The sequence below is a fragment of the Hordeum vulgare genome, chromosome 2H (genome assembly GCF_904849725.1).
Source record: "Hordeum vulgare subsp. vulgare chromosome 2H, MorexV3_pseudomolecules_assembly, whole genome shotgun sequence".
NCBI classification, from domain to species: domain Eukaryota; kingdom Viridiplantae; phylum Streptophyta; class Magnoliopsida; order Poales; family Poaceae; genus Hordeum; species Hordeum vulgare.
In genome coordinates this window covers 218094745-218166833 of record NC_058519.1, presented here as the reverse complement: position 1 = coordinate 218166833, position 72089 = coordinate 218094745, and the positions used below count along the sequence as shown (strand labels likewise).

General features: G+C 44.5%; 1 protein-coding gene across 1 annotated transcript; it reads right to left on the bottom strand.

The window, feature by feature from the left end:
- Positions 1–35704: 35704 nt before the first annotated feature.
- LOC123425913 (formin-like protein 3) lies at positions 35705–39819 on the bottom strand. Its single transcript, XM_045109677.1, has 4 exons — positions 39348–39819; positions 39145–39242; positions 35994–36065; positions 35705–35902 (listed from the first exon to the last, which is right to left on the bottom strand). The coding sequence occupies exons 1-3, from the start codon at positions 39802–39804 to the stop codon at positions 35997–35999; spliced, it is 624 nt and encodes a 207-aa protein (XP_044965612.1). The 5' UTR covers positions 39805–39819; the 3' UTR covers positions 35705–35902; positions 35994–35996.
- Between the last annotated feature and the right edge of the window lie 32270 nt (positions 39820–72089).

The window sequence follows — 72089 nt, the reverse complement described above, 5'->3', positions numbered from 1 at the left end:
TCTAAGGACAGACGCATTAAATGCTTCATCAGGCGTCCCAGACATGAAATAGGTACGCTTTCAATCGGTGTTGTTCACCCCTAGATGTCGCTCGACACATATCCTGGAGGATCGACACGTATCGAGGACAAAAGGGACAGTTGGTCGCTGCGCTAGCGCGGTGATGGACTGGGATCTTGCCGGGAGCAGGTCTTGCCACGGCTTCGCCAGCTCCCTCCGGCAAAGATCTTGCCGGGGCTTCGCTAGATACCCCGGCAAGGATCTTGCCAAGGCTTCTGCCCTCGGTCTTCAATCTTCTAGACTTGGATGTCTTCGTGTTTGCCTTCCGCAGTCTCCCAGCAAGCCTAGCCGCGGGTGTGGCTGCAACTGCCCGTGCACAAGTAAGGGGCACCAAAGTCCCAAACTTTGGTCCACCGACAGCAGCCCCCGGGCCTAGGCCATACACGAGTGCAAGGCATTGTTGGGCTAGGCCGAAACAGTGCACGGGCATTCGTGGCCAGGATCTACGGCCGGAGATTTTACCGTTACTGCGCCCCTGCATCCCCACGACACGTGTTGAATGTGCGACGTGGGAGACATGGGCGGAGTGGCCGAAACGCCTGCGCGCGTGCGCGGGGGTGGGGGGTTCTGGCTTGCCAAGAGGCGGCCCCGCGTCCCCCACATAAGGGGAAATCGCAGAGGCACTTGCCCATTACTCCTTGCTCTTGTCCAATCTCGGATCTGCCATCGCCTTCCTCCTTTGAGCGCGAAACAGAGCTCCTCCACTTTTCCGCCGCCTCCAATCCCGCACCCCCTCCGGCCTTCGCCCCCATTATTGTCATGGTGCCGAAGCCAAGCAAGGGGAAAAGCGTCTTTAGGGAGAGCAATATGCGGAATAAGCTGGTTTACTTCCCCCAGGGCTTGATGCGGCGACCCTGATGGACCGGTACTTGCTCATGTGGGCGAGGAAGACGAAGGCGCATCCTGCTACCCGCGTGCGTCCAGGTTCTGCCGGTGATGAGCCAAACAAATACCCTTTCTTCATAGATTAGTTTTACTGTGGCCTTTGTCCTCCTTTCTCCGACTTCTTCGTAGAAACCATGTACACCTACCGCTTCTGGCTCTTAGACTTCACGCCAAATGCGGTTACGTGCATGTCTGTCTTCGCCCACCTCTACGAGAACTTCATTAGAATCACCCCCAATGTAGCCCTCTTCTGCCACTACTTCACACCCCCCCCCCCGAATCCAGAAGGGAGACGCCCTCTCTGGTTCCATCACCTGGATCCCCAGGAAAGGGACCAAGGAGATTTAACTGGATGGAACCTACCGCGAGAAGTGTGAGGAGTGGCGCGGGAAGTGGTGTTGGATTGTGGAGGACGACCCCCAGTCTTTCTGCCAGCCTAAGACTGCCATGATGATGCGCGGCGACGACTGGAGCAACCTCGATCCTGAAGACGAGAAGCTCTCCGTTGCCATCACCAGGATCATGCGCCTCAAAGTTGTCGGGCTCACGATAGAGATGTTATCCGTGGATTTCCTTCGAGGCACGTCGCCCCTCTACATAACAAAGGGAGGTCGGCCTGGGACTACAAGAACGCGGCGGACATCATGAGGATGCATCCTCGGCTGAATGGCAACCTGACATTCATGCAGCATGCATGCCTCTGCCAGAAGCTGTTCAAGGCTGATGGGAAGTTCAAGCTGCCGGCAAGGATAGTTCCCTTGTGCAACAACTCCGTCGTGAGCTTGATCATCGCCATGATGCCAGTGTGCAACGCCCACAACCTCGACCCGACTTGGGCTGAGCCAGATGCAGAGCAGGCGCAACATTTCTTCGACAACCTGACGGAGATCCCCATCCGGGAAGATACCCACCTCTACCGCCCACCATTGACGAAGAGGTGGCGTACATCGCCAGCAGGGTCGAAGAGGCGGCTCTTGCCGAGGCGGCCGGCAACGTCGTCTCCATGGCGGGGGAGTCCAGCAAAGATGAGACGGTGCCGGAGGGAGCGCTTGTCGATCCGGAGGAGGTTGCCGGAGAGGACAGTGGCACGATTGCCGGGGGCCCTTCTGCCGAAGGTACAGCCGAGGAGGAGTTGCACGAGTAGCCCCGGGCTAACAAGAAGAAATGGGTTCTTCGTAAATCAGCCTCCGGTGCCCCAGCCCAGCAGCCTTCTGCTCCTGTCGTAGCCAAGTGTCGCACGTCCACTACTCCACCTCCTCCCATGAGCATTGTGGCAGAGGTCGACTTTGACCTCTCCACCGTCAGCTCGAAAGAGGAACAAGAGTAAGAGCCCTCCCGCACCTTTTAATTTCCGCATCACCGATTTTTTTTGGTTTGCTTATCTTGCTCCGGCTTGTCCCTGCAGGGATCTGTATCCATTGGTGTAGAAGTCTTCGAAGAAGGCAAAGATCTCGACGGTTGATGAGGCCCCGGCAAGCACCTCAAGTGCACGAGAACCTACTCCCACCAGCCCGGAGATCAGCCCACGAAGGAGCCCTCGACGCAGCCCCCAGCGCAGCCCCCAGCATGGGTCCACTATTCATTCCCTCTGGTGGGTGTCAGGGCAGTAAACTTTACCACTGACATCACTGGGCTTGCAGGGGAGGAGCGGCCGCAAGAAGAGCCATCGGAGGCTACCCCTGACGCGCCACCTCCATCGACCACGCCGCCAAAAGATGGGTCTTCGGCAAGGGCTACCGCGAGCGAGCGCGTCCTTATCGAGGATGACCTGGCAAGCTCAGGGGCCGGCAGCCCTACACTGGCAACAAACGTTGTCGGGGAAAGGCCAACCACTTCCCAGCAGCCTGGCGCACGTAAGCCATTTGCCTGAGGGTACTTGTTATTTTATTTCTATCTTTTTGTCTTCTTGAACTTCTATCTTGTTCTCCTTCTTCTAGCTTCTAGATCCTCCTTTGGTGGAGGACATGGACCTCGACTCCATCATCGAGGAGATCGCCAATGGTGTTGCCGCCGAGGCCGAGAGAGTTGTCATTGGCGTGGTCGCCAAGGCTGCCTAGGAGGAGGCCGCCAAGGGTGCATAGGAAGAGGCCGCCAAGGAGTCTCGGGAGGTCCAACAAGGAGCCCAGTGGTTGTACTGACGGCATTCCTGCCGCAGGAGCGCCATGTGCTATACCAACCACCTAGGTACCTCAAAGCTAGCCAGGACCAGTTTGTCATCATGCTGGGGGCGATAAGCACCAGGGAGCCCATAGAAGGAGAGACTTTTGATGGCGAGATCACCACTGCCGCCGGGCTCAAGGTCGCTAGTGACTCAAGAGCCGATAGCAGTAGGTCTACGGAAGAGCAGCTCCTCCAGGTCATGAGCGACAACTTCCGCCAGCTCCAGGCGCTCCACCTTGCCCGGAAGGAGAAGCTAGACTGCAGGCAAGCATCGTCGACGCAGCGGAGGGAGGCTTCCAGAAGCGTTCCAAGGAGACCCAAGCCTGGTTCATCAAAGCCCAACAAGAGTTGCAGGCTAGTCGGGCGCAGCTGAACGAGGAGCGGGACAAGCTCCTCTTGAAGCAGTCTGACGTGGAGCAGGCGCAAGAGGAGGCCTTGAAGCACGCTGCTATAGAGGGAGCTTGCCTAAGGCAGCTCTGTGGCGTGCTCGATGCCCAGGAAGAGGACCTTGTCACCCATGAGGAGGCGCTCACCAGCAAGCTTCGCCACAAGGACGAAGAAGTCGAGAGGATCGTCGCACAGCGGACCTAGGAGCTGGCGCGGAAGCATCAGGAGGCCCTTGCGGCTCAGGCAGCACACCATGCCGGTAAGCTGAAATTTGCTGCCGCTACCGCGGAGGCCGCCAGGAATGAGCTTGCCGGCAAGGTGGCAAGGTTGGAGATGGACCTTGAAGGCTTCGGTAAGGAGATCTCGATGCTTAGGACTGAGAGGGAGAAAACTATCTCCAGCCTGGCGGAGATGCAAACTGACATCTCCGACAAGACCACCCAACTTGACGCCGCCAACACCTCCCTTGCCGATCTGTAGCTGAAGCTGGCCAGGCTGGAAGAGGCCCTCGAGAGCGGAAAGGATCGCGAGAGGGCCTTGACCAAAGATCTCCAGGGCGAGAAGGCCAAGCTCGAGGATGCTACAACTGCTCACGGCGACTACGTGGTAGGCGTGTAGACCTGGACAGAGCTCCTTGCCGATGTTGTGGGAAGGCTCACGGCGCAGCTGTCCACCATGGGCCTACCTGGCTTCCGATACTCTTCTGATGCAGGGATGTCCTAGTGCGCCAGGATAACTCTGTTCTTCGACAGCTTGGTCAAAGTTGTGGAGCAGCTCCATTCTCGCGAAGCAACCCGGCTTGGCGACAAGTCCCGCAAGCTCTGTCGGGCTGTCCTCCTCGAGGTGCTCACCAAGGTGGCGCACAAGAACCCCGACATCAACCTCACCAATGTGTTCGAGCTCTTGCCGAAGGACGTGGACCTCGCGGCGCTGGAGGCACTGGTCATGCCCATCATCGATAAGGTGAGCCAAGTCAAGAGGGTCGAAGGCCAGCGGAGGGACTAGTCGCTCCATTTCTTCTTGCCGCTGCTTATCCATGTAAAAGACAGTTTTATCTTAATTTAGGTTCGCGGAAAGCAACTATCTATGTAATATAACTTGCTATGTTTTGGATAAATGTATGCTATTTCCCTTGTTTGATTTCTTTCCATATGGTATATACCCTACGTTGTGTTGCAAACTTGTCGGTGCGCACAGCCCTGCCGCGAGCGCTTTGAGGAACGAGTCCTTAGCAGCCTACTGGAGGTTCCGCTGCCGGCAAGATACCTTGGTGCAATCAACCTTACCTGTGCGTACAGTCCTGCCGCGGGCGCTTCGAGGAATAGGTCCTTAGCAGCCTGCTGGAGGTGTAGCTATCGGCAAGGCATCTTGGCGCAAACAACGCGGCCACTTAAGTTGTTGAGCAGACTCGAAACAAAGTAATGGTGCAACTTATCGTGACAAGGTTCCTTCCCGTGCAGGTTTTCCATACAAAAGTCAAAATCATTTAAGGAAAGTAACTTCGTAGTTCAAAATTTACTCAGAGTATTTGCAACTTAGCTTCTTGCTGCTCCACTCCTTTCCATTTGAACAGACACCACTTGAGTCATCGCATGTTGGTGTCCACACCCTCATCCCCCCGACAAAATTGCATGCGAGGGAACCTTCTATCCTTTAAGAAAAGAAAGAAGAGAAATAGAGGCCTGGAACCTTCGCGGTGCATTCGTTCTTGCTGGGAATATGTGTAACACAACATCTTTGACAAACATGCACATAAATAGACATGGAAACTGACAAGAATTGTGAAACGCTTAGCTTTATTGAATTATGCACAGGGTCTACGCCTGGCTTTGTACAAAGATTACATGCCTTGCTGGCAAGACTTGTACAAAAGGTGGTTGTCGGGGGGCCCAGCAACCGCGCCTTATGGGTAGAACTTACGAAGATGCTCGATATTCCAGGAGTTGCTCACCGGAGTGCCATCCTAGGTCTCCAGGCGGACTGCACCAGGCCTGGTGACTCGTACTACCTGATAAGGGCCTTCCCACTTTGGCGTTAACTTGTTGGAATTCTTGGCCGAGTGAACGTGCCGAAGAACAAGGTAGCCTTCCTCAAGACTTCGGGCTTGAACCTTGTGGCTATTGTAGCGGTGTAAGGCTTGCTGGTAGGGAGCAGCTCGCAGAGCAGCGTGAAGACGATCTTCCTCGAGGAGCGTTACGCCATCTTGTCGCGACTGCTCTTGCTCAAGCTCATCATAAGCAAGCACTCGAGGTGATCCGTATATGAGTTCCATGGGGAGAACTGTCTCCGCCCCATAGACTAGGGAGAAGGGTGTCTGAACGGTGGCTTGATTTGGTGTCGTTCTGAGTGACCAAACAATCGTCGGTAGCTCATCAATCAAGTGCCTTCTGCACTTACGCAGCTTGTCGAAAGTTCTTGTCTTGAGGCCCCACAACACTTCAGAGTTTTACCTTTCTTCCTACTCGTTGCTCCTTGGATGAGCAACAGAAGCAAAACAGATCTTGCCGTCAAGGTCTTGGACGTATTGCATGAAAGTGTGGCTCGTGAACTGTGTGTCATTGTTGGTGATGATCATGTTTGGAACACCAAAGCGAAAAACTAGTCCCTTGAAGAACTTGACGGCTAATTATGTTGTCACCTTTATCATTGGTTCCACTTCTGGCCACTTTGTGAACTTGCCTATGGCAACGTACAAGTACTCAAAGCCCCCGGCAGCGCGGGGAAAGGGGTCGAGAATGTCGAGCACCCAGACCGAAAATGGCCAGGAGAGAGGGATTGTCTGAAGAGCTTGGGCTGGTTGATGTGCTTTCTTTGAATGGAACTGGCATGCTTCACACTTGGTTATTAGTGTCATTCCATCTTGGAGGGTTGTGGGCCAAAAGAAACCTTGTCAGAATGCCTTTCCAACAAGAGCCCTTGACCCAATGTGGGAGCCACATATTCCTCCATGTATCTGTGCCAACAGCCCCAGCCTATCTTCCTGAGGAATGCACTTCAATTTCATGTTGTTGGGTCTCTTTATGTACAGGATGTTGTCCACAAACTGGTACATGTTGGACTGATGGGCTACTTTCTCCACTTCTTCCTACTCTTCCGGGAGTTCCCCTGTTTGGAGGAATTGGACGATGTGTTGTGCCCATGCCGGAGCCTGAGGCTCAATGGCATGTACTAAAGGCATGTCCTCTGCTGCGGGGGCATTTGTCTCTATGGCAAGGACTCGAGGTCATGTCGGAGCCTCCTGCTCCCCGGCAGGCTTGGCGTTGTCCCCGGCAACTTTCTTGCTCGCAAGATTCTTGCACGCAGCTTCTGGCAGCTCTGTAGGAAAGTATTGGTCGGAGTTCAACTTCCTTTTCTTGTCTGGCCTTGTCGGTGGTGCTATGAATGGCTGATTCAAACGGAGCACAAAAGTTCGTGGTTCCACAGATAACTTGAGGGCAGCACGCTTCGATAGGTCGTCAGCAATGGTATTTTCAGCATGTGGGACGTGCTTTGTTTGCAGACCATCAAAGCGCTCCTCCATCTTCCTCACTTCATCTACGTAGGCTTCTATCAATGGGCTCTGGTAATCTTTGTTAACTTGCCAGATAACAAGCTGCGAATCGCCTCTGACGATGAGCTTCTTGATTCTGAGGTCTGTCGCGATCCTGAGACCGGGAAGCAGCCCTTCATACTCGGCAGTGTTGTTTGTTGACTCCTCTTGGGGAAAGTGCATCTGGATTACGTGTTGGAAATATGCCCTAGATGCAATAAATAAAGTGGTTATTATTATATTTCCTAGTTCATGATAATTGTCTATTATTCATGCTATAATTGTATTAATCGAAAAATGTAATACATGTGTGAATATATAGATCACAATGTGTCCCTAGTGAGCCTCTAGTTGGCTAGCTCGTTGATCAGTAGATGATCATGGTTTCCTGATCATGGACACTGTATGTCATTGATAACAGGATCACATCATTAGGAGAGTGATGTCATGGACAAGACCCAATCCTAAGCATACCACTAGATCACATTGTTCGTCTGCTAAAGCTTTTCTAATGTCAAGTATCATTTCCTTAAACCATGAGATTGTGCAACTTCTGGATACCGTAGGAGTGCTTTGGGTGTACCAAATGTCACAATGTAACTGGGTGATTATAAAGGTGCACTACAGGTATTTCCGAAAGTGTCTGTTGGGTTGGTACGAATCGAGACTGGGATTTGTCACTCCGTGTGATGGAGAGGTATCTCTAGGCCCACTCGGTAATACATCATCATATTGAGCTCAATGTGACTAAGGATTTAGCCACTGGATGATGTGTTATAGAACGAGTAAAGAGACTTGCCGGTAACGAGATTGAACAAGGTATAGGGATACCAACTACTGAAGCTTGGGAAGTATCATACCGGTAGACAAAGGGAATTGCATGCGGGGTTGATTGAGTCCCCGACATCATGATTCATCCAATGAGATCATCGTGGAACATGTGGGAGCCAACATGGGTATCCAGACCCCGCTGTTGGTTATTGACCAGAGAGGTATCTCGGTCATGTCTACATGGTTCCCGAACCCGTAGGGTCTACACACTTAAGGTTCGATGACGCTAGAGTTGTAAAAGGGAATAGTGCGTGGTTACCGAAGGTTGTTCAGAGTCTCAGATGAGATCACGGACGTCACAAGGAGTTCCGGAATGGTCCGGAGGTAAAGATTTATATATAGGAAGTGGAGATTTATCACCGAAAGTGTTTCGGGGATCATCAGTATTGTACTGGGACCACCGGAAGGGTTCCGGGGTCCACCGGGAGCGGCCACCAGCCCCGAAGGGCTGTGTTGGCCTAAAGTGGATGGGAACCAACCCTTAGGTGGGCTGGTGCGCCACCCACCCTGGCCCAAGGCGCACAAGGGGGCTAAGGGGGCCAACCCTAGGGCGTGGAGGGGCTGCCTTGGGCGGCAAGCCCACCCCTAGGGCGCCGCCCTCCTCCATCTTGGCCGCCGCACCACCTAGGGGAAACCCTAGGGTGGCCGGCCCATCCTCCCGCTCCTCCTATATAAACCCAAGTGGTTTGGGGCTGCAAACACACAAGTTCATCCTCCCTCGGTGCAGCCCTACCTCTCCTCCTCCTCGTCCTCCGTAGCGCTTGGCGAAGCCCTGTCGGAGTACCACACAGCTCCACCGTCACCATGTCGTCATGCTGCCGGAGCTCTCCCTTAACCTCTCCTTTCTCCTTGCTGGATGAGGGCGTAGGGGATGTCACCGGGCTGCACGTGTGTTGAACACGGAGACGCCGTTGTTTGGTGCTTAGATCGGAATCTTCCGTGGTCTGAATCGCTACGAGTACGACTCCATCAACCGCATTCTAGTAGCGCTTCCGCTTAGTGATCTTCAAAGGTATGAAGATGCTCTACCCCTTTGCTCGTTGCTGGTTTCTCCTAGATAGATCCTTGTGTGGCGTAGGAAATTTTTGAATTACTACTACGTTCCCCAACATTACGTACTTGAGGTGCTCTCCAGTGGGTGCGACAAGCAGTATGCCAGCACTAGCACCATGCAATGAGAAAGCTCCATCGAAGTACATGACCCATTCTTGACTTGTTTCCTTCCCAGGGAGAGTCATTTCTTGAACTTCTTCGTCTGGCGTTGGGGTTCATTCTACAATGAACTCCGCCAAGGCTCTGCTCTAAATAGTTGTAGTACTCTCAAACTTGAGATCAAAGCTTGATAGTTCCATAGCCCACTCCACAATCCTGCCGGTTGCTTCTGTATTTCGTAGGATCCGTTGCAGCGGAAAGCGGGTGACAACGCTAATCTCATGTGCTTGGAAGTAATGGTGCAGCTTCCTCGAGGCCATAAGGAGGTCGAAGAGAAACTTTTGCATGCCAGAGTATCTTGATCTAGCCCCCTACAGAAGGGAGCTGACAAAATAAACTGGGGGCTGCACGACCTTCTTCTTCTGCATTGCTTCGCTTGGTGGCGCAGATTCTGTCTTGCCAGCCTTAGACTCTGCCGGGGAGCACCATGGCTCGCCGCTTTATGGTCCTGCGCTTGACTGTGTTGCCCATGCCACTGCTTTTTTGTTGTCTTCTCTCTGTGCCACCAGCGCATCAATAACCACTTGATTCGTTGCCGCCAAGTACAGCGGCAGCGGCTCTTGTGGCTTAGGTGCGACAAGTATTGGCACAGAGGAGAGGTGTCTCTTCAAATCTTGCAGCGCTGCCTCCGCTTCCGGAGTCCACTTCATGGGACCTGCCTTCTTCAGGATTTTGAAAAAGGGGTGGGTGCGCTCAGCTGACTTGGAGATGAACCTTTCTAGAGCAGCAACACAGCCGGCAAGGCGGCGCACATCCTTGACTTGCTTGGGTGCCTCAATCTGCTCGATGGCCTTGATCTCGTCGGGGTTTACCTCGATCCTGCACTGAGACACAAAGAACCCGAGAAGCTTGCCGGATGGGACACCAAACACGCACTTCTCAGGGTTGAGCTTCAAGTTGATCGTGCGCAGGTTGGCAAACGTCTCATCCAGATCTTGTATGAGTGTTGCTTTGTCCTTGGTTTTGACCACTATGTCGTCCATGTAAGCTTCCATATTTCTATGGAGTTATGGCTCTAAACCGATCTAGATTGCTCTTGCAAATGTTGAAGCGGTGTTCTTCAACCTGAAAGGCATACGTAAAAAGCAGTACGTGCCGCAAGGGGTTATAAACGCGGTCTTTTCTTCATCTTCCTTGGCCATGAAGATCTGGTGATACCCTGAATAGGCATCAAGGAATGACAGCACGTCACAGCCGGCAGTGGATTCTACAATCTGGTCGATGCACGGCAAGGGAAAAGGATCTTTTGGACAGGCTTTATTGACATGTGTAAAGCCGATACATAGCCTCCACTTTCCATTCACCTTGCGCACTACAACTGGATTGGCCAACCACGTAGGATGAATGACTCCTCTAACCAAGCCTGCCGCCTCCAACTTCTTGATCTCTTTGGCAATGAACTCTTGCCGCTCCAAAGCTTGCTTCCTGACCTTCTGCTTGACGGGCCGCGCATGAGGGCAGACGGCAAGGTGGTTCTCAATCACCTTCTTGAGAACTCCAGGGATATCATATGGTTGCCATGCAAACACATCGACATTCGCCCACAGGAAGGAAATGAGTGTGCTTTCCTATTTGGTGTCAAGGGTGGAACTTATGGTGAAAGTTCCTCTTGTGCCATCCTCCTTGGCGGGCACCTTCTTGGTCTCCGGCGGAGCTGCCTTGGACTTCTTGCTCCTCACGTTGGAGCTCTCTGACACATCGTCAACAGCTACGCAGCACACCGAGGAGGTGCGTTTGCCGGAGATGTGCGAGAGGCCTTCTTGTCAGTCTTCTTCCCCCCAGCTCCAACAGCAGGTGCGGGTTCCTTGGCGGCAGGCGCTGCAACCGCTTGCCAGTAGAGCTGGTTAGTGTAGATGAGCGCGTTCTTCTTGTCGGAGTTGATGACGATGACGCTCATTGGCTCGGGCATCTTCAACGTATTGTATGCATAGTGGGATGCCGCCATGAACTTGGCTAGCGGTGGGCGGCCAAGGATCCCATTATAGCCCAATGGAATCTCGGGAACGCCGGAGACGACATTTTTCGTCTTGAAGTTCAGGTCGCTGCCGAATGTCATCGGCAGCGTAATCTTTCCTTTCTGCTGGATCTTCTCGGGGCCGATCCCTGGAAACGTGCCCGTTTCTTTGAAATCTTTGTCACGAATCTGCAGCCTCTTGATCACGTCAGGCGAGATTATGTTCATGCCGCACCCGCCGTCAATCAACATCTTTTTCACCTTGAGGTTGCAGATTATTGGTGAAACCAACAACGGCAAGCACCCGACTGCAGATGTGCGATCAGGGTGATCCTCAGCGTCAAAGATGATGGGGGTGTGGGACCACTTCACTGGTTTGCGGGCATCGACAGATGGCTCTGCCGCATTCACTTCACACACCCACTTTTTAAGCCGGTTGTGGGAAGAATGCAGCGAGGCACCCCCATCAACGCACATCATGTCCGTAGCCTTCTAGAACTCTTGCTCGCTAGACCCGTCGTCCTCCTGGCTACCATCATCATCCTCCTCCTCTCCCTTGTCGCGGCTTCGGCCAGGCTTCTCCTTATTTTGCTTGGCCTTGCCGCGGTGACCGCCACGCTTCTGCCAGACCCCTCAGCACCTTCCTAGGACTTCTCCCTATCTCGCTTATCGTATTTAGCTTTCTACTTCTCGAAAAGCTGCTCAACTTGCCGACAGTTCTGGAGGTCGTGGCCCTTGGTGCGATGGATCTTCCAGTATTGTTTGTCGGAGCCCTCCGGCTTGTCGGCAACCGCCAAGGCCTGACACGGGGCGCACCCGACGATGTCCTTGACGGGGGCGTTAGCCTTGGCCTTCTTGGCAGTGTCGGGGCTTCCGGACCCCTCAATAGCAAACACGCCTTTGCTCTTCCGCTTCTTGCGTCGGCTTTTCTTTGCTCGGGTGGCGGCGCCCTCCTCTTCAGACTTGGTATCTGCGCCAGCCTCCTCACCGGGAAGCCTTTGCCCTTCTTCAGCTCTCGCACACTTGTCAGCTAGAGCATAGGACTCGGCGACATCCCTTATATTATTCATTGCCAGCTCTTCGCGCATCTTGTGGTTACGCACGTTCTGATGGAACGCGCTGATGACAGCGGCAGGATGAACATCTGGGATGTTGTGTTGTATGCGGCTAAACCTTTTGATGTACTTGCGCAAGGTTTCACCTTCCTTCTAGGGGATGAGGTGGAGATCACTTTCCTGGCCAGGGCCTCTATGGCCACCAGTAAAGGCGCCAACGAAGTCATGGCACAGGTCTTCCCAAGAAGAAATGGAGTTTTTGGGCAGATGCATCAACCTCGACCCAACATTGGGCTTAAGCACCAACAGGAAGAAGTCGGCGAGTATCTTGTCGTCGTGGCCCCCACCAGCCTGCACCACAATGGTGTAGATGCTCAGGAACTCTGATGGATGGGTCTTGCCGTCATACTTCTCCGTAATCTCCGGCTTGAACGTGCGGGAACTGGGCCACTAGACTCGTCGCAGCTCACAAGTAAACGCTAGACAAGCCACCTTGTAAGGTAGGTCGCCAGGATACCCTGGCGCGGTTTTGTCGACAGTGTGCCCTGCGAGCTTATCAGATTGACGGTGTGCTTCCCGATGTCGTTCAATTCTGGTCCGGGCATCTTCTCTGTGTCTTTCCTTAAGGACTTGCCGCTGATCGCGGCGGGTCCGAGGGTTGGACGACGTCGTCAAATCGTCGGAGACGTTGATTCGTCGTGGTGGCGAACGCTGTTGCTGCCATGGAGGAGAGGGGACCGTGGTCACGCCACCTCCAGCCTTCTTGCCATGGGTGCGAGTTGGCTCGGCAAACGGATGCTTCGAGGGTCCCGCCTGCTGCAGTCCATCGCCGTTGACAAGGGCGATGAGGCTCTAAATGGTAGCTCGCCATCCTTCTTTGTTCTCCTCCACAGGAGGGAAGTCTAGGAGCATCTGAGCTCGCGCCAGCGCTTCCACTCGTGTAGGCATTGGCGTCATATGTGTGGAACATGAAGTGCTCTTACTTCTAACCGTGTTAGAAGGAGCACCATCACGGTCCCGTGACTGCATACCGCTTCCACCGGCTTCTCAACGTGCATGGTGGTCCTATGCATCCTGAGAATGATGCTCACGCGTCTTTCCATGGGGACGTTGGGAACCGCCGTCGTCGCGGCGCCGCCCATCGCGTGTGGCCTGTAAAGGCCAGGTGTGTGTGCCAGTGTGGGCGCCTTGGAAAGCGCCCCTACGTCATTGGAGTTTACCACGCCACTCGTAGGCCGCGTAGCTCCGTTTGTAGACCCACCGGGGCACGGGTCATTGTTGTGGCTGCAAACGACTCTTCTCGCCTCGCTATGGTCGCCAGCATGTCGTGGAGGTTCAAGGCCTCCACCTCCTATGCCCGCGTCTAAACCATCGCATGCATGTGCACACATAGGCATATCGGATGCAGAAGGATCCGTCGCCGATGCACCCCTTCTCTTGGGAGCCATGGCGATGAAGGTGGTGGTGGAACTGAAGCATTGACTGCTAGGTCAGGTTAGCGCACCATCGATCCCCCTACGTGGCGTGCCAAAGATGTTGGGGTAACGAATGCACAAGACACCTATGGGACCGAAGGGATCCCTTTACGGTTCGGCGGGGGAGAGAGTTGCACCAAGAGCAGAACAAGCAGTCGAGCGCAGGGGAGAACCAGCTTTGGGCCGCTCACAAGCGTAATACCCTACTTCTACTTTGTGTGTTGGATGTGCACTAGAGTTTGAGCTACAGGAGCGTTATGCCATGCACAATTGCTACGTACTGAGGCTCTAAAACCCTAGATGTTTGATAGTGGATGGATGATACTAGCTCGTAGATACCAGATGCCCTCTAAGCTGCGCCTTAGGCCTCCTTTTATAGGTCAAAGGGGTCACCAACAGTGGCAGAACAGGGCACCCATGGGATGCACAGTGGAACAGTGCACGTACGGGGTGTATGTCTAGTACAGTGCCATTGGCGTCTAAGGACAGACGCATTAAATGTTTCATTAGTCGTCCCAGACATGGAATAGGGACGCATTCCATCGGCGCTGTTCACCCCCAGATGTCGCTCAACACGTATCATGGAGGATCGACACGTATCGAGAACAAAAGGGACAGTTGGTCGCTGCGCTCGCACGGTGATGGACTGGGATCTTGTCGGGAGCGGGTCTTGCGAGGGCTTTGCCAGCTCCTTCCGACAAGGATCTTGTCGGGGCTTTGCTGGCTCCCTGGCAAGGATCTTGTCGGGGCTTGTGCCCTCGGTCTTCAGTCTTCTGGACTTGGATGTCTTCGTGTTTGCGTTCCACAATCTCTCGGCAAGCCTTGTCGCGGGTGTGGCTACAACTAACCGTGAACAAGTAAGGGACACCAAAGGCCCAAACTTTGGTGCACCAACACCAAGGTGGGAAACATTTGTGAAGTCATTGAAAAAAAACGAAGGTAAGAAAAAACTTGATTTCCATAATGCTCAAACGCCGGATAGGAAAGATGTGGAGAGAGCTTTTGGGATTTTGCAAGCCTAATTTGCTGTTGTGAGAGGACCGGGTAGATTTTGGGATCAAAATATCCTTTGATAGATCATGAATGCTTGTCTGGTCATGCATAATATGATCATCGAGAATGAGCGTGGGCAAGATTTAGACTATTCTTAGTATGAGTTGTTGGGATATCCCGTGCGAGTGTGGAGGAGGGTCGAGTGGGTGGCTCGCTTTGTTGCCTCCTATCATGCATTCGACGTGCCGAAACGTATGATGATCTTCTGAAGGATCTAGCCAAGGAGTGGTGGGCATGGAATGAGCGACAAAATGCATGATGTTGTATGTTTGTTGTGCTAAACATTTGTTGTATTGGTCATAAACTATTCGTTGTATTGAAGCTTAATTATTTGTTTTAGTTTTAAGAATAATTGAACTATTTTTGACGAATTATTTTATGTTTGTTTGATCTTATTTGTTTCATATTGAATGCAAAATGCTATTTGTGTTGGGCGCGCGCTCTTGATTTTACAGCATGTGTTGAAGTGGCACGATGGCGCGCTAAAAATTCACAACACCTCGTGAAGCAACTACGTACTCACACGCAAAAACTGTCGCTACACGCTGTAGAAAAAATGCGCGTCGCGCGTGCACGCGTTTGTTGGAGATGCTCTAAGAGCATCTTAACACACCCCTTATATTTAACTAGTATAATGCCCATGCGTTTCCACGGGTCATGAATATATTTTTATCAGTTGTAAACATAATCACAATGCATATTAAAATTTGCATGCATGAAAATTATAGCATGTAACAATGATAAGTAATTGAAATCCATTTTAATGATCCAACTAATTATCTGTTATAAACTAAGATCTATTTGTATACCTTGATATCTCAGATCTAAGAAGCGTTATAATGTAGTATGAGATAAAAAAAATAAGCTGAAACATCTATTTTTTTCTACATAGCAGGAAGTATGATCAAGTAGTGATGAATACAAACAACAAATGCCTTCATAACACATATAGATACATATTAGTTTTGGTGTAACTAATGTTTGTGCTAGTGTGCTTGTAATTTGTATTCACGAAGTAAGTTGAACACAACTAAGATTTTAAAGAAAGAATAACAAGTTATTTGGAGAAAGAGCCTACGAAAAATTATAGAATAATATTTAGTCTTTAATAAGTGTGCAAGTGATAAACATGTGTGTATACAACTTCTGTTAACATGCTGCCCCATATCATGATGATATGAATCTTGCTATGTTCATGAACCCTATTCCGACTAACATGGTGCCACCGATAGGTTCATATGGTAGAGTGTTTTACCGGTCTATAGGAGGAACACCAATGAAATAATTATCCGAGCACACCAAGGAATAAAATTTAAAACTGATAAAATTCAAAAGTGATTATCTGTAGAACAGAAGAAATTATCTTGCGAGAAGCTTCGGCTGCAGTAAATTCAACATAACCAATTTCATGGGGAACAACAGAAGTAGCTAGGTAGTCTAGGCTCATACTCAAAATATGGTATCCTATTCTAGCGATGTAGTGAGAAATACATGAAAACCGTTCACCTGACATACAAATATTCTAGCATTAACCTCCATGAAGAATGTGACTAAGTAGTAGATATTCCTATAATTTGGAATGTTCGGAAATGGTTCCTACGGGCTATTTTCATGTTATTTCTAATACACACGCTCAACACAAAAATTCTACCCCAGGATGCACCTTTCTCTTGTTATATTGGACCCTCCTCTTCCCGCTCGGGTTTTCACCATAACGGGACAGTTTTCGCTGCACCTTCCTCCTTTAATATCAGATGACACTCACTCCACCTTCACTGTGCATTTTAGTAGGGATGAAACTTTTTATATTTACAATGTGATAGAGTGGGTTAGAATAACAAATACTATTTACACAAAGAACAAATAATTATAAAGAGCATTCTGAAAGGTCCATTCAATATTACAAATGCGCACTAACGTGGGAGGCGAGTGGCAATTTGAACACATTCCTAGTCACCATAAGCTCCACCTCCGGCACACCATTCATTGCTACAAGGGATAATTGTCGTTCTTCTCTTTCATGTCCTTTCCTACATAGAACTTTGTCAATTTGTTTCATTGGTGCCAACAAGCACCATGTCAAAATCAGTGCGTTCATCAGTGACACCTATATTTTTTGTTTCATCCTTCCTCGTTAAGTTTAGTTCTTGTTTCTACTTATTTTTCAAATATTGTTTCCTATTTTTTTGGAACACTCATTTATTTTCTAACATCATGGATCACTTGGTTGCTTTAGTTTTTTCTCTTCTTATTCATGGGACACACTTTCTTTTTAATATAGCATGAACCATCTGGTAAATGTTGTGTTGTATTGTCCTCATCCGTGAATGTTTCAACAACTGTCAATGTGTGAACACCTTGCAGAGTATGGTCATCATCCAACTTGGTGAACTCTAGGTTTCCCATGTAGCAAGCATATGGTGGTTGTTGTCCTTATTGCCAAGTGGTGCCTCGTAATATCCATGAGAGTACTGATCATCATTGCCCACAAGCGCTTTTGAAATAATTTAATATGATTACTGTTTACCTAACTAATTATGAAAATAATTAATGGCATATCTAACTCTTCACATGTCTAATTAACTTTCAATCAAATCAATTAATTATCTACCTAATTAGGAAATCCCTATTCACAATTAAGTGTAGGCATAATTAACTGTCTACCTAATTATTAATTGCATTAATGATTCGGTTTCCAAATTGATTTGATGCAAAAAAAAAGTCCTATTTAAATGGTCGAATTAACTACATGCGTAATTAACTGTTTAGCTAATTAATACCATCGAGAATTTGATTTGCTAACTGATTTTACGCTGGATTTTTTAAATATTTTTTCATGAGTGGTTGCTACGACGACGATGACTATCGAGTATTATAGGACACATTTCCTTAAAGCATTTTTTGACATTTAAATGGACATGTTTCACTTCTGAATATGTCATGTGTGGATCTCTATATAACTCACAAGAAATATAATATGATCGTGCCAATGAATGCACGTACGTGACGGTATGACGACTCACCTTCTGCCAAGGCCTTCCTCGACGCCATGATCCGCGCCCTCGCATTGTAGAGCATCACGTCGACGTTAGGCGCGCTTAGGGTTTCTTCTTTGGTGTCGCACATTAAGGGGCGCACGAATGTATATGCTCATAACAAAAAAATATGGTATTTTTATTGTATTAGGAAATATGTCATTGTCAATTAATAGTAGATATAACGATAATAATAAATAACATAGTGCGTGCAATTTATTTTTTTATTACGGAATATCTCACTTTGTTTCGGAAGTTTATCGGAAAAAAACATGGTGTGATTTCTAAATTCCTAATTACCTATTATTTACGTGATTAAATTAAACCAGCACGTGCCAAAGCAACCATAAAACAACATCTCTCACTTTAATGGGATTTGGTTTTTAATAGGAGGGAAAAAATTAATAGAAAGGGGATTTGTTTGTCATGATTTAGAAGTTAATATCCCTGAAATCTGTTATTGTTTGCTAAAAATCTGTTATTTGTTTTCTAAAATAAATTGCACTAATGAGAGAGATCGGTTGATTTGAATAAGTTAGGAAAGTTAGATTAAAATCTATTATTTGTTTCATGGAAATCTATTATTTGTTTACTAAAATAAATTATATTAATAAGAGGGATCGATTGATTTGGATAACTTAAGAAGGTTAGATTCATGATTTGTTATACGTTAGGAAAGTCGTGTTTGTAATAAAGAGTGGGTAGAAAAATAAACCGATGGACCAGGTGGGAGTGGTGTGAGGAGAGACAAAAAATCATGCAAAAGTGGGAGACAAAAAAACTGTGGATGCTATTCTACCAAATGTGCATTTAGGAGTAGAGATTCTGTTTCAACGTTAGTGATTTGGCAAGGTCAAAAAACACATGTAATTTCTTATATTAGGAAAATTATGATTGTGATTCAATAGTATAGACAATGATAGAAAATAAATGACATAGTGTGTGGGATTAACGATTTGTTATTGTTTTCTACTTGATTTTATTTTGAAAGGTTATTCAAATCTTCGCTCTGATTTTTAGGAAGGTCATATATGGACGATTTTTTTATTTTTTTAGTTACTTAATTGACTGAGAAGCTGCCAAAGCAAGCACGAAAGAAAATGAAAGGAAAATCGGACGAATAGATTTGGTTTTTAGTGGGAGTGGAAATCGGAAGAGATGGTGGGAGGTAAGGCAAAAAAATCCATAAAATATGTTATTTGTTTCCTGAAAATATGTTATTTATTTTCTAAAGTAAATTGCATTAATGAAACGGATCGATTGATTCAGACAAGTTAGGAAAGTTAGTTGAAAATATGTTATTTATTTCTCGAAAATCTGTTATTTATTTTGTGAAAGACTATTACTTGTTTCCTAAAAAATTGCACTATTTAGATGTATCGATTGATTCGGATAACTTAATAAGAAAGCTAGATCTATGATATGTTATATGTTAGGAAAGTGTTGGTTTGTAATAAAAGAGTGAACAGAAAAATAAACCGGTAGACCAGGGAGGGAGGGGATGGTGGGAGGAGAGACAAAAAAACCGGACAAAAAAACCTTGATGCTATTCTACCAAGTGAGAAATTAGGAGAAGATATGAGAGGAGCGACGAAAATAACCGTACGAAGGTGGGAGGTAAAAGGAAAAAACCTTGGAAAAGAAGGTATCAAATTACCTTTTAGGAGTAGAGATATTTTGTACGTGAGGAAATTGTTGGTTACAAAAGTGAAGAGGAAAATAAACAAGTGGCAGAGGATATTGATGTTGGGTAACGTAGCATAAATTCAAAAAAAATTCTACGCATATTCAGATCTTCCTATGGAGAGACCAGCAACAAGAGAGGGGTGGGTGCATCTTCATACCTTTGAAGATCGCTAAGGGGAAGCGTTGCTAGAACACGGTTGATGGATTCGTACTCGCGGCGATTCAGATCACGGTGTGATTCCAATCTAGTGCCGAACCACGGCACCTCCGCATTCAACACACTCACAGCCCGGTGACGTCTCCCGCACCTTGATCCGGCAAGGAGGAGGGAGAGGTTGGGGAAGATCTCCGGCAGCACGACGGCGTGGTGTCGATGGAGAGACGAGGTCTCCCGGCAGGGCTTCGCCAAGCACCGTGGGAGAGGAGGAAGAAGGGGCGCAGGGCTGCGCCGAGGGAGAGGGAAAACTGTGTGCAAAACAGCCCCAAAACCCCCACTATATATAGGAGGAGGGGAAGGGGGGTGCCACCCCTAGGGTTCCCACCCTAGGTGGGGCGGCAGCCCCCCCAGATGGGAGGTGCGGCTGCCAGGGCACGGGGAGGGGGTGGTGCACCCCTAGGTGGGCCTTAGGCCCACCAGCGCCTAGGGTTCCCCCCCCTCTCCACCTCCTGTGCCTTGGGCCTCCTTGTGGGAGGCGCACCAGCCCACTTTGGGCTGGTTGCCCTCCCTCTTTTGGCCCATGCTACCTCTTGGGGCTGGTGGCCCCTCCCGGTGGACCTCCGGGACCATTTTCGGTGGTCCCGGTACATTATCGGTGACGCCCGAAACATTTCCAGTGTCCAACACCATCCATCCTATATATCAATCTTTACCTCCGGACCATTCCGGAGCTCCTCGTGACGTCCGGGATCTCATCCGGGACTCCGAACAACTTTCGATAACCTCGTATAACAATTCCCTATAACCCTAGCGTCGTCGAACCTTAAGTGTGTAGACCCTACGGGTTCGGGAGACACGCAGACATGACTGAGACACCTCTCCGGCCAATAACCATCAGCGGGGTCTGGATACCCATGGTGGCTCCCACTTGCTACACGATGATCTCATCGGATGAACCACGATGTCAAGGATTCAATCAATCCCGTATACAATACCCTTTGTCTGTCGGTATAGAACTTACCCGAGATTCGATCGTCGGTATGCCTATACCTTGTTCAATCTCGTTACCGGTAAGTCTCTTTACTCGTTCCGTAGCACGTCATCGTGTGACTAACTCCTTAGGCACATTGAGCTCATGATGATGTTCTACCGAGTGGGCCCAGAGATACCTCTCCGTCACGCGGAGTGACAAATCCCGATCTCGATTCGTACCAACCCAACAGACACTTTCAGAGGTACCCGTAGTGCACCTTTATAGTCACTCAGTTACGTTGTGACGTTTGATACACCCAAAGCACTCCTACGGTATCCGGGAGTTGCACATTCTCACGGTCGAAGGAAAAGACACTTGACATTATAAAAGCTTTAACATACAAATAATACGATCTAGTGCTATGCTTAGGATTGGGTCTTGTCCATCACATCATTCTCCCAATGATGTGATCCCGTTATCAATGACATCTAATGCCCATGACCAGGAAACCATGATCATCTATTGACTAACGAGCTAGCCAACTAGAGGCTTGCTAGGGACACATTGTGATTTATTTATTCACACATATATTACTGTTTCGTGTTAATACAATTGTAGCATGAACAATAGACGATTATCATGAACAAGGAAATATGATAATAACCATTTTATTATTGCCCCTAGGGCATATTTCCAACAAGTGAAAGGGATGGTGGTAAGTGAGACGAAAAAAACCGACAAAAATAAACCTGAAACGAAAGTTACCAACTCCTCTTTTAGGAGTAGAGATGGGAGGAGGGACCAAAAAAGAAAAAAAAGGTGGGAGGAGAAAGAGAACAAATCTGAAACGAAATGTTAATAAATGTAATTTGGTGATGTATGATAATATTAATTAATGTGATTGAACGATCTATGATAAGGTTAATTAATTTAGATTTCGTCTTTAAAGGTTTATTAAAAATTAACATTGATTGATTTTTTTACATCAATACAATATTAAATATAAGATAATGGGAGGAGGGATGAATACAACCGGACGAAAAAACAAAAGAAGGTGAGAGGGAAGACAAAAAAACCTAAAACAGATCTATCAAGTCCCCCTACCATCACGACCGCAAACTACTCCTTTGGGAGTAGAGAATAAACGGTAAAATAATCGCCAGTTTTTAGTTTTGAATGAAAAAATAATCTGAACACACACCTTATACATCTTCAATCTTTAAATTTTTAAGTGGTCGATAAAAAGCTCCTTTCGATTTGCAAAAACATAGTTTCCGGGTTCGCTTTTACCGGTGCCCTCTATCGGGAGAAAATAGTTGGCGGGAGCCCAACTACCACGGAAACATCTCCATGACCCATACACGTGTGTCGTTCGCGCCGCCCCAGACGCTGGCTGGGCCCCCGCCCCGGCCTTCCCGGCCCCTCGTCCCTGGACACCGGCCGCCTGCCCATCGGACGCCCGTCCCAGCCCCTTGGTTGCCGATCGCCCGCCCATGGGAAGGTCCCTGAGTCGTTGTTGCTTGGGGTCGTGTCGGCATTGAGGTGGAGATGGGAAGGGTGTGAGGAAGAGGACAACCAAGAAAAAAGTGGGCCAGATGTGTGCCTTGCTTGATAAAGTTGGTATATTTAGGGAATATTCCTTTTTAGGGTTAATTATATGGATCAGTTCGGACGCTATTAAAATTGGTCCTAAAACACGTTTTTCTCAGACCTTATAATGACTTTAAGGGTCCACACGATAAAGGGTCTATTAGAGATGCTCTAAGGCTTTAATGGCTGCCTCCAAACACTACGTCGGCTGCCTCTTAAGTCCAAGTTGCTCAGCGTCGCCTCTATGACTAGAGGTTTCCTTCAAGCTTTTCTAGGGCGTGTTTTATTTGTGACTAAGTTTGACAAAGGTTGCCACACTTAAGTTCATGCAAATTTGACCAACGTAGATGAATGTTTGATTCAAGCCACATCTTAGGCAAGCCATAGTAGGGTCTCACATCACATACACTAAAAAATTATGGCAAAATTTCTTTAGACTTGTCAACTTGTGATTCTTATTTTAAAAAACTAACCTTAAACCAATGTGGCAAGATTCTATGACAAAGTGTGGTATTGCTAGGTGTAGAACCAAACAATCCCTAGGTACTAAAATAATCGGTTGGTCCTACATGTTAGATGATGGATGAAAACTAAAAGTGAGAAGCGCTGGAGTGCAGTTTATATATCTAATATTCCTTAATTCAAGGTGAGCTCCATGTTAGAGACAACATCACACCGCAGCATTTGAGGCAAAGCTTAGAGATAGTTCATGGGCCGCAACTTGGAGGCACCGCTGCCTCCAACACACTGTCGAGGCTCTAAAAAGCAACTGTGTGTGTTGTGTGTTTAGATCAAAATGGACAGAAAGTCGGTCCAACATGGTGACCCGAAAGGACGAGCGATCGTTTTTTGTCCATGCCCGATCCATCTCAGACTCAAATTTTGGTCGCGTTTTTGTCGACATGGACACGCGGCGGACACGTGCGACACCCACCCTTGTCCTCACCCTAGACCGCCAGTCATGGCACATTGGATATTCCCCCTTCCTCCCATCTACAACCAGCACATCCGCCCCCCACCCGTCATCGTTGCTGCCAAGTTCTGGTGCCAGGCCTGCTGCCCATACCAAGACCTCCCCCAGCAGCACGCCACCCCCCAACGACCCTCTACTCTGGCGTTTGGTGCACCGTTTTCACCGCCGTCGCATCACCCCGATGTCGACGCCACCATGCCCTCATCTCCCCTATCGGCAGCACGCAAGTGCGGCTACCTTGCTCGTCGAACACCGTCATGTTTGCCTCACTTTCTCTAGGCTTGCTACCTGGTCTCACAAACGCGCGAGGCTCTTACCGGTCGGCTTCTTCTAGGACGCCCGCAAGATAGGCAACGACCGATGTTCAGGGTCTCGATCTTGGGGCATACTCCAGCATTGAATCGCAACCAAGAGAGCGGCCATGCCCTACTCTGGCAGGACTACTTCCAGTCCCTTAAACCGCTCTTCAAACACCACCTATTTTGGTGCCGTTTTTCAGATTGTTGGACATGTGTTCAACCGTATCCGAGAGGGGGCGTGTGATAAGTATTTCGGGTGCAAGTAGGATGCCCCTCGAAAGATTGACTTCTCCTTTTATCAGAAATGCATTACAACTATTCGGATGCTGGCATACAAAGTACCCGGTGATCTCATTGATGAGTATGTCTCAATGAGAGAGTACACTTGACTAGAGCCCATGTACAAATTTTGCAACGCTATGATAGCAGTGCTTGTCCCAGAGTACTTGAGAGAGCCAACTGTTGCAGATATTGTTCGGTTGTTGGCGACCAATACAAGTAGGGGCTTTCCGAGGATGCTTGTTAGCATAGATTGTATGCACTAGGAATGGAAGAACTTCCCTTATGCTTGGCAGGAGAAGTATAAGGGCCATGTGAAAGCTTGCATTGTCATACTTGAGGCCATGGTTTCACAAGATCTTTGGATTTGGCACATTTCTTTGGCATGGCCGGATCTCACAACGATATCAACGTGCTTCAACTCTCTCCGATGTTTGCAAGGCTTGCAGAAGGCAACTACCCTGAGATCGATACTAAGATCAATGGCCACCACTACAACAAAGCATACTACCTAGATAACGGTATCTATCCTTAGTGGACAGCTCTTTTGAATACAATCTCCAACCGTGTAGGGGAGAACAGGAAGAGATTTTCCCAAGCACAAAAGAGCGCTAGGAAGGATGTGAAGCGTGCCTTTGGTGTTCTTCAATCTTGATGGGGCATCATTCGGTATCCTACTAGAACTTGGAGTACCAAGAAGTCATGGGAGGGATGACTGCTTGTGCGATCACGCACAACATGATCACAGAGAATGAGCATTCTGATGAAATCAACGACCAAGCGTTTGAATTTCAGGGTGATAATGTTGTGCGTGAGCATGGAGGAGCGACAACATTTGTGCAGTGAAAGGATGTGGATGTCTCCTAGAGGGGGGGTGAATAGGCGCTTTAAAATAATTAACGTCTAGGCTTGAACAAATGCGGAATAAAACTAACGTTTAATATGTCAAGCACAAAACCTACAAACAACTAGGCTCACCTATGTGCACCAACAACTTATGCTAAGCAAGATAAACAACTAAGTGATAGCAAGATATATTACAATAAACAATATGTCTATCACAAAGTAAAGTGCATAAGTAAAGGGTTCGGGTAAGAGATAACCGAGGTACGGGGAGACGATGATGTATCCCGAAGTTCACACCCTTGCGGATGCCAATCTCCGTTAGAGCGGTGTGGAGGCACAATGCTCCCCAAGATGCCACTAAGGCCACCGTAATCTCCTCACGCCCTCGCACAATGCAAGATGCCATGATTCCACTAAGGGACCCTTGAGGGCGGTCACCGAACCCGTACGAATGGCAAACCTTGGGGGCAGTCACCGAACCCGTACACGTGGAAACCCTTGGGGCGGTTACCGGTACCCGTACAAATTGCTCGGGGCAATCTCCACAACCTAATTGGAGACCCCGACACTTGCCCGGAGCTTCACACCACAATGATTGAGCTCCGAGACACCACCAAGCTTCTAGGACGCCAAAGCATCCGCCAAGAACAATATCTAGGGTACTAAGTACCAAAGGTAATAAGCTTCTCAAACTTCACTTCCACGTATCACCGTGGAGAACTCAAACTGATGCAACTTATGCAATGGCAAGAACACACGAAGTGGTCAAGTCCCTCACACTCAAATCCCTCCACAACAACGAAAGCTATGGAGAAATATGAGAGGAAGAACAAGGAGCTCACAAAGAACTCCAAGATCAAGATCCAAGGGGTTCCCCTCACATAGAGGAGAAAGTGATTGGTGGAGATGTGGATCTAGATCTCCTCTCTCTTTTCCCTCAAGAACAAGCAAGAATCATTGGAGGGATTGAGAGTAAGCAAGCTCTAAGAATGTCAACAATGGAGGTAGAACAAGAGCTCAACGGATAGATAAGGCCAAGGGGGAAGAAGACCCCCTTTATATAGTGGGGGAAGGAATCAGACCGTTACCCCCACTTACAGCCCGAGCTCCAGCGGTACTACCGCTGGCATTCCAGCGGTACTACCGCTGACCAGGGGCGGTACTACCGCCGGCTAGCGGTACTACCGCTGGTTGCAGCGGTACTACCGCTGGGCCCCTGGTAGTGCAAAGGCACTACCACCGCCAAGAAAGTCTTCGCAAAAATGTCCGACGCAGTACAACCGCAAAGATGACGGTACTAAAAATTTGGAGCGGTACTACCGCTGGCCAGGGGCGGTACTACCGCTGGACAGCGGTACCACCGCCAGCTCTAGCGGTACTACCGCTAGGGCCAGCGGTACTACCGCCAACTCTAGCGGTGCTACCGCTAGGTCCAGCGGTACTACCGCTCGCCACTGAAACAACCATAACTTTCGCATACGAGCTCCGAATCGAGCAAACCCAAGCTTGTTGGATTCAGGACGACAAGAGCTATGCAAACAGCAAACCCAAGCTTGTTGGATTCAGCCAAACAGCCAAGAGAAATCTTAAGACCATGCAGATATGAAAATGCCAATGATATAGAGATGTGAGTCCTCTATGAGTGAAGAACCGGCAAATACTCCAACATCGAAAACATCATAGTAGATGCATATGGACTCCGTTTTCGATGAACTCGAGCTTGTCACGAAGATGACCATAAGCTCTAAAACTCACAAAGAGAATCACCAAACAAGAAACAAGAAGTATGATGCAAGGATGCAAATGGTTTGAGCTCTCAACGAACGATACGATCAAGCTACTCACTTGAGAGCCCCCCTTGATAGTACAGCAATCTATCCTAAACATAAAACCTATCAAGGGCAAACCTATACCTTGCACGTCGTCCTCTTGAGCTAGATGATGATGATCTTGGCTTCCTCAAGATGGACCACCTTTCTTGATTGCGTTGGCTTGATGAAGACTAGTTGATTGCTCCCCCATACTCACTATGGGTGAGCCACTCTTCAGCATATCTTCACAAGTCCATTGCCACCACAATGGACGGCAAGCTTCAAGCATGATATCTTCATGCTGATCCACTTGAACTTGCACATTGCAATCTTGATGACGATCACAACTTGACGTCATACTTCATGGGTTGTATGAGATCTTCCCTTTGACGCAAGCCCATGGAAACACACCTAACCCCCACATAGAACTCTCACGAAGACCATGGGTTAGTACACAAACACGTAATGGACAATGCTTACCATACCATGGGATCACTTGATCCCTCTCGGTACATCTTGTACGCTTTGTGTGTTGATCATCTTGATTTACTCTTTGTCTGAGATCTTGATCAACCATGTGTCTCTATGACCATTCTTTGGATAATACCTTGAATACCATCTTGGTCATCATATAAACTCCTTGAACCCAACAGATGGAGTTCAAGAAGTGCCTATGGGAAAATCCGTACCATGGGATCACTTGATCCCTCTCGGTACATCTTGTACGCTTTGTGTGTTGATCATCTTGATTTACTCTTTGTCTAAGATCTTGATCAACCATGTGTCTCTATGATCAACCGTGTGTCTCTATGACCATTCTTTGGATAATACCTTGAATACCATCTTGGTCATCATATAAACTCCTTGAACCCAACAGATGGACTTCAAGAAGTGCCTATGGACAAATCCTATAAATGTAACTTAAGGCAACCATTAGTCCATAGGAATTGTCATTAATTACCAAAACCACATATGGAGATATATGCTCTAACACGCAGTCAACCGAATTTACTCATCAAATGTGTGACTAAGAAACTCATATTCCATTGCAAAATGATTTGGTTGAGCATATATAGGCTCATATTGGCAACCAATAGATATACCGACCATTTTATTTGGCTTGAAAACTATGAGATATTTACTTGATCGTGAAACTATGATAGATTTGTATTTTTGTTTGAATTATGTGAACTTTATGATATGTCACCAAAGAGGTCAAAATTGACCGCAAACCCGCCGCGAGGATGAAAATGCTTCCGCGTGTTCGGCACACTCCCGACCCATATGCCAAAGAGGGTGGACACGCCGACTCAAACGGATAAAAACTGAACAAAACGTCCGTCCATTTGGGTATGCGTGTTGTTGTTTTTTTTTGAGAAATGGGTTTGCATGTTGATGCTGCTCTAACTGTTGAGATGCACAAAAATGAATGATACCGATGACACGACACGCGGGTCGTCCATCCCAATCTCAGGCACTTATGTTTTAGATAATTTTGTCCCTCAAGCCTGGATGCGCCTATACATATCCGTCGACACATTTGTTTATAGTGACCGAATGAGCCTTGAATTCTATCATTTGCAATCGTAAAACTTATTTTTCAAACATTAAATACATGTAAACACATGCACATTGATCATTTTGGATTTGGATGTTAGCTCTAGAGTAGGCTATCCCAACTCAGAGTCCGTGTTAGACCGGCAGGGTTGTTTGTACTTTAGATTTTCAGTGTAGATACCATCCTTTTAGGTCGACGAGTTTGGAATTTAGTCCCACCTTGCCACGTGAGGAGCGAGGCGACCGACTTAAACAGTCATGTCATCCAAAAACGATAAGCATTATCATTGCACCATTTCTGAAGGTTATGGATTGTCACTATGAGTCTTATCTGCTCCGTGCTTATCAGCACAGGAGATTCATAATCATAATTGATATCCTTCGCAAATAGAGCATTGATGTTTGTCCGTCCCTTTTTGCTTCATTTGAAGCTCTATCGAGCCACTAGTACTTTTCCGACGGCTAAAATATGGGCATACAATGTGTCGAACACCTAGAGGACAAGGTGCAATCCAGCACAAGGGTGCAGTGTAGCTAGCAAAGAGAAAGAAGAGAGGAGATGAGCAAGTGAAAAGGGGTAGGTTGGAGGGGGGTTTTGGTTCACTTTTTGTTAGAGTCGGGCTGTTAGTTTCGAGCCGCCCATATTCGCCCCATATTTGGCCTGGATATGAGCGGTACCGCCACTCCGGGCGTTTGAGGCCGGTTTCCGATGCCCGTTTGGGTCGCTTTTTTGATCGGTCACTGAGCGGGGCATCTGCTGGGTTGTTTGAGAGGGCTTTGAGGCACTCGTCTATAGATGCTCTTAGTCCGCTATTCTATCCATAATGCAGTGCATATAGATTTGTAAGAAGTTAAACATCACAAACATTGATTTGTTAAAAAAATATTTACATCTAGAGTGTCAACTATATATCATGAGAATTATCATAAGGCATAGTTTCGTGCTTTATATATGTGGTATTGTAGATATAAATAAGTTTTCTCTATAAACCTTGTCAAATTTTGCAAACTTTGAGTTTTCAAAAAAATTGTACGCATTACATGGCTGTTTGGTTTGTGACTATGGTTGCCACACTTTGCCACCTCTAAGGTAAGGTAAGTTTGACCAACTTAGTTTGTTGTATGAATCAAGCCTCATCTTAGGCAAGATGCTTTTTGCCACACGAGAGTCCCACAACACATACACTTAAAAGTTCGACAAGATTTTCTTAGGCTTACCAACGTGTGGCTTCTATTTTATTAAACTAACTTTATACAAGTTCGACAAAGAATGTGTGACAAAATATGGTATTGTAAGGCCTAAAACCAAACAGCCCCATATTATGAAATGGAGGAAGTGTCACTTAGAGAAACTCTGGCCTATCTAGATACTTTTATCAATAAGGTTGATGATGAATGGATGTCATGAATTTCACGGGTTTAAAACTACCAAATTAGCGTGGATAGCTATGTCGTATCATCTTATCTAGAAGCATAACTAGAAGCGTATGGGTTCTTTGGCACACGGCTTGCCATTGAGCGTTATTGCTCATGTTTTTCGTGTGTTATTGCTATTGTTTCTGAGTGAAGCAAATGTTATAAGGTTACTTTAGTGTTTCTTGTATTGGCAGAATACGGTCAGCCACATTCACAAGAACAAATGCTTAGACAACATAGGAACAAAGAAATTCAGAGACTCTAACACACGAACACAGAGAAATAACAACAGTAGGCAAAATCTTAATACAGCGCCCCTAATTACTAACATAAAGGTTGCTAGAAAATGCAAAGTAGAAAAATATCAAAACCACTTATCATGGTGCCATGAATTAGTCATTTCACCATATCTAAAAATGTCGTGCTCACAAATAGATCCTTTTGGACTCCGAGATAACCCGAACACAGTTTGTTGAACATGGTCTTTGGAAATCTGATGAATGGCCCCAACTTTTGCCACCAAAGGGGGATGCTCATGGTAGGCATCCATTTCTAGTTTCTACAAGTTTTGACACTGTCTCCATGTTATGAGACGCGTGGGCATTTTATTGGACTATGTTCACCCAAAAATCTACAAAATGCAAAAGTTGTTTAAAACTAAAGCCACTTGGCAAGGTGCCATGAATTGGTCATGGTAGCCCATGGGAAAAAAATTGGGGCTATTTCGTTGAAGTCAAAAAATGACTTAATATCAGATGGGCCCTTTTGTCATATCTAAGACATTGTTTGTTAAACATGATCTTTTTTGACATATAAGGAACAGCCCCTATTTTTGCCGCCAAGGGGGCCCATGATATGCGTGCATGCCTGGTTTGAACGAGTTCTGAAACCGTTTGCATGTTGGGACATGTGTTGGCATCAAATTAAATTATTTTCACCGTAATAATTATAGAAAATGCAAAAGTTCAAAAATGGGCTTCTTAACATGGTTTTTTACCTCACAAGAATGACCCCAATTCTTTTCACCAATGGGGCATACCCATGGTAGGCATCCATGCCTGGTTTGAACGACTTATGACATTGTTTGCACGTTGTAACACGTGTGTCCATTTATCGACTTTTTTTTCTTTTTACATTGAGATAATTTCAGGGAATGCATAAGTTTATGAAAACCAAAACCACTTGGCATGGTGCCATGAATTGGTCATGTTAGATCACCGAAAAAACTAGGGTCATTTCAGTGATGTCAAAAACAAAAAATCACAATTTAAAATAGTAACTTGAAAATGTTGTTTTAAGTTATTAACAAAAATAAGAAGTCAAAGTTAAAAAGAAATAACTTACAAAATATATATTTAAAATCACAATTTAAGACACCAACTTAAAACAATTATTTTAAGTTAATAACATGAATAATAAAGAGAAAAGCTTAAAATAGTAAATGATTTATTTTAAAAGGAAAGGACGTTGATAGTGTTAATGTTTCTAGTGATACTGGCTGGCCCAGCGTGCGCCGCCTTACTGTGCCCCGCATCCCAAGGTGGGACCTCATATATGGTGCATGACACGCTCGCGAACATGCAAAGCGCATCCCTCCCCTCTTCGCCCATAGTGGGCCGGCCCGTGAGAGGGGCTGGATGCCCCAGTTTTTTTAATTCAGTTTTTATTTTTGTGTGTTTTTCTCTTTCTATTTTTAGTTTTTCTTCTTCAAATCAGTTACAAATTTTGAAAAGTTTCCAGTTTCTATTTTTAGATTTTTTTTCTAAATATGGATGAACAAATTTTGAATTCAATGACACATTTTGAATTTGACGAACATCTTTTGAAATTGTTGAAAGAATATAATTTGATGAATAATATTTTAATTGGATGAACATATTTTTATTTTTTGTGAACATTTTTTATAAGTTATGAAAAAATGAATCTTATGAACATTTTTAAAAATTTTGAACATTTTATACATTGATGAACATTTTTTGCATTCGATAAACAAAAAATTGTTCAATAATTTGGAAATAAAATCCGCACAAAAAGTTTCAAAAGTAAAGAAGAAAAAAGATAATAGAAAAATATGCAAAAAGAAAAGAGAGAAAGAATGAAAGGAAAAAAAGGCCCAAGATATAGGCCGGCCCATACGAATGCCCAACGCACTAGGGGGATGTGTGCTAGGATGCTCGGTGACGCCCTACACACTCAATAAGAGACGCCTCAAGGATTAGCACTACTTCGTCGTGTCTTAAGAGCATCTCCAACAGAGGCGCACAGGCGAGGCGCGTAAAAAAAATTAACAGCGCGCGTAGCGGCCGTTTTTACGCGCAAGCAGTTAGTTACTTCATGAGGCCCTGCAAATTTTTAATGGGCGAATGTGCCGCTTCAGCACGTGCTGTAACATTTTGCATTCAATGTGAAACAAAAAAGATCAAACAAACATAAAATAGTTCGTCAAAAAATAGTTTAATTATTATTACAACCCAAACAAATAATTAAACTTCAATACAACAAATAGTTTATGATCAATACAACAAATGTTTAACACAACAAACATACAACATCATGTGTTTTGCCGCTCATTACATGCGCACCGCTCCTCGACTAGATGCTCGTGAAGATCATCATGCATTTCGGCACGTCGAATGGCATTATAGGAGGCAACAAAGCGGGCCACCCTCTCGACCCTCCTCCGCACTCGCATGGGATGTCCCCACAACTCATAGTGAGAATAATCTAAATCTTGCCCATGTTCGTTCTCGATGATCATGTTATGCATGATCACACAAACTTTCATGATGTAACAAAGGATATTTTGATCCCAAAATCTAGACGGTCCTCCCACAATAGCAAATTGGGCTTGCAAAATCCCAAAAGTTCTCTCCACATCTTTCGTAGCCGCCGCCTGAGCATTATGGAAATCAAGATTTTTCTTACCTTCTGGTTTTTTTGACAGTTTACAAATGTTTGCCACCTTGGGTAGATGCCATCCACAAGATAGTAGCCATAATTATATGTATGGCTGTTTGCTACAAACTGCACCGGTGGTAGTTCATCGTTTGTAATACTATTCATGAGTGGTGACCGTTGAACAACATTGATGTCGTTCAAAGATCATGACATTCCGAAAAAAGCATGCCAAATACAAGTCTCCTGATCGGTCACCTTTTCAAGGATTATAGTGCCACCTTTTTTTACCGTGGAATTGTCCATGCCATGAATTTGTACAGTTTTTCCAACTCCAATGCATACAATCTATTGAGCCAAGCATACCTGGGAACCCACGAGCTTTATTCATCTCCAAAAGCCTCGCGGCGTCTTCAGCATTGGGAGCTCTCAAATATTCCAGATCAAACACTTGCACGATTCCAACCGTGAAGCGCTTGACACACATGATCGCTTGGCTATCACCCATAGCCAAGTGATCACTAACTAGATCTGTCGGAATACCGTATGCCAACATACGCAAAGTGGCAGTCACCTTTTGAAAGGTGCTATGGCCGAGTTCTCCAGCGGCATTACTCCTTTGCTGAAAAAAATCGATCATGGCTCGCCAATCTCTGTGCAATGTGTTTGAATAATTCGATGCTCATCCTAAGACGACGCCGAAAGTAGGACTCGAGTATGTGGGAATCTCCGCAAAATAGTTCATCATCAATCTGTTGTGGGCTTTGATCCTTCCCCTCCACAATTTCTGAGGACCAAAAACCAAACCACCGTGCTTCGGCTTTTTGTTGGTGTGCATAGCTAGGACCATTGCGAGGTCCTCCTCCTCTTCAAGATCAAATTCTTCATCAGAAGAATGTGAGACGAACTCATCTACAAATTTGAATTCATACTAAAATTTAACACTACAAACAACATACTCCAAAATCATCTACAAAAATGAAGTTCAGTAGGAAATGTACCTTGCAAGCGTTTGGTCAAACACCTTGTGGGCACCGAGATGCAAACCCCCGTCGGGCGCTGTTCGTCGACGGAACGGGGTGCTCCAGGAGAGGCAGTGGCGGTGGAAGCAGCAGAGGCCACCGGGGAAGAGGGGGAAGCGGCGCGCGTGATGGGGAACGGTGAAGGGAAGTGAGGACGGGTCACCAAAGAGGATGGGGAAGTCGCGCGCACGAGCGGAGCATTCTGATCTGACGGTTGGTGGACATTCGCGCGGGCGAGTCGTTCAACATGCGGTAGCGGCCGCAGGAAAAATGCAGCGCACCGATAATGTTCTGTTCGGCGCACGAAATAGTTTTTAGCCCGCGCGATTTTAACGCGACCGTTGGAGCTACCGATTCGATCGCGCGCGCTAAAAAGCCGTTTTTTTTCAGACGCGTGACTTGTTTAGCGCGTCTCTTGGATGCTCTAAGTAGATGGCCACGCCCCACTACGTCGTGCTACTCTAAATTTTATTCATGAAATGGCCTTTGTGTGAGACCCGACCACTACTGGTGCAGACACTGAGGCACTGTTCTTTTTTCAGAATCACGGAATTCACTTAGAATCTGACTCCTCCCCAGCTTCTTCCAGAATTTTTTACCCCATTTATTTTACATTCCTAGCTAATTAGATTCTAGTTAGATAGGATTGTAAAATAAATGAAACTCAAAGATTTTAAGAGAACCTCGGAAAGGGTCAGATTCTGGCAAAAAAACTGTGTCTGAAAGAACGACTAGAACGTCTTCAAAGACGAGGCGGGGCCGAGGGATCAGGTGGCAAACTTCTTGTCGAAAGACCATATTGCCTTAGAGGATCTTAGTAGATCCGGTAAAAGCGGTCAAAACTTCGCATTTACGGTACAAGCTGGAAAAAATGCCTTGAATAGATCTTGTAAAAACGCACATCCCATAAAAAATTTGCAGGCTTCCCTATATTCGAGCTCTCATCCCTTCGTATGTGAAGAATTTCAGCCGTTTTTAAAGGATCCTCTAAAGCCGGTCAACGTTGGAGCAGGGGCCTCACGACTGCACGGGCAGCGAGCAGGCGTAGGAGCTCGCTGACCACCGGCCGGAGCGTCACCACGCCGGCAAGAAGCGTGAGAAGAAAGAAAAACGTTTATGATACGGGTTTACATGATTTGTTTCGTCTAAGGTCTCGGTACCCTAAATTTGCTTTAGGGGAGTCTGCATACTGTTTTTTAGGATGATGTTTTATGGCATCTGCTTTTAGGATGATGCTTTATGGGATCTGTTAGAGATGCTCTTATACGTTTAGTAGGGGAGATGGACCGGAAAGGAGCTCAATAAGTTTTTGGGAGAGAAGAGTATAAGTGAGCACTAAGAGCATCTCTAGTGGATGGTGTATATTTGAACGTGTATATGAAGATATACACGTCCATATACACGGCGTGGAAATTATACACGTCTAGTTTTTTAGTGGAACGTGTAAATTAGGACGTGTATATTCTCCTGATTCTTTCCCCCTCTGCAAGATAAGAGATTCAGTAGTTCAGAGAACAAGACAGGGGAGCTTCGCCGCATTGCAGCCGTCTCCCTCGTCGCCGGCAGCCTTCCCCGTGGCATCCAAGATGTCCATGGACTCGAGGATGCCTCCCTCGTTCCATTCCCATCGCTAGGGTGACCGGTGGGCCACCACAGCGACGGCCCCAACCTCGTCTCCGACGAGTACCCGAAGCTCTGCAGGCCGAACTGGGCGTCCGGGCACAGGGAGCCCCGACCTTGCTTCTCAGGGAGGAGGAGGCGGCGGTGGACCGCCAGCCCGCCAGCACCCCGCCAGCAGCCCGCCCCGCACCGCCGCCCCGCCGCCGCCCCGCACCCCGCCCCGCCGCCGCCCCGCCCCGCCGCCGCCCCGCACCCCGGCCACCCGCCCCGCCGCCGCCAGCCAGCACCCCGCAGCGCCGCCCCGCCGCCGCCCCGCACCCCGCCGCCAGCCCGCACAGCGCCCCGCCGCCTGTGCACGTGATGCAGTGGCGTGCGTTGGCCGGCGGCGCTGGTCCTGCCGATCCGATCCGCCGCCGCCTCTGCCCCGAGATCCCGCACCGTCTCCGCCTTCCGATCCGCCGCCGCCGAGCTCGGGCTCCCTGGACGCGAAGGCCGCGAGGAGGCGGGCGCCGGGGGAGGCCGAGAGGAGGGCCGGGGCGGGCACGCGCAGGAAGAGGAGGGAGCTCTGGGACGCGGGCGTGGGACGACGCAAGCTCACGAGCGTGGCTGGCTCGTGTTTATTTGCACGACGAGTAGCCTCGTGAATGGACGTGTATAACTTCCACGCCCGTATACACGTTCCACTGGGAGGCATTTTTCTGCTAGCAACGTGTATATTTACCATCCACCTCCATATACACCATCCACTAGAGATGCTCTAACAAGGGTCATTTAGGACGAACAATATGCAGTGAGATCTGATCACTCGTCGAGGGGATCCAGACCCAGCAGGGGTAAAGTGAAATGATGAGGGAAATTTATGCCGTGCAATCGATATGCAATGCAAGACAATGTGATAAGATGTTGAACTGCAACATTTAGCCACTGCAAATACGCAATTTGCGTCTCAGATTACAGCAGACCCTGAAAGGAGCCAACAAAAAACAACAACATCAGACTCTCTATGATCCAAGTGCCCCTTGTGTCAAATGTAGATCGTACTTCATCAGGCAGGTAAAGAGGCAAAAACTCTTGAAGCCCCAATGACAAGATCTAACAAATAGAACTTCACTTCACTACACATACAACCTGGAACGAAGTTGCTGCCAAGAGGATTAAACATGTAACCAATCAGCAAAAAGAAATGCAGGATGAGAAACAAATAGGAGCGCATGCTTAACCATGTGGACCAACCTTCTAAACTTTCTGCACTTTAGTAGTAGTAGTAAGCTCCTTTGGCTTCCCAGCTTTGCCATATTCCACTTCCTGCAGAGCAATGAGGCAGTCATCAGAAAGATGCAACATGTAGTACCTTTCTCCATTGAAATAACCATCTCACTCATTTGGTCCAAGTAATAAATGATCAGATTTTATTCAATGGAGCAACAAGTGCGTCAAAAAATACAACTCCACAGGGCAAGTGAGAGACACCCCTCGAATTAGCAAACTGCTTCCGCATATGCATGCAGGTATATTTGGGGACACAAGGGCAGATAACCCTGAAGAACACATTCATCAGGTCGATAAAAGAAAATGAATCCTAGATGGGAAACTAACAACTCTATTATTAGTTCAAATAATATTTACATCATAAATCATATCCAGCATTCTTCTAAACTGCAGCTACAAAACCTAAGTTCAATGGGGCAGACAGAACCATAGGACGTGGGGTGTGTGACAGTGAAAGTTAGAGCGGAACTGAATGCATGCATTCATCAGCAGATAGAGCTAATCCAGTTGCAGTAGCCATATGAAATTGTTAGCATACCATGTCCTACCATGCCAATCCTCTAAGCGCCAAGAGATACAATAAAGGGCACCATTTGCTCTCTGCTATCAATCAATGAAGCCAGCCATCAGCTGGATCTTTCAAAAAAAAAAGTGCCAAGAGATACAATAAAGGGCACCACTGAATATATTTTCATATACCCATTTCCACTAATGTAAGCAACAATTTTCTTTAAGCCTTGACAATACTAAAAAAGCTAGGTTTGAGGATGATTTTATTTTGAAACAGAAATGCTGCATATATTCCGTCCCATCCACAGAAAGAAATAGTTGATAGCATCTACAACCGCAACTCGCAAACGTGACCCATGTTTTCTGAGACCTCGTGCACTGTGATTGAGCAGAAATGTTCTGGCAGCGTTGACCTTGGACTCGGAGCCCAACGTCGAGGGGATAAGGCTGGCCATAGTGGAGAGTATCATATAGTAGTATCATGCATATGATACATGATACTACTCTACGATACTATCTCCATAATGCATAGTATCATAAACTAGTATCATATATGACTTCATTTATTGACATGCATGACACATAGTAGTATAGCATTTAACATGTTACGGTTTCTACCTATGTTACTCTAATCCTCTCTCTCTTCTTTAATTATTTGCCACATCAGCATGTTTGCTATTCCCAAGTACTCCCTCCGTTCCTAAATATAAGTCTTTTTAGAGATTTCACTAGGGTACCACATACGGATGTATAAAGACATATTTTAGAGTGTAGATTCACTCATTTCATTTTGTATGTAGTCACCTAATGAAATCTCTAGAAAGACTTATATTTAGGAACGGAGGGAGTATATGATACTACCTAAGTTACTCCCACTATGGTAAGCCTAAGGCTCCACCGCAGGGGTTGTGCTGCCAGACCAGAGCCGTCCGGTTGGGTGTGTCGGTACCTCCAACCACTGCTCGCCGCATTAGGTTCCATCGCACTCACGCGCCCAAGCCGCCGGCGACGTCGGATCCAAGCCCCACGATTCCCAACAGACCGACTCTGATGGTGGGGCTCAGGTTTCCTCCCGAGACTAGCGAGGCTGGACGAGGTCCCACTCGACGGATCCGGAGTTGCGGACTCAGATCTACTACCCACCATTCCGAAGAAGGCCGGAGATCGCCGGAGAGGAGCTGGTGGGGCGGAGCGGACTGAAAGTGTAGTGAAGTGGCTAGGGTTTGGCCCGGGGTGCAGATAGGGGCGCATATTTGTGGGGTCATGGTGGGCCGGTCAAACTTGGCAGGCACATCTGGGCCTCCCATATCCGTCCCACATATGGGCATGGTTTAGGGGGTGTCGGACAGCCCGGACGTATGTGGAATTTTGAGTGGTCTGGTTGGGTGTCAATTTCATGAGCAGACAGTGAGCAGGCCATCCGCCTGGACGTATAGGGGAATTTAAGGGGTCCGGTTGTAGATGCTCTTAATTATGTGCAGTCAAGTGTTACAGACTCTGGCTATTGATATCTTTTTAAACATTTATACCATGTCTTACCTTCAAAGATTTATAGTAACCGAGATCTTAAGTATATTACAATACGAGTTACCCTTTTGACCTGGAGGGCATAGTAACACTATCTCCATGGTAAAAGGTTCAACAAATCCTTACTGAATATTATATTTGTAGTGACCCGGTGCTTCTACCAATTCGCTATATCAGCATTGTAACATGATGACATCTCCTACAATTAGAAATACTCTGGCCATTGCAAATTTGAACGCCAACTACCTTCATCCCTAAATCGTACTTACTATGAATGCGAAATTATGCAATATATGTAGTCCACATTATGAAATGACCTAAGTATAGATACACTAATCAAAGACATCTATTTTGAACTGTAACTCTGTAAGTAACACCTCCTACCACTCCAGCGTTTGAACATATGTTGAAGGTTAAAGGGTGCAATGAGATTATTGACATGAGCAATTGAATGATGCAAATAACATAACAGCAAAGACAAACTTCGTCATTTTACCTGCTTGCTAGCCATGATTGTCTAGAATAAACATAAGGCAGCCATAAGTATGTTGAGAGGCATAATAAATTAAAACAGCCGGTGCACTCAAAGCTAGAACAAGGGAACAACTTTACAAAAGCTTCAAAGTATGCTACTCTAGAGGATATGTCAAGCCTAGTGCACATTTTGTGCCCAGGAAATTTCTTCGTCATTCCTATAGGAGCTAAAAGGTGTGATTGGGCATCTATTCTTGCCTTGTGTTCCTATCTTCCTTTTCCAGCTTTATAGATAGATACTACTCCAAGATGAGATTGACTTTAGTTTTGCAGTATGCATTAGGCACCACAACTACCTAATCAACACTTGAACCTCAATGAATAACAACGGCAGCGTCAACCACAGATGCAATTCACCCACCAAATCTTCATCATAATTGTAAAGAGTGCAAAATTAATATGAAACTTTAATCTCAAATTGTTCTCACATGCAGTCGCAGATCCAAGTAAGAACAAGAATGAAAATGACAAGCAAGAGGACACGGATGGAATCCGATTCCTCGAAGTTAGAGGGAAACTGCAGAGGAGAGATCGAAAAGCAAACCTTGCCGGTGGTGTCGTAGTAGTCGTTGAGAGCCCACTGGTACTTAGACTGATCCAATCCGAACCAGTTGGCGACGTACTCGTCCAGGCTCGCGTGCGCTGCGGCAACCCGGAAGAATCCCGCGCATCAGAACCCGCAATCCAGGAAATGTGAAGAGAAAACTGAGATGCAGTTCAATTGACGAAAATGTTTTTCCCCATCACCTTCCTGCACGCGCGCGACGGCGTCCCATAAGAAGCCGAACGCCGATCCGTCGTGCTTGCCCCCCGCAGAAGCCTTGCCGTACTGCGGCGGGGGCACCTGCACAGGAGGCGGGGACACCTTCACGGGCGGTGCGGGGGGCGAGAACTTGACCGGCGGCGCGGGCGGGCTAGCGCTCTTCTGCAGCGGAGGCGGTGCCGTGCCCGTGCGGGAGGTAGGGGTGGAGAAGTCCGGCGTTGGGGAGCCGGACGGGCGCGAGGAGCGCGGGTTGCTGGCCGGCGACGGCGGCGTGATGAAGACGGTGAGGTTGCCGGCCCTCCCTATCATGGGCATCGGCGGCGAAGGCGAAGGCGAAGGCGAAGACGCAGGCGAGGAGCCCATTTGCACGGAGGCGAAGAGAGAGCTAGAGCTAGGAGTCTGAGAGCAAGAGGGCTCCCGTGGGAAAGGCCGAGACGCCATTGCAGACAACGCCAGTGGAGCTTTTTGTTGGCAGTGGAGTGGTAAAATTTTGCCCCGCAACTTTTTATTTTATCCTTTTCTCCGAATTAATAATTAATTAATCAACGCGGAGAGAATTGATAGCTTTCCTCTAAACCCTTCAGTCTTGTCTAACTCTTGCTGATACCTTTTTGACATACTTCCTCCGTCCCAAAATTCTTGTTTTAGATTTGTCTAGATATAAATGTATTTAGTCACATTTTAGTATTTAAATACATTCATTTCTAAACAAACCTAAGACAATAATTTTAGGACGGAGGAAGTAATTAACAAGTATTTTCTCTGTCTCAAAATTCTAAATATAAAAACATAACTAGATACATTCATATCTAAAATAATTAAGACAAGAATTTTGAAACAGGGAGAGTATGTTAGCATATAACTATCAAATAGAAATAGAAATAGACCAAAATACCCTTCAATTTAAAAGACCCAACTCTGTACAGATTTTTTGCAACAATCAATAGCTTTTAACACAAACAGACTTGGAATAACAATCTTACATCAATTCAATGATAACATAGATAATAAGTTCAACCATGTTTTACATGACTTCATGACAAAAAAAAGTGAGTCTCTACCTCACATACATAGCAAATAGAAGTGATTCTCTACCTCACATACAGAGCAAATAAAAGTGAGTTTGCACCTCACATATAGAAAATAAAAGTGAGTCTCCACTCACATACGAGTTCATCATAACCACGGGCAAGTTCACAGGTCGCTTAATTTCTTCCTCTTAGGAGTCATGTTCTTCTTCTTTCCTTTTGTTGGAGATTTTGGTGGCGGAGTAGCAGCTTGGCTCCTTGTGACAGGTCCAGGACTAGCTTAAGCTGCAGCTTGGCTTCTTGTGACAGCTCCAGGATTGTTACAAGTGGCATCATTCTTGCTCTTGGTTGGTGTAGATGAAACAACATTGCTAACTGAAACAACCATGGACATGGATTCTTTTCCCCCTACTTTTCCTACAAAAAAGCCAATTAGAACTATTTTTATGTAAAAGAACCATGGTATTATAAATAGAAAACAACAAGTACTAGTTTGTACCTTTTCTTTGTTCCATTTTTAGGACATCCAGCTTCTCTATGTCCTACCTCCCCGCATTTTTTGCATTTATTCAATGATCCCTTCCTCGATCCACCTTCCTACCAACTCTTTATCCTCTGTTTTCTTGTTCTTCCAACACCTTTTTTCTTGCCTATTGGAATTGGTGGACGCAACACAAAGCATGTATCCACATGTGGCCACTGATTCTTGTGTGTAAGGTCTCAATTACACCTTCATATGCTACCCTGAATTTGCTAACTAAGTACTATTCATGTACATCCCACACTCAAATCCCCATGTAAATTCCACACAACACCTAGGGTTCAATGATTTAGAAACCGTATCAGAGGAAGTGCTCAGAATCTGTGAAAAATAGAAGGGGGAGAGGTTGCCTTACCTTGGGCCAGCAATGGAAGGCAGCGAATGAGAGGAAACATCGCGGAGCAGGGCGACGGACGACAGACGCAGCGGCTCTGGCGGCTAGGTCGGGCGCATCTGGTGTGGCGGCTAGGTCGGGACAGGAGGGAAGGCCTCTATCTCGTGCCTTTTGCAAGGAAGAATGGACAAGGGCAGATTTGGCACTTGCAAATATATTAAGTTCAGATTATTTCCTTACCCAGTTAAATCAAGAGGTAACAGCGTAGGGGGATATGGAAACAAAAATTAAGCCGCATCGGGGGGCTTCAGAGGAAGGCAAGCGAAGAGGGGGGCATAAGATCCAAGGCGCGTGAACTGGGGGGTTAAAATCAATTCTCCCAACAACGCGTGTTGGTCCAGACGAGCGAATACGCCGTGTTTTCCGAGACCTCGTGCATTATGATTGAGCAGAAATGTTTTTTTAAATTACCCCGTTCTCTATTTATTCACTAGTAATTGTGCATGTGCACTTCACGTGTTGATTAACATCATTGTTAGTACTTAAAGCCTGTTAGGACTCCCTCCGCTCCACAGCTCCAGAGCGGAGCGGAGCGACGTGTACTTGTAATTTAGGGAGCAGTTAATGTTGGAAATATGCCCTAGAGACAATAATAAATTGGTTATTATTATATTTTCTTGTTCATGATAATCGTTTATTATCCATGCTAGAATTGTATTGATTGGAAACACAAATACATGTGTGGATACATAGACAACACATTGTCCCTAGTGAGCCTCTAATTGACTAGCTTGTTGATCAAACATGGTCAAGTTTTCCTGGCCATAGACAAGTGTTGTCACTTGCTAACGGGATCACATCATTAGAAGAATAATGTGATGGACAAGACCCAAACTATGAACGTAGCATATGACCGTGTTAGTTTATTGCTACGGTTTTCTGCATGTCGATGTATCTATTCCTATGAACATGAGATCATGCAACTCCCGGACACCGGAGGAATACCTTGTGTGTATCAAAGGTCTCAATGTAACTGAGTGACTATAAAGGTGCTCTACAGGTATCTCCGAAGGTGTCTGTTGGGTTGGCGTCAATCGAGACTGGGATTTGTCACTCCGTATGATGGAGAGGTATCTCGGGGCCCACTCGGTAATACAACATCACAATAAGCCTTGCAAGCAATGTGACTAAGGATTTAGTCATGGGATCTTGTATTAAGGAACGAGTAAAGAGACTTGCCGATAACGAGATTGAACTAGGTATGGAGATACCAAAGATCGAATCTCGGGCAAGTAACATACCGATGGACACAGGGAATAGTATACGGGGTTAACTGAATCCTTGACATAGAGGTTCAACCGATGAGGTTCTTCGTAGAATATGTAGGGGCCAATATGGGCATCCAGGTTCCGCTATTGGTTATTGACCGGAGAGTGTCTCAGGTCATGTCTGCATAACTCTCAAACCCGCAGGGTCTACACACTTAAGGTTTGGTGACGTTTCGGTATAGTTGAATTATCGATATTGGTAATTGAAGGTTAGTCCGAGTCCCGGATGACATCCGGGACATCGCGAGGGTTTCCTGAATGGTCCGGAGACAAATATTGATGTATAAGAAGTATCCATTTGGCTTCGGGAAGGTTGTTGGGCATTACCGGTGAAGTACCGGGAGTGACGAATGGGTTCCGGAGTTCCACCGGGAGGGGCCACCCACCGAGGAGAGAACCAAAGAGGCCCAAGGGTGGCGCACCAGCTCTTAGTGGGCTGGTGGCCAGCCCAAAGGAGGCCTATTTCGGCTAAGGGAGAAATGGAAAGGAGTGTCAACCAAAACCGAATTGGGGAAGGAGGACTCCTCCTTCCAAGTTGTATTGGAGGAGGACTCCTCCTCCTCTTGGTTCGGCCAAACCCTAGGGATCCACCCCTCCCCTCCCTCCTATATATAGTGGAGGTGAGAGAGGCTTTTGGCACATCAAGCTAAGGCGCAACTGATGACACAAGTATAGGGGATCAATCGTAGTCCTTTTGATAAGTAAGAGTGTCAAACCCAACGAGGAGCGGAAGGATCAGACAAGTGGTTTTCAGCAAGGTAAAATCTGCATGCACTGAAATTGTCGGTAACAAGTGATTGTGTGGTGAGATGATTCGTAGCAAGCAACAAGTAACAAAAGTAGCAACGGTGCAGCAAAGTGGCCCAATCCCTTTTGTAGCAAGGGACAAGCCTGGACAAAGTCTTATAGGATGAAAAACGCTCCCGAAGACACACGGGAATTTCTGTCATGCTAGTTTTCATCATGTTCATATGATTCGCGTTCGTTACTTTGATAGTTTGATATGTGGGTGGACCAGCGCTTGGGTACTGCCCTTACTTGGACTAGCATCCCACTTATGATTAACCCCTCTCGCAAGCATCCGCAACTACGAAAGAAGAATTAAGACAAAGTCTAACCATAGCATTAAACTAGCTATCATCAATAGGTTGTGGGTCATCAAGAACGTTCTCCAACCTAGACAAGTTATCTGCTATTGGGTTATCAGCACCCTTTCTGTCAACAATGTGCAAATCAAATTCTTGTAGCAAGAGAACCCATCTGATAAGTCTAGGTTTAGCGTCCTTCTTCTCCATGAGGTACTTAATAGCAGCATGATCAGTGTGAATAGTGACTTTGGAATCAACTATGTAAAACCTGAACTTTTCACATGCAAACACAATTGCTAAAAATTCCTTCTCCGTAGTAGCATAGTTTCTCTGGGCATTGCCTAGAGTTTTACTAGCATAGTGAATAACATTCAACTTCTTATCAACTCTTTGCCCTAGAACAACACCAACAGCATAATCACTAGCATCACACATGATCTCAAAAGGTAAGTTCCAATCAGGTGGTTGAACAATAGGTGCAGTTATCAAAGCCCTCTTAAGTATTTCAAAGGCTTCCTCACAATCATCGTCAAAAACAAAAGGAATATCCTTTTGCAAGAGATTGGTAAGAGGCCTAGAAATCTTAAAGAAGTCTTCAATGAACCTTCTATGGAAACCAGCATGACCAAGGAAACTTCTTATCCCTTTGATATCTGTGGGGTATGGCATTTTCTCGATTGCATCAACCTTAGCCTTATCGACTTCAATACCTCTTTCGGAAATTTTATGTCCTAAGACGATGCCTTCATTAACCATAAAGTGGCACTTCTCCCAATTCAAGACAAGGTTGGTGTCTTTACATCTCTGCAAGACTCGATCAAGGTTGCTGAGGCAATCATCAAAGGAAGACCCGTAAACGGAGAAGTCATCCATGAAAACCTCGACAATATTTTCACAAAAGTCAGAGAATATAGCCACATACATCTTTGAAAGGTGGCATGTGCATTACACAAGCCAAAAGGCATACGTCTATAAGAAAAGGTACCGAAAGGGCAGGTGAAAGTGGTTTTCTCCTGATCAGATTGTGCAATTGGTATTTGGGAGAAACCTGAATAACCATCTAGAAAGCAAAAGTGTGTGTGTTTAGACAGCCTTTCTAGCATTTGGTCGATAAAAGGCAGAGGGTAATGATCTTTCCTAGTGGCCTTATTCAATTTCCTAAAATCAATCACCATCCTATAGCCAGTAATAATCCTCTGTGGGATCAATTCATCCTTATCATTAGGGACAACGATAATGCCTCCCTTCTTACGAACGCAATGCACCGGACTCACCCAATCGCTATGAGCAACATGATAGATAATACCCGCTTCCAGGAGCTTTAGTATTTCTTTTCTTACTACTTCTTTCATCTTAGGATTCAATCTCCTTTGATGATCAACATCTGGTTTGAAATCAGGATCAGTTTTTATCTTGTGCTGGCATAGAGTAGGACTGATGCCCTTAAGATCATCAAGAGTATATCCAATAGCAGCACGGTGCTTCCTCAGAGTTTTTAGTAACTTCTTTTCTTCATGCTCCGAGAGGCTAGAACTAATAATGACAGGATATATCTCTTTTTCATCAAGATAGGCATACTTAAGAGTATCAGGCAACTGTTTAAGCTCGAACGCAGGATCACCCTTTGGTGGAGGTGGATCCCCAAGCAGTTCAACAGGCAAGTTACTCTTAAGGATATGATATTGTTGTAAGACAACTCTATCTATTTCATCCCTTTCATCCATATGCATATCATTTTCATGCTCAAGCAAGTATTGCTCTAAGGGATCAGTAGGAGGCACGTCAATAGAAGCTAAGGCAATAGTTTCATCCTTACTAGGCAACTCCTTTTCATGAGGTTGTCTACCAAACTTGGAGAAATTGAACTCATGTGACACACCTTCAAAGCCAACAGTGACAGTTTGCTTCTCACAATCAATATGAGCATTGACAGTATTGAGAAAAGGTCTGCCAAATATGATGGGACAAAAGCTATCTTCTGGGGTAGCAAGAACGAGGAAATCAGCAGGATACTTCGTTTTACCACACAAGACTTCAACATCCCTAACAATTCCCACAAGGCAAATAGTATCTCTACTGGCAAGCTGAATAGTGACATCTATAGGTTCTATCTCAACAGGTGCAATCTCATCTTTGATTTCATCATATAAGGATTGAGGTATTGCACTAACACTAGCACCCACGTCACATAAACCATGATGGCAATGATCTCCTATCTTAACAGAAACCACAGGCATGTCAACAACAGGCCTATGTTTGTCTCTAGCGTGAGGTTTAGCAATTCTAGCAGCATCTTCACAGAAGTGAATATTATGTCCCTCAACTTCTTCAGACAGAAGATCTTTGATAATAGCAATGCTAGGTTCAACTCTAATTTGCTCAGGGGGTGTAGGTGTTCGAATGTAGCCTCTACGTATCACAGTTGAAGCTTTAGAATGATCCTTTATCCTAACACGGAAAGGTGGTTTCTCAATGTAAGCACTGGGAACCACAGGATCATTATAGGCAATGACTTTCTCTTCAACTGGAGTGGGTTTAACTACATTGACTTCTAAAGGAGGATGATATTTAAACTACTTCTCTTTGGGGAGATCAATATGGGCAGCAAAGGATTCACACAATGAAGCTACTATCTCAGAGTCAAGTCCATACTTAGCGCTAAAGTCACAAAAAGTATTTGTCTCAACAAAGGATTTAACGCAATCAAACGTGAAATTCATACCTGACTCCTTACCTTCTACAAGCTCCCAATCTTCAGAGTTGCGTTTAATTCTCTCCAATAAATTCCATTTGAAGTCAATATCTCTCTTCATAAAATAACCGGTACAAGAAGTGTCAAGCATGGTGCGATCATCATGAGAAAGCCGAGCATAGAAGTTCTGAATGATAATTTCTCTCGAGAGCTCATGGTTGGGGCATGAATATAGCATTGATTTAAGCCTCCCCCAAGCTTGAGCGATGCTTTCTCTGTCACGAGGCCAAAAATTATAAATATAATTCCGATCATGATGTAGTAAATGCATAGGATAAAACTTTTGATGAAATTCCAATTTCAACTGATTGTAGTCCCATGATCCAGTATCATCACATAGCCTATACCATGTCAACGCCTTATCCTTCAAAGATAAAGGAAAGACCTTCTTCTTGACCTCATCCTCGGGCAAACCTGCAAGCTTAAATAAACCACAAACTTCATCTACATAGATCAGAAGCAAGTCTGGATGTGATGTTCCATCTCCTGTAAAAGGATTAGCCAGCAGTTTCTCAAGCATACCCGAAGGAAATTCAAAGCAAATATTTTCAGTAGGTGCAGCAGGTTGAGGAGAAACTATTTGTGCTTCCGTTCAAGGTGAAGATACCCCGAACAAGCCCCTCAAAGGATTAGTATCCATAGTGACATGTGACAACAAATTTCAGCACACTATATGAATGTTTCCTTACCAAGTTCCACTTACCAAAGGCGCTTCACTCCCCGGCAACGGCGCCAGAAAAGAGTCTTGATGACCCACAAGTATAGGGGATCAATCGTAGTCCTTTCGATAAGTAAGAATGTCGAACCCAACGAGGAGCAGAAGGATCTGACAAGTGGTTTTCAGCAAAGTAAAATCTGCAAGCACTGAAATTGTCGGTAACAAGTGATTGTGTGGTGAGATGATTCGTAGCAAGCAACAAGTAACAAAAGTAAAAACGGTGCAGCAAAGTGTCCCAATCCCTTTTGTAGCAAGGGACAAGCCTGGACAAAGTCTTATAGGAGGAAAAACGTTGCCGAGGACACACGGGAATTTTTGTCATGCTAGTTTTCATCATGTTCATATGATTCGCGTTCGTTACTTTGATAGTTTGATATGTGGGTGGACCAACGCTTGGGTACTGCCCTTACTTGGACAAGCATCACACTTATGATTAACCCCTCTCGCAAGCATCCGCAACTACGAAAGAAGAATTAAGACAAAGTCTAACCATAGCACTAAACTAGTGGATCCAAATCAGCCCCTTACAAAGCAACGCATAAACTAGGGTTTAAGCTTCTGTCACTCTAGCAACCCATCGTATACTTACTAGTTCCCAATGCCTTCCTCTAGGCCCAAATAATGGTGAAGTGTTATGTAGTCGACGTTCACATAACACCACTAGAGGAAAAACAACATACAACATATCAAATTACCGATTACCGAACGAATACCAAATTCACATGACTACTATTAGCATGACTTATCCCATGTCCTCAGGAACAAAAGTAACTACTCACAAAGCATACTCATATTCATGACCAGAGAGGTAATGAGTAGCATCAATGATCTGAACATAAACTCTTCCACCAAGTAATCCAACTAGCATCAACTACAAAGAGTAATCAACACTACTAGCAACCTTACAAGTACCAATCGGAGTCGCGAGATGGGGATTGGTTACAAGTAATGAAATAGGGTTTGGAGATGAGATGGTGCTGATGAAGATGTTGATGGTGACGAGTCCCCTCCGATGAGAGGAGTGTTGGTGATGACGATGGCGATGATTTCCCCCTCCGGGAGGGAAGTTTCCCCGGCAGGATCGTCCTGCTGGAGCTCTAGATTGGTTCTGCTCAAGTCCCGCCTCATGGCGGCGGCGAAACCACGAAAAAGCTCCTCCCTGATTTTTTTTCTGGATGAAACCCTCCATATAGCAAAAGAGGGGAGCAAGTGGGCCAGTGGGCTGCCCACAAGCCCTCATGGCGCGACCTCGGGGGTGGCCGCGCTGTGCAGGCTTGTTGGCACCCCCTGGTGCCCCTCTGGCACTTCTACGACCCAGTATTTTTGATAAATCGGGAAAAAAAATCCTCGTTCGACGTTTGGAGTTGCGCAGAATAGGTATCTCAACTTTGCTCCACTTTCAGGCCAGAATTCCAGTTGCCGGCATTCTCCCTCTTCATGTAAACCTTGCAAAATAAGAGAGAAAAGGCATAAGAATTGTACCGTGAAGTGAAATAACAGCCCAAGAAGCGATAAATATCAACATGAAAACATGATGCAAAATGGACGTATCAGCAACCCTCTCTCCCTTCACCACTTTGTGACACCTCGTAGCTAGTTCGGTACGGTACATTCAAGCCCTGCCGGAGTAGTTCCACCACCATCACCGTCATGCCGTCGTCCTCCCGGATAATTCAGCTACCTCTTCGTCTCTCTTGCTGGATCAAGAAGGCGGAGATCGTCATCGAGCTGCACGTGTGTTGAACGCACATGTGTCGTCTGTTCGACGCTATATCGGGACGGAGTTCGTGGGACGCTTGCGATTCAGATCGCGAAGACGTTCCACTACATCAACCGTGTTTCTTAACGCTTCCCTCTTAGCGATCTACAAGGGTATATGGATCTGATCTCCCCTATCGTAGATGATCATCACCATGGATAGGTCTTGCGTGTGCGTAGGAAATTTTTTGTTTCCCATGCAACGTTCCCCAATAGTGGTATCAGAGCTAGGTCTATGCGTTGATGACATCTTGAGTAGAACACAAAGGAGTTTGTGGGCGTTGATATTCAGATTGCTGCCCTCCTTATTATTTTCTTGATTCGGCGGTATTGTTGGATGAAGCGGACTGGACCAACATTACTCGTATGGTTACGAGAGACCGGTTTCATCAACTAACATGCAACTTGTTGCATAAAGATGACTGGCGGGTGTTTGTTTCTCCAACTTTAGTTGAATCGGATTTGACCGAGGCAGTCCTTGGAGAAGGTTAAATAGCAACTTGCATATCACCGTTGTGGTTTTGCGTAAGTAAGATGTGATCATACTAGATACCCATAGCAGCCACCTAAAACAAGCAACAACAAATTAGAGGACGTCTAACTTGTTTTTGAAGGGTATGCATGTGATGTGATATGGCCTAAGACATGATATGATATATTGGATGTATGAGATGATCATGTTGTAATAGTTAAATATCGACTTGCATGTCGATGTACGGCAACCGACAGGAGCCATAGGGTTGTCTTTAATTATTTTGCGCTTGGAGATGCTTTGCTTTATCGCTAGTCAGTAGCTTTAGTAGTAATAGCATAGTTAGTGCGACAACCTCGATGGCAGCACAATGATGGAGATCATGGTGTGGCGTCGGTGACGATGGAGATCATACCGGTGCTTTGGTGATGGAGATCAAGAGGCACAAGTTCATGGCCATATCATGTCACTTATGATTTGTATGTGATGTCAATCCTTTTATGCACCTTATTTTGATTAGGAGGAGGTAGCATTATAAGGTGATCCCTCACTAAAATTTCAAGATAAATTGTGTTCCCCCCGACTGTGCACTGTTGCGACAGTTCATCATTTTGAGACACCACGTGATGATCGGGTGTGATAGACTCTACGTTCACATACAATGGGTGCGAAACAGTTGCACACGCGGAACACTCGGGTTAAACTTGACGAGCCTAGCATGTACAAACATGGCCTCAGAACACAAGAGACCGAAAGGTCGAGCATGAGTCATATAGTGGATATGACAAACATGGAGACGTTCACCATTTAAGCTAAACTCAACTCACGTGATGATCGGACTTGAGTTAGTGAATTTGGATCATTTACCACTCGAATAACCAGAGGGATGTCAATTTGAGTGGGGGTTCTTAAGTAATATGATCAATTGAACTCATTATCATGAACATAGTCAAAAGGTCTTTGCAAATTATGTTGTAGCTTGCATTGTAGCTCTACTGTTTTTGATATGTTCCTAGAATTTTTTTTGTTGAAAGATGATAGTAGCAATTATGCAGACTAGGTCCATAAACTGAGAATTGTCCTCATTGCTACACAGAAGGCTTATGTTCTTAACACACCGCTCGGTGTCCTAAACCCCGAGCGTCGTTTGTAGATGTTGCGAACATCTGACATACATGTTTTTTATAACTACATGATAGTTTAGTGCATAATGCTTAAACAACATAGAATTGAGGCGTCGAAGACGTTTCGAATGTCACGGGACATATGAGATGTTCCAAGAGATGAAATTGGGATTTTAGGCTCGTGCCCGTGATGAGAGGTATAAGACCTCCGACAATATTCTTTGTCTACAAAGTAAGGGAGAAAAGATCAATCGTTGAGCATGTGCTCAGATTGTCTGGGTACTACAACCGCTTGAATCGAGTGGGAGTTAATCTACCAGATAAGATAGTGATTGACGTAGTTCTCAAAAGTCACTGCCACGAAGCTATAGAGCTTCGTGATGAAATATGACATATCAGCGATAGAGATGATGATCCTTGAGCTATTCGCGATGTTTGACACCGCCGAGGAAGAAATCACCTAGGAGCATCAAGTGTTGATGGTTAGTAAAACCACTAGTTTTGAGAAGGGCAAGGGTTAAAAGGGACACTTCATGAAATGGCAAACCAGTTGCCACTATAGTAAAGAAACCCAAGGTTGAACTTAAACCCGAGACTAAGTGCTTCTATTATGAGGCGAACGGTCACTGAAGCAGAACTACCCTAGTTACTTGGTAGATGAGAAGGTTGTCAAAGTCACCGAAAGTATATTGGATATACATGATATTGATGTGTACCTTACTAGTACTCCTAGTAGCACTGGGGTATTAGATACCGGTTCGGTTGCTAAGTGTTAGTAACTCGAAATAAAAGTTACGGAATAAACGGAGACGGGCTAAAGGCGAGATGAAGATGTGTGTTGGAAGTGTTTCCAAGGTTGATGTGATCACCATCGCACGCTCCCTCTACTTTCGATATTAATGTTGAACCTAAATGTTGTTTGGTGTTTGCGTTGATCAGGAACATGATTGGATTGTGTTTATTGCAATACGGTTATTCATTTAAAGAGAATAATGGTTATTCTGTTTACTTGAATAATATCTTCAATGGTCATGCACCTAATATGAATGGTTTAATGAATCTTGATCGTAGTATTACACATGTTCATAATATTTGATGCCAAAAGATACAAAGGAGTAATGATAATATCACTTACTTGTGGCACTGCCGGTTGAGTCACATTGGTATAAAACACATGAAAAAGCTCCATATTGATGGATCTATGGACTCACTCGTTTTTGAAATGTTTGAGACATGCGAACCATGTCTACTGGTGTAAACACATCGAAAAACTCCATGCAGATGGATCGTTTGGACTCAATTGACTTTGAATCACTTGAGACGTGCAAATCATGCCACATGGGCAAGATGACTGAAGGCCTCGTTTTCCAGTGAGATGGAACAAGAAAGTAACTTATTGGAAGTAATACATTTTGATGTATGCAGTCCAATAAGTGCTGAGGCACGCACTGTATATCATTATGTTCTTTCTTCACTGATGATTTGAGTAGATACATGTGTATTTGCTTGATGAATCAAAAGTCTGAAATGTTGAAAACTTCAAGCAATTTAAGAGTGAAGTTGAAGATCCTCGTGACAAGAGGATAATATATCTACGATGTGATCATGAAGGTAAATATATATGTGAGTTGCGAGTTTGGTAAACATTAAGACAACGTGGAAGTTGTTTCACAACTAATGCCACCTGGAACACCATGGTGTGATGGTGTGTCCGAACGTCATAGCCGCGCCCTATTGGATATGGTGCATACTATGATGTCTCTTATCGAATTACCACTATCGTTTTTGGGTTAGGCATTAGAGACAACTGCATTCACTTTAAATAGGTGTAACGTCCAAGATGCGACACTTCCCTTATTTAGGGGCGAGGCCTCAAAAGGGGAAAGAGTCGCATCTAAGCGTTTCGCAAGCAGGATAAACATTGCATTACATAATAGATGGAAGAGTAATAAGATTTGGCTTACACTCGCCACAAGCTAAATTACAGATCCACACGGTCATTCATATTGCAGATAGAAAACAGGGCCCAACTATGGACAAGATAAACGACAAAGCTAATGCTATCCCACCTTGCTAGGCCCACGATCACGGCCAAGTGCCTCTAGTCATCGGGATACGTCACGTATAGCCTGCCACTGTCCTCGTAAAACTCCCACTTCGGTTGGGTATCCTCGGAAGCATCTGCATCTAGGGTACCTCTACCTGTGGGTGGTTGTAGTAATCTGTGAGCCACAAGGACTCAACAATCTCATGACCTTGGTATCGAATCTAACCAAGTCATTAGGTGAGGATGGGATATGTGTTCGAGTTTGCAGCAACCTAAGCATTTATGGTGGCTAACTTACGTTAAATAAGAATTAAAGATATAGTGGTTTAGGCATGACGGTCATGAACTATGAATAATCACTAAGTGATCCTAAACACCTACTTACGTCATTGATAACCCCACCGTGTTCTCGACCAGAGAAGGAACTCTGAAGGAAACAGTCAGGGTTACGCACATAATTGACAGATTTTAATTAAGTTACTTCAAGTTATCTAGAACCAGATGTTAACAAAATATCCATGATTGCCACATAACCACGGGCACGGCTTTCCAAAAGATTTAACACTGCAGGGGTGCTCCAACTAATCCATCACAAATTACCACAGGCCACATAGAAATCCTCGATTACGAAACTCACGATCTCGTCGGATTCCTTAGTGGAAAACCTCAACCCTGAGAAGACCCAACGTCTTACCGGAATCCAAATGCACAAGATATACCGTAGAAGGTAAAACTAATCCAGCAAGGCCGCCCGGCATGCCGACAGACACGATAGGAGCCGCGTATCTGGGTCTCAGGGCACGACCGGATGGGCAGGACGCCGGGTTGGCTGAAACCCCAGGTGACGAGGGGGCGTCGGACATCGCTTGGGTTTGAACCAACACTCATGAGGAGCACTGGCCCGGGTTGTTGATTAATTTCCTCGGGGTAGCTATTCCCTATGCTTTTTATTAAGTTGTTAGCAAATTTAACACCAAAGTTGGGCCTTGCCGGAAAAGCTTTACACTAAAACAAATTATCAAGGGGATCCCCATAACAACCCCGAACGTGTTAGGAGCGCTCAGTTATGGAATAAAACACCGGTAGCCAATAAGGCGGCAAAAAGGAACAAATCACCCAGCAAAAGACCAGACCTTCCGCCCTTTACCAAGTATATAGGTGTATTAATTAAATATCATTTAAATAAGATGATAATAAAATTGCCCATGTTATCACATGGACCAGCTTGCACCTGCAACTAGCAACACTAATGAAATGGTTGAGCAAGCCTAACTTAGCAAAACAATATTTGCTAGGAGGGGAAGTGTTAGAGGTTTCATGGCAATGTTTGATGGACTATATATCAGGTGGTAGGCAGCGGAGAATAACTATGGAAACGATTCAATTATGCATAACAAAGCTAGAAACGGTGTCAAGGTCTCGATCATCTTGCGTGTGAAATCTTCAGAGTGGAACTGCTCCTGATCTTCCTGAATGAACTCACCGGACTTCTCGAACTCGTTTCTCGCACCCGTTGCTACCCAAAAGAAACAATCACCCAATAAACTCCAACAAGTAATAATGCAACACACAATATGATGCATGTATGCCACACGCTTCAAAGCAGACACATAAATAATCCTACTCAAATGAAAAAGTGCCGCCTCATCAAAACTGAAATCCAGTGCCACCATTGGATTCCTTGAGTTTTTCTCCCCCAAATCCATATATCATACTGCTATACTTGAAAGCATAAAAACACCACAAAACTGAAAAGGGAATCTACCCAGAATCATAAATCACTTAAGTCAAAATGAGAGGCTCAACTTGCATATGCCAGATTTGGCATATTCCTCTTCTGGAATTATTCCAAATATGTAATACTCTCACAATAACACAAAATCAACACAAAATTAATATGATAGGGGGTCCCACTGGTCATAGACACCAGAGATCCCTAGTGCATGACAGGTGGGCCTTGTGGCACAACTACAACAACCTAAGAATCACTTCAATAGAAAATGAGAAGGGGAGAAGTGGGGGTTCGAACCCACCACCTCCTGGTTCCACCCGTGGCTAGCTACCACTGGGCTACACTCGGGTACTTGCTAGAATAGGGGAAGTAACTCACATAACCAGCCACTGCAACCTAATCAACAGAATGGAAAAATAACCTAAAAGGGGTGCGCGCCAGGGGACTCGAACCCACGACCAACAGGCTGCACTGTGGCTCGGTTGCGGCTACTGCTCTAACAGTGGTAACAAACCAGGTAACAAATACTACACACACAACACCGAAGGAAAAGGAAAAGAAATAAAAGGGGGCGTTGGTTTTGAACCCGTGACCTCGTGGTTGTCGCGCAGCGTTTGAGGCGGTCGGGCTAGCGTGGAGAGACTATCGAGAGAGGGATCTCACCCGAGACTATATGCAAAAGGGGCGCCTTCTCTGTTTAACAGAGAGGCGCTGGCAACGACGCTGCTCACCGGTGCAATGCCGCATGCGCACGCCGTTGCTACGGCTCTATCACTATGCAACGCACACTACGATGCAGAGCACGTGCTAGGGCATGCATGCGAACAAGCGACCGTGCACGCTGGTGCAAACGAGCGGTGTGCTCTACTCGCTTGTGCTACCATGGCGATGCTACGCCTAACGCGGGTTGCTCGTTCTGCGTGCGAGGCCCCTATGCGCTACGATGCATGCAAACGGCTGCAACCCTCTGACGTCACACTATAGCAGCTGCTGCTACGCGAAGGCGCTGCTGCTGCTAACGAAACTCCTGCTGCTACTGCACTACTGCGAGGCGCTGCTGTTACTAGGTGACAAAACGGCGGCAACGCGCAAGGCGGGACGGCGAGGCTACAAGGAGAGAGGACAAGGGGAATGGAGGTGCTGCGCTCCCCCAGGGGCGGAGAAGAGACGCCACGCACAAAGGAGGGGTACAACGGCAACGACGTAGTGCTACTACTGCAGAAGAAACTCGCCGAAGAGGAAGAAGCTCCGGTCGTCGTGGACATCGTGGAAGCAGCTCCTGGTGCCCGATATCCATAGGAATGGGTCCCTCTTGGCGTTAGCATCCTCCGGGTGCAGCTGGGGAAGAAGGGGCTCCAATCTACGCCGGCCACGAGCTGGAGTAGCATCCTACCATGGTTGTGGTGGCTGATCTGGGGAGCTGCCCTGACAGCGCGAGGGGAGAAGGAGGAGGGGAAACATGGCGCTAGGGTTAGAGACGTGGGGCTGGGCTGCATATAACCTAGGGCCTCGAGCTCCTGGCCAGCCGATCGAGGAAGAGTTTGATCAGTGGTTGCCATGACGTCGGACACAGTGATGACATCGACAGGGAAGAGGGACGCTGGATGGGCTCTGGGCCGAATGAAATGGGGTGGGCCGACTACTCTCTCTGCTTTTAAAAGGTTTTGCAAATTAAAACAACAAGGTGCTTGATTAATTCACATGGCTAAAAGGAAAATGTTTTGGAGAAGATAAAATTATATTTGGGCTTCTAAAATCTTGTACCAATTTATAATTTTTTTTTGAGTATTTTAGAAGAGTAAAAATAAAATCCTTTTATTAAAATAAGGCATTGTTTTAAAATAAAAACCAAAAGGAAAAATAACACAAAACCAGAGGGGTGCACTCCACCTTCATAAGAAGATTTTAGAAGGGTAGGAACATTTTATTGGGGCAAAAACAACAACTTAGAAATCTGCCTACAATATAATTGGAAAGGAGGGAGTTTTGAAACTATGGTACAATAAGGGGTTTTGAGGTGGATCTTGTCGCACCCAATCACATTGCAACACCAAGGCACATCCACACATGCACTCACACTTCATACCAAGGTGTAACACAAATAACAAAAGATAAGTATAAAAGCAGAGATGATATGCATGATGCCAGATTTAACATAAAATGAAGACACAAACTTAAACTCTTTATTCGAATCCAACATGCCAACATGGGAAGGTTTCCATACAAGGAAAGATATTACAAGAGGGGGGGAGGTATTGCATTGGGGCTGTTACAACTCTCCCACACTACAAGAGGATCTCGACCCGAGATATATGACTGGAACAACTCCGGGAATTCGGAACGGGGTGGTCCTCACGCTCCCAAGTGCCTTCTTTGTCAGAATGATGTGACCATTGAACTTTGAGGAACTTGATGGAGTTATTGCGGGTCTTGTGCTCAGTCTCTTCAAGAATTACTATAGGATGCTCATGGTAGGATAGGTCAGGCTGGAGATCAATATCTTGGAGATCAACTGTGCGCTCGGGAGTCTTGAAGCATCTCCGGAGCTGAGAGACGTGAAACACATCATGCACATTGGAGAAATTGGATGGAAGATGCATCTGATATGCAAGATCACCTCTCTTGCCAACAACTTTGAAAGGACCAACAAAGCGAGGAGCAAGCTTTCTTTTGATGCCGAAGCGCTGAGTGCCCTTCATGGCAGACACTTTGAGATACACAAAGTCATCGAGCTGAAAAGTCATGTCACGATGCTTGCTACCATAGTAGCTCTTCTGACGGGACTGAGCTGCTTTGAGATTGTCCCGAATGACACAACACATATCTTCTACTTCCGCAATCATGTCATTCCCAAGAATCTGGTGCTCACCAGTCTGAGACCAATTTGATAGTTATATGCTAACATAGTTGACTATCTCGTTGATCAAAGATGGTCAAGGTTTCCTAGCCATAGACAAGTGTTGTCACTTGATAACAAGATCACATCATTAGGAGAATGATGTGATGGACAAGACCCAAACTATGAACATAGCATATCATCGTGTCAGTTTATTGCTACTGTTTTATGCATGTCAATGTATCTATTCCTATGACCATGAGATCATGCAACTCCCGGACACCGGAGGAATACCTTGTGTGTATCTAACGTCGCAACGTAACTGAGTGACTATAAAGGTGCTCTATAGGTGTCTCCGAAGGTGTCTGTTGGGTTGGCGTGAATCGAGACTGGAATTTGTCACTCCGTATGACGGAGAGGTATCTCGGGGCCCACTCAGTAATACAACAACACAATAAGCCTTGCAAGGAATGTGACTAAGGAGTTAGTCACGGGATCTTGTATTACGGAACGAGTAAAGATACTTGTTGGTAATGATATTGAACTATGTATGGAGATACCGAAGATCGAATCTCGGGCAAGTAACATACCGATGGACAAAGGGAATAGCATACGGGATTAACTGAATCCTTGACAAAGAGGTTCAACCGATGAAGTTCTTCGTAGAATATGTAGGAGCCAATATGGGCATCCAAGTCCTGCTATTGGTTATTGACCGAAGAGTGTCTCACGTCATGTCTGCATAGTTCTCGAACCCGCAGGGTCTGCACACTTAAGGTTCAGTGATGTTTCCGCATAATTGAATTATTGATGTTGGTAGCCAAAGGTTGTTCGGAGACCCGGATGAGATCCTGGAAGTCACGAGGGTTTCCAGAATGGTCCGGAGACAAATATTGATATATAGGAAGTATCCATTTGGCTTCCTGAAGGTTTTCGGGCATTACCGCAAAGTATCGGGAGTGATGAATGGGTTCCGGAGTTCCACCGGGAGGGGCCACCCACCCGGGAGAGAACCAAAGAGTCCCAAGGGTGGCGCACCAGCTCTTAGTGGGCTGGTGGCCAGCCCAAAGGAAGCCTATTTCGGCCAAGGGAGAAAAGGAAAGGAGGGTCAGCCAAAACCGAATTGGGGAAGGAGGACTCCTCCTTCCAAGTTGTATTATAGGAGAACTCCTCCTCCTCCTCTTGGTTCGGCCGAACCCTAGGGCGCCACCCCTCCCCTCCCTCCTATATATAGTGGAGGTGAGAGAGGCTTATGGCACCTCAAGGGAAGACGTAACCCTCTCTCCCTCCACCACTTCCTGACACCCTGTAGCTAGTTCGGTACGGTACGACGAAGGCCGGCTGGAGTAGCTCCACCCAAGGTTGTCAGAATCATGATTCTATTGTGCGATTCTACGAGTTTACGATCCATACAAACCCCTTTGATTCTACGATTTTGGTTCATAGTATCTACGCTTTTACTATCCTGATAGTGAAGATTCTACGATTTGCGATCCCGTCGTCGCGGCTCCGATACGATTTAGAATCGCAATTCTGACAACCTTGGCTCCACCACCATCACCGCCATGTCGTCGTGCTGTCGGAGAATTTAGCTACCTCTTCGTCTCTCTTGCTGGATCAAGAAGGCGGAGATCGTCATCGAGCTGCACGTGTGCTGAACGCGGAGGTACCGTCTGTTCGGCGCTAGATCGAGATGTAGTTCATGGGACGCTTGCGATTCGGATCGCGAAGACGTTTGACTACATCAACCACGTTTCTTAACGCTTCCCTCTTAGTGATCTACAAAGGTATGTGGATCCGATCTCCCCTATCGTAGATGATCATCACCATAGATAGGTCTTGCGTGTGCATAGATTCTTTTTGTTTCTAATGCAACGTTCCCCAACAGTTAATAGGGTGCTCCCTGCTCCGCTCTCTGATGGAGGAGTGTCGAACACAACTTTAGTACTGAAATTGTACTAAGTATGCATTAATTAATTTGAATCATGAAGTACATAATTCAATTTCGAAAATTGAAAGCATAGCTTTATTTGTGGCCTTATCATTATGACAATTTCTATCTTCATTATTAACACCTTTTTGAAAAATGAGGACGTATAATACCAAAACATTATTTTGCATTGAATTTACTGATGCATGAGAAAATCAAGGGTATGGCACTACTCAAAGCCATGACTCTGTTATTAAAAGTTAAGATGAACTGTTGTTGGACGAATGGTGCCAATAAAAAGGAACTCCGTTCGAGCATTTTGACATTTGCACACATGGACAAGAAAAAACAATTGTATGGATTGCTAAACATAACTTATCTATGCTCCATTCTTGTCACACCGTACAACGATTCGGGGATTAGTAATGGGGCTGGGGTTAGTCGAGTTTCATTTTTGTTAGTGCACTTTGTACACCGTTAGATTACGCAATCAAATGGCTAATATGCTTCGTTGGATCTTTCCTTTCGTGCTTTTATAGGGGTATATTAGTAAGCTCGCACGTGAAAATTTACATGTATAGAGAAGATAATCTGATAGTAGCAGTCAAAAATATTGCAAACAAACATAACATGTTTTTGTCAAACTCAAGGATGATCATTCTCATTATTTTAGAAAAGCTACTTTAGATAATCTATTTTGCAATGTACCTATGTATGTTTCATCTTTCATATCCCTCACAGGGATGATAAACCTGCATATATTGCCTATAAGAGTGATGCTTGGAAATGAAGGAAACAACAATGCTTGAATATTGTTGTCGACACTATGACTCATTGGTGAAGATGTGCCATGGTGAAGCCAGTTCTGGTATGAATCCGTAGTCCACACTTGTCCCTATGATCCCAAGTCTGAAACGACAAAATAAGGATTCCATAGTCCACAGTTCTACATTAGTCTTGCACATGACTAACGGGAGTTTCTGCCCGATTCTTCTTTCTTGCTACAGTAACAAAGCAAATAAAAGCAATAAAACATGAGAATAAAATATATACCCAAGAGTGCACATGTTTACCATACATTGCGGTACTTGAGATTATACTAAAATCTGTCCAAAAAATACCATAGAAAGGTTGCTCAAAATAAGCAGTATGGCATGATGGCATAAAGGAATGTCACATCGAAGTGCATTATAAATACTAAAATAAAATAAATTATAGCATAAAAATGTATCTATCTATCTAGACAAGGAATTGATTATGTTTAGTACGTAATCTCACGTCGATTGTGGTTTACTACATCATAGTTTTGGTAGATACACATTCAAACCTAGGCCAAACATCATTTTCCATTGAACCTAACTGCATACCTTGTAATAAGGATGGTTGGGACTGGGAGCAAGTACCTCTCATGGAAGGAAGTTAGAGGACACTAATAGCTTAAGAATAAATATAGCTTTCACATTCATGGAGTCAGCCGCAACAGCAAAGATGACACCACTGCAATAAGGAAGAATAGCGCATCACTGCATGATGAACATAAATAATTTCCATTCACAGTCTGTTCCCTAGAGGAAATATCATGCCACGTCCATTCAATCAACATGGAACGGAATTTTGCAATTTATGTTAAATGGAAAACACAAACTTTCATGTTTAACAATTCACTAAGTTGGTTATTATTAGTCCCATACCATCTTAATTTACTAAGCATATATACTATAGCTTCAATGCTTTGGACGGCAGAATAATTTACCTTGACGGCTACTATGCTATTAAAGTATTGACTCATCCAAGTCATGTTCACCTAAAAAACAAGATGCCTTCTTTCATATTTCTTAAACTATATGGAAAGAGATGAAATGTTGTGGTATGAGTTATTGACGACATTGCTTCTGAGTGACACATGAAGAGCTCCAAGGCAAGACTAATCTACATGCATGCTAAGACAGGAAATTACATGGTGGTGCATCTGTAATGACATAAGAAGTTGCATTAGAAACATACACACAGTTGTTTGTCGTACCGTACCTCTATCCGTGATGCATTTTGAAATGAAGGAATGAAATGTAATTGTAGTACTCAGAAGGGCAATATGTGCCTTTTCCATTTAGGGATTTTTTTTTGAAGGGAATGATTTAGCATGAGGCATAGATCATATTGCAAACATAATTGTATACGTAACTGGTCTTATTAATTATGCAAGGGTTTATCATACATTATACAGACAATTATAAATTATAAAACTGATCTAACTCAAAGTGTTATGCCCGTCCAACAAGCAATCATTGTATTTCCAACATTAATTGTTTATAGACCTGGTGTCCAAGGTTAGGAACATAGCAGGTTGTAGGAATACACAACTACGTAGGCACATTTTTATGTTCGACAAATATTGTTGATGATCTATTCTTGTGTAGAAATTTCTTGTCTAGCAAGCATAGTAGGACTTGGAGGCATGGTCTGCTATTTCCACACTTTTTTATCTTCAGTCAAATTGCTGGTGACAACAAATCAATACTTCAATAACATGGATTGAAAATATGACTAAACAATATACTACTAATTTGTGTGATATGTGAACAAACTGACCACTGTATGACTATATTTGGGTTTCTAAACATGGTCGATCCTGTGCAAGCTTTCCTAACACCGTGGGGTGGGACCTCAAGGGAAGGTAGAAAGTAGTGCAAGCCAGTCATATAAGATAACCTCTTAGGGTCTTTCTTGACAGTGAGAATAACTATATAAAAGAGCTATCAGAATTGTCCATGTACAACTTCTACATTCTCACTTGATATAGTAAACTATCTCTGTGTTCTAAAAATGTTTTCTGGTTAGAGCCTCCCATAATCTTACAATATCCTATAGTCTTACATTGGAAGTTAAATTAGAAGGCTAACACAAATGGTTACATTAGAGAATTGACAATGATCTGCGTGAAAATAACACATCCACAAGCAAACTAATCAGCTTTTGAATGAAATTAGCCATCACTTTCATAATAAAGTTACCCAAAGGTTGAATCAACATAGCAACACACACCCTAAAGAGAAAAATGTCGAACACATACCATGAAGAACTCATGTGTTCAGATCCACTTAGTGCAGGTGCAGAGGAGGGAGGCCTGATTGGATGCAACTCTTGAGTCGACCCCCTTCGATAAGGAGATTCGGGATTTGGCCATCCCAGCTCCACGTGAGATGTAACCATCCAGTACCAGCACTGCTCATGAGAAAGTCATATATTTAATGAAGTAATTTTATGTGTCTTAATAATATAATTATGACTCATATTTCATGGAAAAATATGTAATTGATCAAGTAAAAGGCATAAAATACTCAACATCACTTTTAACAATAGGAAAAACGGAAAAGAAACACCACAAAATTGAGTCTAAATGATCAGACAAGTCGCACCTTTTGTTGGCTCCTCAATCGTTATTTTAAACGCCTCAGCTGTAGTGCTCTTCACATTCTTGTAAGAGGTTCCTAAAGAAATACATCAAATTTTGTAGAAAAGCAATCCAAAAATTTAGTAATAACTATTTCAATGAGAGCCTCATTTGACCGTACATAACTAGTGCTCTCATCTTCTTGGCGAGCTATATATATATATACCATCCTAAGCATAAAAAATGACATGGTCCCAGCCATTCCTTGTGATTTGCAACTGAACAGGATGACTCTGGCCTTTCGTTCTTCCCCCGTTTCATTGATATGCACAGGTGATACACACATCTAACCGTGAAGACACCATTTTTTGTATGATTCCATGCCAAGAAATCCTCAATGTCTGGGCCCCCTATCGGAATTTGCAAAACATTATCTGCTTCATCCGGGGGAAACATTGTGTGAACTTTGTTATTATCCCATGCAGTCCCATGCACGTTCAACAAGTCGGACACCCGCGTGATTCCATGCAAGTAGAGTGCTTGGAGTAAGACTATTCACAATGGGAGTAACATAGATAGTAATATAGATGTCACCTAAGAAAAAAATATGATATGACAACTAATGAATTAGAAGAAAAAAATTGAGTAACATAATGCATACCAAGGCAATATGAGTCTATAAGCTAATAAATGAAAGACTTAATGTTACTACCCATACGTTACTATCCACTTTGCAGGTCGTAACTTAGACTAGTAACATATGCATGTACTACATTATGTTACTTCCCATTGTGTGTAGTCTAAACCACGAGCAACCTGTGTAATGCTTCCATCCATATCCATGTCAAAAAATGAGCTTCCCTACTTCCACTTGCTAAGAGCATCTACAACTGAGCCTTGCAATTCCGGCCCAAACGCCCGCGGGCACTGACCGGTCATGTCTCAAATAATTCAATCTATATCTGGACATCTCATATCAGGATCCTCAAATCCATACAAAAACATGCAAGAAATGAAACCTACGTACTATCACTAGTAGAAAATAGGGCATTATTGACGGTTCCAAAGGGCCTTTAGTCCCGGTTCTACAACCGGGACTAATGGCCCAAACTTTTAGTCTCGGTTGTGTTATGAACCGGGCCTAAAGGTGCTCCATGTGGCAGCTGTGGGCGTGAGGGAAGGAGGACCTTTAGTCCCGGTTGGTAACACCGACCGAGACTAAAAGGCGGCCACGCGCCAGCAACAACCTGATATCCCACAAGTATAGGGGATCGTGTGTAGTCTTTTCGAAAAGTAAGAGTGTCGAACCCAACGAGGAGCTAAAGGTAGGATAAATATTCTCTCAAGTTCTATCAACCACTGATACAACTCTACGCACACTAAATGTTTATTCATCTAGGGAATAAAACTATAGTGACAATACGGGTATGAGAGAAAGCTTTGCAAGATAATAAATACAAGAAAGTAAATGTTAGTGCTGCAGCGATAAAATATACTAAGTAACCATAAACTAAGAGTACCATGAGTGCGAAAAAGTGGTGGTAATTGTGGTGGAATTGTCCATGATCAAATAGTCAAATACAAGGTTGATATTCCTCTTTTATGTGGGAGAGGCAAAGCTAACAAACTCTCACTATCCAATGATTGCAAGTACTTATGCTTGGAACTCTAGCAAACATCCCTAACTACTAGAAGATACATTAAGGTAAAAATACTCAACCATACCATTAAGATCAAAAGGTCCTCTTTATCCCATATGCTTTAATCATTAGATTGGGGCTCATGTTTCTGTCACTCAAGCAACCCACCCTCTAGCTTTCTCCACATACTAAAAATCCTATGATGGGATCCATGCACACATAAACATATGATGGGCACCATAGGACTGTAACAAATTCAATATATAGCTCAAACCATCCATGGAGATTCAACAATCAATCATATGACAAAAGGGAACTACACAAACATGACATAGATGCAATAGATCATCTGCAAATAATTTATAACATCAAACACCATGTTTACATAGGGGATTACACATGTTTGTGGGAGAGTAGACCGCTGCATATATGGAGGAGATGATGATGGAGGTGTTGGTGAAGGCGGCATCATAGGGGAGAGGATGGACAAGGGGCAGCACGTGAGGTGCACGGCGGCGGCGGCAGCCGTCGGCGACGCAGGGACTCCTCCTGCACCGGCCGACCATAATGGGGAGCTCCGCCCTTAGCCCCCTTCCTCCATGGATTCTTGTTGCTGTAGATGAGACCTTCCCCATGGATATGAGGCAATGGGGGAGGCAAAATTTGTGACTTTTGGTGGCTGACTAGAAATCAGGCTTTTCCTCTACTTATATGAGTTGGGACGACCATCCTTGGCCCTCTGATGGATGCCCTTTGATACAAGGGCTCTTGGGCACCTCTAGAACCTCCTAGGGACCACCCTCAGCCCTAATGAGGTCCCCAAATCGTGGCTTGGCCGAATCCATCAAATATGGTAAGATTTGGACTCAATCACGTCATCGGTTAATCCCGCAATCAGATATTTGTCCTCCAGTAAAACGGGTCCACAGGTCGCATACGAACTTGGATTGGGCTACATTTTATGTCTAGATTTATTAGAATAAAATTACCCACGCTTTTTAATTCATTAACTTTTTCCATTTGACGTCATATTAGACCCGTAAAGGGACCATCTTTGGAAACAGTTCTGGGATAGATTTCAGGAAAGTCCCAATTCGACTCGAGCAAGGTTTCCTCTTGTTTTCTTGATAATTCCTACACATCATAGAGTAAAACAATAGCATTGTGCACTCTTGCAACTATTAATAGGTTAGTATGAATAAATCATAAAATTTATATAAAAACAAGTGTCAAAATCATAATATTAGCATAAAACCATCCAAAATTATAGATACGTTATGGACATATCAACATCCCCAAGCTTAGTTCCTGCTTGTCCTCGAGTAAGTAAACGATAAAAACAATATAATTTTTGATGTTGAATGCTATGATCAGGTATTTAACAATTGTATAACAAATGATGTAGAGATAATAAAATTTAGCAATCATGTTACCTAATGAAAAGATATCAATGAACTAAGAGTTCATAGTATGAAATTTATAAACATCAACAAGATTGTGATGACCATAATAAAGCATGGTAGAGTGATATCTCGCTTTTCCTTAATTGTGGAGCAAAACATAAATGCCAGGGCACCTCTGAAGTTCAAGAGAAGACTAGAAGTAGAAATATCAAAGATAAAAGCATCAAAGTTATACCTCTTTTAAGTGCGGTCCGAGACAAACACATTACACTAAGAATGACAGTTATGCTCTCGAGAAGGTGCTCAAAGAAAGAGATGGTGACTCATCCCAAAAGTAAAAGATTGGCCCTTCGCAGAGGGAAGCAGTGATTTACATGCGCTAGATCTTTTTATTTTTAAAACAGGAGTAAAACAATTTTGGGAGGTGGTTGTTCATGTCAACGAATACTAGCAGATAGCCCAATACTTCTCAGGTTGGACAAGTTTCGAGGAACGACTCCCAAAGTGGAGACGATCACATCCCATTAGTCTCCTTTGTTTATCACTACAAAGTTTTCTGATTTCTCATAAACAAAGCGTGAAGGAGGTTTTGTTTGTTGCTATTATCTTATAGAAGCTGGGCCCACTCAGGCTAGTCCCTCCTCATATTAGGGGTTCGCAGATTAGGCATGCAAACCCAAGATAAAACTTGTCCAATATGAGAAGATCATGAATTATCTACTACTTCCTTATGAGCTAAACAGATGCACAAAACAGGGAATAATATTTTGAAGGTTTTAAAGGTAGCACATGCAAATTTACTTGGAATGGTTTGAAATACCATGCATAGGAATTTATAGTGGACTCTTTGGAATAACATGGTTTTCAGGGATTTGGAAGCACGAGCAGCATTCCCGCTCAGTACAAGTGAAGGCTAGCAATAGACTGGGAAGCGACAATCAAGAGAGCAATAACCGTCATAATCATGTTTGCTACAGAACAAAATTAACGGGGGCATAAAAGTGATACAAGAATTCTGATGCAAAATAAATCATCAAGGCTTAATTGACTTTTTGTTTTCAGTCATAGCATGCGTGAGCATGTGCCAAGTCAATTCAAATGAAGCATAAAGAAGAGGATACCACAATGCCATACCATCTTATGAACAGGACAATGCATGTTAAAATCAAAATGACATAATATACACTATTAGCTAGTTGAAACTAACCATAAGAAAACATAAACTACTAGACAATATCATTTACACATCATTTTTAAGTTTACTAAACTTTGAACCACCTCTCCAAACAGGAGATAAATAAAAGATATGACGATCAACTTATTAATGCAACTAGTGTTTGATGCTAAGACAAACAAATAATAAGATACATATGCTCCAAGTTTATTCAAGTTTCTATGTTGCTCGAAAAAGAAAGTTTAAAGTTTTGCAAGCCGATGGGTTGTTGATGAACAGGGATGCGGAGACATCCCCAAGCTTATAACTTTGGCCAGTCTTCAATATTTCTTTGTTTGGTGTTCCTTCATTCTCTATGAAAAAACTTCAACACAAAAACTTTCCCATTCTTTTCTATGGTTAGACATTAGTGCAATAGATAATAATTCCAAAGTGTTGGTATTAAACCAAATCAAATTTTGTTTCAGAGTTACAGAAAGTCTGCTTAAGTGGAAAAATTCTAAATAAAAGGTAATACCCAAAAATAATCAAATGAAAGCGCAAAGAGGCCACTCTTGCAACAAAAGTGAGAGTCTGTCCAGAAAAACAAAAAAGTCATTTCTTACATATGTATCAACTAAGCCAAATGGGTAAAACTTGGTACTTTTTTTTTTGACAAACTAAGAGATTAGAGGATAAACAATATCTAAACATGCTAACTACAACAAACAAAACAAAACAAAACTGAAAGCAAAAACAACTGACGCTCCAAGAATAACACATAATATATGAAGCAATAAAAATATAGTGTCTAGAAAGATGACCTGATATTTTTGTTGATGAAGACGGGGATGCTTTGGGCATACCCAAGCTTTGACTCTTGTAGTTCTTGGATATATCTTGGGGTGACATGGGCATCCCCAAGCTTGAGCTTTTGTCCATCCTTCATCTCATCATATCATTCTTCTCTCCCTACACTTGAAAACTCACTCCATACAAAACTTCACACAATCTTCATTAGTAATGTTAGTGTAATCAAAATAATAAATCCACTTTGGTTCAGTTTCAACACAAGTCTAACACTCGTTAAAACATTAGCCGTTGTCACATCTTCTTTTAAAGCTCTTCCCCTCAAAAGAACACCAAAAGAAAAAGATTAAGAGGCAAATGGAAATATTGGCAGAAATCTGTCAAAACAGAACAACAGGTAAAGATTGATTTTTTCGAAAATCTTCTATTGCTCAAATCAAAAAGTGTAAAAGTAATGAAGGTTACATAATAAACTGGGGCATACAAAATTTTTTAGATCAATTATACGTTCTGACTGAGAGAATTTGTTTTGGTGGCAGCACAGAATCTGTTTCAGGACGACAACTTCCCCAAATCATACTTCCTCTCTATTAGAGGCTACTCTTGGCACAAAACGAAATAAAAAGGATAAGGAGAGGTTGATACAGAGGTAACAACTTCCAAGACTCAAAGAAAACAAAAGAAACTGAAAGAAAACAACATGAAAACATAAGGAAAACAAAGTGGGTTGCCTCCCACAAGCGCTTTTCTTTAACGCCTTTTAGCTAGGCATGGAAAAAGGAGGGATGCCTTGGGCATCCCCAAGATTTGTTGATTGAATATTATTGAATACTTCAATGAGGTGCACTTTGGAGTCCTCAATATTGAGCTTTTCTCTTCTCATTCATCTCCTATCACCATCGCCATTGGATCTTAAATACTACATTCACATAAAACTTGACAAAAACTCATTAGTAGGGTTAGTACTCATTAAATAAAATCCACTCATGTTCAAGCGTTGACAAGTTTTAATTTAAGATTACCTACTGTATACTAACCAATTTATAACATTTATTGATCAAATAAAGATTATAAACATTGAGTATAAGCACAATACTAAATAAGCATGATATTTTGTCAAAACTGAACAGTCTATAAAGATGACACTCGACGAAATAGTTAGGTAGCTCAAATCTAAAAACTCAAAACTAATGAAAGACAGATCATAATATCAGGTTTATGCACAAAACAATTCAGATCAAAATACTAATTTGATATTTATCACGATGTTTTATAGTGAAGCACATGAAATCTGTCTAAACAGAACAATCAGTAAAGAACGAATTATTAGACCTATCTACGCACCTCAAATCAGAAAAGTCAAAACTAATGAAAGTAACGTAATAAATAGCACTTTGCACTCAATAAATTTCAGATCAAGATCACATTCTGGTGATCTATAAAATTTTCTACGGCGGAGCACGAAAATGTGTTTCTAGGCAGCAAAGTGGCAAACTTGCATCATAAACAAACTAGAAGTTATCTATACATTTTATTTTTATGGTACAGAGGAATATGTACAATATATACACAATATATACAAGTTTTTAGATGAAAAGATTCCATTGAAAGAATTGTTTTGGTTTCATAGGCATGAACACAAGTGTTCAAGGCCGACCCCCACTTAACCATTACTCATCTTTTCAATCACTTTCTTTTTTGAAAACGTTTTTAGATAACAAGTACAACTATTTTTTTAATTCGCATTCCCTATCCATATGAAGATATAGAACAACTTAAAACTGAAAGTAAAACTACTTAGATAGAAAGCAAACAAGTGTACACAAGAACATTCACCCCATGTTATTGCTCCCCAGCAACGGCGCCAGAAATGGTCTTGATATCCCACAAGTATAGGGGATCATGTGTAGCCTTTTCAATAAGTAAGAGTGTTGAATCCAACGAGGAGCTAAAGGTAGGATAAATATTCTCTCAAGTTCTATCAACAACTGATACAACTCTACGCACACTAAACGTTTACTTCATCTAGGGAATAAAACTACAGTGACAATACGAGTATGAAAGAAAGCTTTGCAAGATAATAAATACAAGAAAGTAAATGTTAGTGCTGCAGCAATAAAATATACTAAGTAACCATAAACTAATAGTACCATGAGTGCGGAAAAGTGGTGGTAATTGTGGTGGAATTGTCCATGATCAAATAGTGAAATACAAGGTTGATATTTCTCTTTTATGTGGGAGAGGCAAATGTTACAAGCTCTCACCATCCAATGATTGTAAGTACTTATGATTGGAACTCTAGCAAACATCCGTAATTACTAGAAGATAAATTAAGGTAAAAATACCCAACCATAGCATTAAGATCAAAAGGTCCTCTTTATCCCATATGCTTTAATCACTAGATTAGGGCTCATGTTTCTGTCACTCAAGCAGCCCACCCTCTAGCTTTCTCCACATACTACAAACCCTATGATGTGATTCATGCATGCATAAACATATGATGGTCACTATAGGACTGTAAGAAATTCAATATATAGCTCAAACCATCCATGGAGATTCAACAGTCAATCATATGACAAAAGGGAACTACACAAAGATGACATAGATGCAATAGATCACCTGCAAATAATTTATAACATCAAACACCATGTTTACATAGGGGATTACCGAGGTTCGTGGGAGAGTGGACTGCTGTAGCTATGGAGGAGACGATGGAGGTGTTGGTGAAGGTGGCATCATGGCAGAGAGGATGGAGAAGGGGTAGCACATGAGGTGCAGGGCGGCGCCGGCGACCGTCGGCGGTGCAAGGGGCTCCTCCTACACGAGCCGGCCATCATGGGGGAGCGTCACCCCTTAGACCACTTCCTCCATGGCTGCTTGGTGCTGTAGATGAGCTCTCCTCATGGAGATGAGGCCATGAGGGAGGCAAAATTTGTGGCTTTTGGTGGCTGCCCAGAAATCATGGTTTTCCTCTCCTTATATGTGGTGGGACGATCATTTTTGGCCCTCCGATTGATGCCCCTTTGATCCAAGGGCTCTTGGACACCTCTAGAACCTTCCTAGGGACCGAATCCATCTAACATGGTAAGAGTTGGACTCCATCACGTCATCGATTCCCGTAATCCCATAATCAGATATTTGTCCTTCAGTAAAACGGATCACAGGTCTCATACGAACTCGGATTGGGCTAAATTTTATGTCTAGATTTATTAGCATAAAATTACCCACGCTTTTAATTCATTAATGTTTTCCATTTGACGTCATATTAGACTCGTAAAGAGACCATCCGTGGAAACAGTTCGGGGACATATTTTAGGAAAGTCCCAATTCGACTCCAACAAGGTTTCCTCTTGTTTTCTTGATAATCCCTACACATCAAAGAGTAAAACAAAACATTGTGCACTCTTGCAACTATTAATAGGTTAGTCCAAATAAATCATAAACTTTATATAAAAACAAGTGTCCAAAGCATAATATTAGCATAAAACATCGAAAATTGTAGATACGTTATGGACGTATCACAGCCAAGCGTTGGTTTTTTAAGAGGGGTTTAGGGGTTTTGGAGGGTTTAGGGGTTTCATATTGTGTTCCCCCTTTTTATTTTTGTGGCCATCATCTTTGATTCCTTATGCCTGTTGGTCTTCTCGGCCGGTGTCAACTAGATGCTAGCTAGCACGTACATATAGCAATGAAGAAACTGTTACACGACATCGTCATGAATATAGAGAGAAGTGACCTCCTTTTATCCGTGCTTGGTCGAACAATAAGTTTCCGTATATCTATTCTACGCTACTACATATAGTGTTCATGCATATATACAATTATCTCTTGTGATTACTAACCTAGCTAATATATATCTATCTATTACCAACATCGCTATGGAAATCCAGATGGTATTCTCCGTCTGTAGGTATGACATGCTCAACAAAGAATCCCGCCAATTCATCTTGAATTGCTCGTATGCGATCAGTTGGTAGGAGTTCGTCCCGCTTCCGTTTGATCTAATTTAAAGAAGGGGTATATATATATGTGTGTGTGTGCGCGCGCGCGCGCGTGTGTGTGAATGAAACTCAACACAATTGATGGTAATAAAAAAAAAATGTGAATATTGTTTACGTACTTCAAGTTGTTGAAAAGATCTGCCCCTCTCTCACATCGCGTGGTGAATCCACTCGCAAACATAGTATCCACATAAATTATTCCCGGCTTCCTATGTCAAGCAGTACTTTATGAGAATAGAGTTTAATCAAAATAATAATCAAGCATGATAATTGTATTGAAACTAAAATGAATGAGATATGCGCGGAACTAGCTAGTGCTACTTACTTTGGAGTGTGAAAATCGCAGCTTCTTTGGCCATTCACCATTAGTGGTGCACGTGAACTTTTTCTAAACCCTGCACGACAAAGAAAATGATTACTTGATACTGGGAAATGAACTAAAGTTGTCGATATGGTGTGATAATGATTTAACTTACTTCTGGAGCATTTCACTCATTGTCGCCCACTCTATAGGGTCTTTACATCTCGAGTCCAATACAATTACTAGTTTCTCCTCAAGCTTAATGGCTAGCAGAGTAAAATGAAACATGCACATGCATAAATCATTAATTACACTTAACCTCGAGTAAGAGAAACAGAG

Excerpts from the sequence above, each read along its gene's own strand:
- LOC123425913 (XM_045109677.1), bottom strand. The coding sequence starts at position 39,804 with ATGGCGTCTCGGCCTTTCCCACGGGAGCCCTCTTGCTCTCAGACTCCT. Across the intron at positions 39,243-39,347 it reads CGTCGCGCGCGTGCAGGAAG|CGCACGCGAGCCTGGACGAG; the intron begins GTGATGGGGAAA and ends GGGTTGCCGCAG. Across the intron at positions 36,066-39,144 it reads ACTACGACACCACCGGCAAG|GAAGTGGAATATGGCAAAGC; the intron begins GTTTGCTTTTCG and ends ATTGCTCTGCAG.